This window comes from Nothoprocta perdicaria, unplaced genomic scaffold (genome assembly GCF_003342845.1).
Source record: "Nothoprocta perdicaria isolate Ctin4 unplaced genomic scaffold, notPer1 scaffold_6, whole genome shotgun sequence".
Taxonomy (NCBI): domain Eukaryota; kingdom Metazoa; phylum Chordata; class Aves; order Tinamiformes; family Tinamidae; genus Nothoprocta; species Nothoprocta perdicaria.
The window spans coordinates 8,895,738-8,967,826 of NW_020455865.1; the positions used below are offsets into that span (position 1 = coordinate 8,895,738).

General features: G+C 43.7%; 1 long non-coding RNA gene across 2 annotated transcripts; it reads left to right on the forward strand.

Annotated features, from left to right (window-relative positions):
* Positions 1-38,769: 38,769 nt before the first annotated feature.
* LOC112955788 lies at positions 38,770-45,457 on the forward strand. Of its 2 annotated transcripts, XR_003250946.1 has the most exons (5): positions 38,770-38,835; positions 39,912-40,079; positions 42,672-43,482; positions 44,017-44,111; positions 44,891-45,457. It is a non-coding gene; the product is annotated as an uncharacterized LOC112955788 (long non-coding RNA). The 2 variants fall into 2 exon arrangements; XR_003250945.1 differs by lacking the exon at positions 44,891-45,457 and having other exon boundaries at positions 44,017-44,224.
* The last annotated feature ends 26,632 nt before the right edge of the window (positions 45,458-72,089 follow it).

Here is a 72,089-nt window from a genome sequence, read left to right on the forward strand (position 1 = left end):
TCTGAGCGGAGTTGAATGTAGCCCAGGAACGATGCAGAGACAGTCCAGATAGTGGCTTTAGGGTGTCCTTTGCTTTCTTTTTTTTTTTTTTCAGTTGCTTCAAAAAATCAGTCAGAAGACATTTATAGAAAATTGTTAATTTAGAAATACTCTCAAAGCAAATCTGTGCTTTCATTTTAACAACTAAAAAAGTGTGAATATTATTCTGAAATATTCCCTTAAAGTCAGGAAAAAAAAAAAAAAAAAAAAAAATAGGGATTTTTCCATGCAAAATGACAGATATTACAAACCAGTCAAATACGGCACCTGCACATGGGCATGTGAGCACTTGCGAGCAATAGTGAGCACCATTCCTGACTGTGCTATTATGACACCAACTTACATATCCAACTAGTCCATGCTGAAGTATCATTATTTCCTGGAATATTTCTTCCAGTTTGCAAATTCCTCCTTTCCTTTTGGATCATTCCACTCCTCTGATTTGAGTTTTAATGTATTTGAGGCAGAGAAATGTAACCTGCTTTTGAAACCTGGACTCTGCTACGGTCATGGGTAAATCAACGCCAGCAAGACCTCAGTTGGGTAGAATACATAGGATCTGTCCTACACTCAAGATTGAATCAGCATATTGATTGTCCCAACCACTGATACCAACCCAAAATAAACTGACAGGCAGTGAAAATCTTGGCAAAAAAAAAAAGCCACCTGCAGTACTGCTGTCATATTATGTTAAAACAAGGAAGCAGGAATGGGACTGCATAGGAAACAGCATCTGCATAGGAAAGGAAGCAGAGTTTCTTTGCAATAAAGTTACTACTCCCTTTAATTACATAGTAATCCTTGTTCCCTGATGTAACTTGGTCCTAGGGAACATATGTACAAGATCTTCTGAATATTGTGGTAAATCTCTTCCAGGGATATATTAATTCATTAGTTTTAATCTGGAAATTACTTTAAAAAAAAAAAAAAAAAAAAAAAAAAAAGAGGGAAGAAAACCCAATCAAATTAAAGGATACTTCCTTGAATGAAAACTGTCTTCTGCCTATTAGTGCATTTTCTTCTGTGGCTTTTGCTTCGCTGGCAAGTGGTAAATTAGCCGAATACCCTGGCCCTGCGGCTGCTGCCCTGGGACTGTGTGCAGATATTCCACCAAAACTTGACAGTTTTAGCCACTTCAGCCAAAGAAGTGAGACATAATGGAGTCCCTCAATCTCCCTCTCTACAAGCTCTGAAATGAATTTTCATTATTTCCTTTAAATAAGGGGCTCACAAATCAGCCCACTCTACCCTAGACAAACCTGGTGGTGAACTGGAGAAATCTTGTGTTCTCCTGGAGGCTTTCTCTGGCTTTTAGTACTGAGATGCTGTGCAATATTTGCCACCACAGAGACTCAGCTCTGTTAAACTGGGAGCTGAGAACCCACTCCAAGTAAAACGCCCCATGGCAGCTATAAGAACCACCTTACAAGAACAAAGAATCAACGGTGCCAACCAAGGATAACTCATCTGCATCCACTCCCCAGCACCTCCATGCCTGAAGTGGGGGCCAATAACTGTCCCAGAAACAGGAACAGACATGTCCTTGCGGACCTCCTCTGTACAATTTATTTTCCCACACGCATCCTTGGATGAGGAGATATGGAGAACAGGAATAATGCAGGGAAAGATTGTTTTGTGAAACACCTGCTGATGGTACAAAGAGAAATACCCACCAGTGATATACAGAAAGGAGCTAGGAACATGGAAGTTTAGGTGTTTTATTATCTAGATTTTGTGCCTACAGTCACGGATGCAGTTGAAATGTGCCATGTCCTACTACTGCAGCTTGGCAGGTTTAGCAGAAGGTAAAATCTGACTTGAATCTGTATTATGCTACGTTCTTTCTTCTTTTTTTTTTTTTTTAAGTAAGAATAAAACAGGCTAATGTCTGACATCAGTCCTCTTTTTCAAATGAGGCTTCCTTTAGCTACAGCTTTATAAACCACTTTTAATAACTCAGAGAAACATCAGACTGTGACCTATCACATGACATTGCATCAGTCAAACTGTGTTACATCCAATAATAAACTCCTGCAACTGATGTTACCCAACATGACAAGCCAAATATAAAGTGAGAGCTGGAGAATTCAAAGAAAAATACAGCTTTAATAAGCCAGGATTTTAAAAATATGTGAGCTATTTTTGATAGGGAGTCTTAGATTTTTTCTGAAGTCTAAACCTCTTGGAGAAATTACATTAGCTGATAGTAAGCATATTCTTCTAGATTTTGAGGCTGTGTGTCCTATAACTACCTTTAAAGTAAACTTTAAATATCATATCTACTGCTAAGCAGCAGTTCCCTGTATGAACTGGGTAGCAGAGGGACAGCATGCAAAGAGGGACCTAGCACTCCTTGAAATTTAGGCTAGAATAGGGTGACAATTGTATTTGGATTTTATTAATGCAAAAATCCAGTTTCAGGATGGTCTAGGCCTGTGGCAAATTCCTGTCAAAAAGAAGAATGGGTAGAAATGCATGGAAAAATCTGAGCAATTCTGACTCCTGGTTGTCATGCAGTTAAATTAGAGATTTAGCTGTATAGACTTTTTTTTTTTACAAATGAAAGAAAAATCTTAGAAATCAAGCCAAAACAACTTGGTTTTGGGGTGAAATGTTTCAGTGATTTTGCACTTTGAGAAGTAATGAGAGAAATCCTCCATAATCTGAAATATCTCAATCTATTTACCGAATATTTTAATATTAAAAAAAAAAACAAAAAAAAAAACTTTGTCAAGTTGCATCTACTCAATACTTCTGTGTTCATGGAGAAAAATAATACCATTTCTATGTTTCTTACTCATTTCCATTATTTTACACACAAAAAGAAAAGAGATTGATAGAGCTGAAATTTGAAGCCAATCTCAGGGGATTAGTTTCACATTCACTTAGTTTCCTGAAAAGATTCTGAATTTATAGTTATATTTAAAGGAAAACTAAACTGAAGGTTGAAAGCCATTAGCAATAACTCACTCGGACTTTAACTCACTCTGATATTTACTTATTTTGATTTTAATCTATTCTGATATTCTTCTGCCATTTGTTGGCATATTTCCATGTATGCAAGAAACTGAATTGTTCTTATCTGAAATACGGCAAGAAGGCACGCAGAACTCTACATCCGCAAAATAACCAAATTTCTTAAAATTTAATCTAATTAATTTATATTGATAAAGATTTAGTTTAAAACATTCAGGAATTTGATCTGTATCCAGTTGGATAAAATATATTCAAACTCATTGAAGAGTTTCTCAAGGGCTGTAAAATTCCAGAGCGGTAATGACCAGAAGTATTTTTACTTTGGGCATAACCATGAAGTAGACCAGCACACAGCAACCTGCCCAGTCCTGATAGCCCACACTGATGTTGCTTCTGTTTGGCTGGAGACCCTCTGATGCTCCTGGGCCCAGCCAGCGCTGTTTGGAGGTTGAAGGTGGAGAGCTAAGTGACACTGTGGGACGCAGTCTTCACTGTGGGGTGGTGCCCATTGAGTTCACAGCACAGTAATAGAAGAGTCTGTGAAATAATAGTACAGATCAAGTCACTCTGTGGATTCTTACTAGACTTCCCCACAGCACAGGGTGAGAGGGTTATGTTTTTAGTGCAGCGATGATTGGCCATGTGTCGCACTGCTAACAAAATCTCTGAGGAGCATTAGTAAGCACTGGGTCTCCATAAGCTGTGAACAGTGGCGCTCTCTTCACTCCCATACACAAAATGTGCAAGAAAGCTCACAGAGGGTCCTCAGCTGCAAAAAATGTCTCAGTCAAGTGACAGATGAAACAACCTCAGCTTTGCTCTACTGGGGCTCATGGGAGGTTCTTTCCTGACAGTGAAATTGCTGATAAAGTTACAGTTGAGGAAAAAAATAAAAACCCTGAAGACACATTCCCATGGATGCCTCTTTTGGGTTGCCTGAGTAAGAGCTGTACCTGTGGTTTGGACACTGTGATCACACAAGGGGTTTTGTATTTTAAGGAGGGGTTGCGGTGTTCTCCACCGCCTTACCAAGCTGCCAGCGTGGCTGTCCTCCACACCAGGGGCAGAAGGGTCTGCCCTCACTCAGTGCCAAGACAGCAGACATAGATGTGCCAAGACATAGAATGGTCAAATATATTGCCAGCAGTCCTCTCCACAATAACCCGTGTACGAGTGCATACCTACTCAGTGTGTTTCCATGCACTCATGGAGAAGTGTCTTAGCTGTGCTGTTCATAGGGAGAAGTCCAAGTTATACCGACAGGGATAAATTCAAATCAAAAAAAAAAATCCATATTTCTATGGTCCATTCCTTGTGTTCCACAGGAAATGATCACCATGAGTTTAACCAAACAGAAAGGTGTAACAAAAAAAAAAAAAAAAAAAAAAAAAAAACCACAAGTGCACTCCTGTCTGGAAAAACCTAATTCAACTGATGCCCTATGATATGGGAAACACTACCCACATATCTTTCTGAGTACAATTCAGGTTTGACTCGCATCAACATTTCTTTAGCAATGTGCACGATGGCATTCAAAGTACAGTTGTGAAATCCATTTTCGCTGGAAGGCACGAAGCTGAGAACATTTCTGAGCATCCTATGAGATAGCATTAGTGTTCACAGTTATCTTGATATATTGGAGGAGGAGTGTCAGCAGTGTGAAACCAAGTAGAGACATCCCAGCTGAGGAAGTGAAAATCAAATGGTTCTGTACAACATGTGCAGTAACTGCCTAGTCAATCACAAATGTAATCCAAACCTGCAATGGGTTGCTGTTGCAAAGAAGCTCATCTCTTTTTCAGGAGGATATAACAACAGACTCACATGGGAATAAGATATAGGAGGAATTTTATTTTGCTCTACTTGGCATTCAAGAAGCCTCAGCTGGAGTTTGGTAGTTCCGTCTCCAGCGCCGAATAAAAAATACTGGAGAGAATCCAAAGAGCAGCAAAAATGATAAAAGATTGGAAAACCTGACCTCCAAAGATGTGCATGCCATTCCCAGGTTACTGAGACCAGTACATGTCTGTCATCTCCTGTGATCTTCCAGTGTTAGTAAGTCTTTTAATTGCACTACTGATACACCTGAGCACAGTACTTTTTTCCCGTGTCATGCACCACTGCAGGAACGCCTACAATCTGCCTCTAAGCAGTGACTATAAATGAGTAAAAGCAAGAAAACTCACCTGATATAAGAGCAATGTAACCAAAACAAAAGTTAAGTTGAAAAATCAGCTTGAAAGTTTGAGAAAATACTCATAATGCATCTGAAATGTATCAGAGTGTTTCTGCTTACTTCAGATTAGCTTCGGTTTGACTGTTGGCTCCATCACTCCCTTGGGTTGTAGACTCTGGCACACTACAGTCCATCTTTTACATCAGCTACAATCGTAAGTGTAATGTGAGAAGAGAAGGAAATCAGATTTGTTTAAAATGGCCTATTTTTCCATAAAAATATTGCATTGATTGACATTCACAATATTGCTAGCCCTGCTTTCTCTAGCAGTTGGAACTGATTCTGCTCTTCCATCATTTTGCTGGGACTGATGTGGGCTCAGGAATCCTGCCTGCCACCTTGGTGTACAACCACTACTCCTGCTTTCTAGATTTTTCCTTGAGCACCCAGATGCATCAGAAACAAACTTTGGTACAGCAGAGACCTCAGTCCTCAGCTCTCTTAGGACTTTTGGTACAGGTTAACAGTACAAGTTACACAGGAGTGCTCATCTTAAAATGCTCTTGTACTTGTGATGAAGGTGATTTTTTTATGCTTACTACTAATGATTTTGTTTGTACCTCATTGACTTTATGTATGGAAAATACATCCATCTCCTTCTACCCAAGTATATAAATATTCACCAAAGTAATAGACACGTTCAAAGTACCACTTCTGAGCACTTTGGTGGAAAATAAGCATGTAGGTTGTTTTATTGCTACCATCTCCAGGCAAGGAAGTTGCAATTAGCCTCTCTTGATTTAATGATGTCCAGACTATCGAAGCTTTCCTTCTAGAAAAGAAGGTGAATATAAAGATCTCTGCACATTTGTGCGGACACTTGCTCTCTCAATTTTGTATGAGCAACAGATGCTTAAATTATTATGAGCAAGGCTGAAAGCCACCTGAGAGCTCATATAAGTTGCACCAGTTTCACAAATTCAGTAATGGTGCTTTTCATTAGCATGATCAACTCAGCATGTAGCATTCCCACTGATGACAGAGGTTGATTCATATTGGGAAAAGGATAAATTACGTTACCCTAGAAAGGTTGTTTAAGAGTTTCACCCATCTTTCATATGGGTACATATCTTTCATATATAATATATGGTGACAGGTTTATAGCAAGTGTTCTCCAATATCACCATACTATTGAGATAGAGGTGAGGACAAGGCCTGTTTGGCTTTGTCTTGGAGTTATCCTGAATTACTATCTCTCTCTTTCTCTCTCTCTCTCTCTCTCTCTCTCACACACACATACACGCACACAAAATACCCATTCACAGAAGAAATCCGAACATCTAGTTTTGTTCCAGCTCAGAATATAAGTGAAATGTTGAAACACTGGGCATAGTGGAGAATTCGTTCAAGGCATCCTGTAATCAGCATCAGCAGAAATGATATCAAGAATAAGGCAAAATTAGTGAGCGACATTTCATGTTTTGTGGATTGTCTCATTGCTGCAGGCAAGAATCTGAGGATTTCTGCCATAAAATACCACAACTGCAATGATAGAGTCTTTCTCCAAAGATTTAACAAGTTGGAAAACAATGGAAATTTGTGCCTTGAGTCATGAACAGTTCAGTACTTGACCTTTTAATTGAAGCCAATTTTATATTCCAATTCCTATCCTATCGTGAGAAGTGAAAGTGCCACTTTCAACCTTACCAGATCCAAGCGGCTTCATCCCACCTATCCTTCCTCATATCCCCAGAAAGGCTTTGGAGTCAGCTGTCCTGTGATTCAATGCATAAGGAAGAATCAGCAAGAAAATTATTGCTTTGGGGAGTATATTCACCTAGCTTTCTTTAAAAATACACAGAAAATGTACAATGATAAGTGCCAGTAAGTGATCAGTAATTGTAATTTGATGTGCTGTTGTATTCAAAGTACTAATTTGGATGTACCTTGATCTAATCCAGTTGTGTTACCGCTTACCAAACCAAACTCACAATGCCATAGCTATCTGACATACTGTTTCTCCACATCCTGTGCAGTCATTGTGAGGTGTTTTTCCCATTGAGCTGTCCAGACTGCTGTCCTGTTGGTCTGCTTGTGATCTCAGCCCATGGTTTATAGGATTTCTCTTGGGGTTGCTGCTGTGGGGAACATTTTCTTCTACCATTGCCCAAAAGGTCACTTATCTAGATGATCATCTTAAACACACTTTCAAAAGTGCCTAATGCCTTGTGAAGCAAGCAAAATTAGTAGGGGTTACAGAGCTTAGTAACTGCTGTATCTCACCTCTATGAGCTCTGTGGAGCAGGATAGAGCTAGAGGGGGGTTGAAACGGGGCCGAGGCACCACTATGGCCTTTCGGAGCATCTGGCCAAATAAGCCTTTTATGTGCCTGAAGCCTAATGGAACTCAGGAACCTGCTCCAATTGACTCGCTTTGGTTTTAGGTGATCTCCAGAGGCCTCTTCCAACCTCGACCACTCTGATTCTATGAACTGTATGGTTTTACATACTATTTTGTCTCCTCTCTCTCCTTCCCTCTTCTCTTTTCATCCTATGCATTTCTTTTCTTCTGCCTCCTGGAACAAATGAGCTAATATGCTGAGATCAAGCCATCAAACTGCTAAAAGATCCATTGCTCACTGGTAAAATGATCATAACAACAGTCTTTTATGCTGCAGGAGCTTGGGAAGGTTAGTTCATTACAAAAGTGTCCAAGAGATGGTAAATCACCTGTATCTACATCAAAAAAATAAAGTGCAATAATAGTTCACGCAAAGCACTGAGCTGGCACAAAGCACTTTGCTAGTTCAAATTTCTTTGATATTTTTGCAAGGGAACTTTGCCTTGACAGGCTTTCTGCCAGATCTGGTATTGCCTGTCTTACAGCCAACAGAAAGCCAGTATTAATGCAAGGTCACATGGGCTGGTTAATCCAGCAGGAATGTAATCAGTGTTCATGCTTGATCCGGACCGAACTTGTGTTAAATGGTGAGCTGACGCTGCACAGATGCACTGCTAGACACAGCCTGGGAGATGCTGCTCACCTTGAGATTCAATTAGATTAAATCTGCTGCTGCTTCAGAAGAGTAATATTAGGGAAAAACAAATACGCAAACAAGCAAAAAAAAAAAACCAAATATTACCTTAATCCTCAGTTGCCATTACAGAATAAATGAATTTTTTTGCCATCACATCCAATTACTTTCACAATTAATGGCAAAACTCCATCAATTTAGGACAGGGTCCTATGCAAACAGTGTGGGCAGGAAGCTTCATTACTCACTGTGGCACTCTTAGTGCATCCCAGCTACCTGTAATGAAAGCCTTTTCACTATTTATTCATGTGGGGACAGATCCAACGCCCTGATCATCCTGATCGTTGCAAACAAGCGGGACTTTACCTCTTGAAGTGACCCTCTGGCACAGAGGCTGCTGAAGAGAACAGATCCGTACAACAACAAAACCAAGTTGCAAACCACTGTAATTGTGGCTGAAAGGATGGGTTAATGTTTTACTTCCCCTGTGAAGAGCTGTCAGTTAAAAACAAGATTGGAATCTCAAATAAAATGAATGAGTTTTTCCTGTCTGGAAACATCCCAGAACTTGTGAGTAGTCCGGTGTCAAATGGCCAGTAGAATTGGGCAAATGATTTATTCTGCAGTTTTGGTCTCTTTTTTTTTTTTCCATCTCGCAACATCTGTGAGTTGTTCAGAATGTCTTCAAAGATATTGCTTAATCAGATTTTTATGGTTTCTTCAGAAACAAGGGCAGAGCTTTTTTTCCAGTTCAGAAGTAAGCATGATCATTATATGATGGAAACTCCACTTCTGCTGTATTATGAACTGCCATGTAATGCAGTATCTATTCCTGTTCAGCTCCCTGGTAGGTGGTAAGGTGGTTATAGGTGGTATGAAGGCCTTTAGAATTTACCTAAAATATGCTTGGACCAGTGCATACTGATATTTAGGTTGTCTAATATATGCAATCTATAGCTTTCCAAAGCTACGGGAGCAGTTGTCATTGCTGAGCCAAAGGCAGAGTCCCACTTTCCCTCATGGGGCCATTTGAGATGCACAGATGTTGTGTATTTGATCCAAAGCAGGGGTCCTATAGACGTGTTATAGAAGCTGGAGGAGAGCCATGGCTACCTTCAGTGCAAGGCTGTGGTGGAAGGAGCACTGGCACAGCTGGGAGCAGAAGGCCAGTGCCTCTCTCAGCCTGGAAAGGGTGCTGAACTGGCAGATGTCTCCAGCAACTCAGTGTTGAGGGCCTCAACACTCAAACTGGAGCCCAGGGCTGTAAATATTCCTATTCAAGCTCTTATGTCCTGTTGAAATATCTGGAGAGCTCAGAACTGAGACATGTTTGAGGGATTTGGCCTGATCATCCCTACAGCAGACCTGAGAAGATATGGCAAGGTCAAGTCACAACTCCAGAAAAAGTGGTATAAAAAATCAGAAACTCAATGAGGATGTTCAGTGGATCTGTGAGGTGTTGTGCACATGGATAGGTGAACATTAAATTTGTGGGAAAGGGCAGGGAAAAAGTTGATCCAGACATCTGGAGATGTTAGAGGTATAGTAGAAAAATGGAATACCATGCAACACAATGAGATTGCCATGAAAATAATTCCATTTACAGTGAATTATCTGTGTCTCCGACAGCAAGTTGCACCAGAATGTTTTAGAAACACATTTCATTGCAAACAAACACACACACACACACACACACACACACACACACACACACAAAACATATCATAAAGTGCTGACGAGTGTTTCCCTTTTGGCAGACAGCTAAAGACAAAATGCAGCGAGTGGCATAGTAATAAATATAATCCAGGGGAACAGGTTTAGGGTAGAAACCAACAAAAAGCACAGGCAGCAACGTCTAAGTGTGCTGACACTTCTCCCTGAGACACAGTTTCCACTTTTTGGAAGCTTTACTTCTTCTCTTAACTTGGGCTGTGGACCAACAGGGTCTACTTCAGATTGGGTCTGAAAAACTGCTACTGTTCATCAGGCCTATGGTTAAAAAAAATGCATATCCATCCTAAAGCAGACATTGTGAGAATTCAAGCTTTGTGGTACTGGGATTTAGGAAGGACTAACAAAAGCACGGACACAAAAAATAGGATGTGCTAAGCATAACCTCTGTTCTGGATCTCTTGTCTCCTTCCACTATCATCGGATAGCTGATCCATTGATACAAAACCATCTGCTAGTTAGTTTGACGGCCCCAGTGGTAGGGGACTTTGTGAACTTATTAGCCTTGACTTTGACAGCTGCCCATGCAAGAGGTTAAAATGACTCCAAGCTCGTTTTCTCCAAAATACATTTTTTAATTGGGAAATTCATCTAAATATTATATTAAATGGCAAGTGAACTTCTAAAGAGAAGTATCAAAGAAATTGGAAATGTCAGGTTGTAGGTAGGCTTGATCCATTGGCCATATGGCCAAATATCCCCAGCTCACATGGCAGGCCAAATGGTTGTGTAATATCATTGCAAGATGTTCAGAGACTACAATGCCATGTAATACCAGATTTTCCATTTTAGCATGGGAAAGAGAAGGGCTGTAAAAATATGACTTTTGCATTACAGTTTCATTTGAAATATTTATTGCTGTTTATGCATAGCTTTAGCAGTAGAGAAAAGCTCTCATTTCAGGTTTGTTATGACTATTTCAGTGAGGGTCATTGGTTACATCCACAAATGGTTTTCAGTACCTAAATAGCTCCTCAGCTGTTTAAATCCAGCCCACAGGCTCCTCTGACATTCACTAATGCTCTGCTTAGCAGTTACCTTCTCTTGCAGGGATTCAGATTCTGTGTGTTTCTGCAGAAAGCATGGATTAAACCCAGCCCAAGTCCTGACACTGCACCCTGCTTAGGATCCTGCCCGGACAATGGCTGGACAAAACGGAAAGGCAACTAGATAACTGCTGAAAAATGCAGTTTTATCTGGTTTGAATCTTCTCACAAACTTTGGGCTTTTTTTTTTTTTTTTTTTTTCCCAAATAGTTTGGCTAAATATCTTCTGATGGGTCTATGCTAAGTGACCCAGAGGATGAAGGGATCCAGTGGCTGATGCACAAACTCAAACTGGGAGAAATAAATCCTCATTCCCCTCCTCAACATAAAAACATATGATTCTGATGCTTCACAGTCACTTCAGACTCTTCCTGAAAATCTACACCCCTTTAGGGAGTGAAAGGATAAGTGAGATCCCTTATTTTACAAAGACTAGATGAATTCTTACAAGATTTGAATTTTGTTTTCTATATTTCAGACAAACATATGCCAGTGTTAGATGATAGGATTATGGGATAACATGAGCTAAATTCGATTTTAGGTTAGTCTTTGGAATCGGACTTCTTGGGCTGATACTTAGAAACCTGATTAATCATATGCTGACCTGGCTGAGACTTTCAGCTTCTTGATTCTGTTACGTACAGTCCCACTGTGCAGATATGGACAAAAGGCATGTGACACATCACACTGCTGTGGATTGGGGTGTTGTTTGGATCAACAGTGGTATGATGCAGCCCTTTATATGCCAAGCTGCCTATCAGCAATCTCATCTGCAGACGCATTCCAGTCTTGCTGCTTATGTGAATATTACCTCTACGTAGCACACTATCCTTAGCTTGAGTCTCATTATAGATCCCACTTTTTATAAGTTTAACTTTATCAAAACTGTTTTTGGAAGGCTGGTGACTTGTAAAGCCATAGCTGAGGTGCATCCCAAGCAGGTCATGTCCCTTAAAAGAGCACAAACTGGCATTCTGAGTCTGAAGTGTGCTCTAAAAGAAAACCCCCATAATCAACAAGAGTGATGACAAGAGCCTTTAGAAGGGGCTAAATCCTAGGGATGGCTTTTCTTATCATCAGAACAAATCTCAGAACTACTTCTACAAATTTCAAAGGACGCGTATGGATTTCAGCACATGGCCTTCAAAGGAAAATTCACCAACCTCACTCCAGCAGTGTAATTACCTGCCTACAAGTATGATTTCTCACATGAACACTCATGTGCAGCCTATTTTTTTGTTTCATCTTGCATTGCATTCAAAGCAATGCAAAGAGAGTAATCTGGAAAAAGCATTCTGGAAAAAGAAAGAACGTGAGTGGGAGTTGTGCTGGTAAAATCGCAGTGGTATGATTATCCTGATCAATTTTCCATATACAACAGACTTCAGAAGAACTCATTTGTTAAATACTGTGCAAACCTCGGCTTCTACTCTAGTGGCAACTCTGTTCACCAATCAACATAATGAACATGGGCAATTAAGGTGCACCAGAAACCTGGCTACATTTCCTGAAGGCATTTCCCAATGTCTAAATGCTTGATTTGCAAAATTAATGAGCTGCTGAGGTCTCTTGTAATAACTCAGCACATCTTTACTGACTTCAACTGAGATCCCCTTATACACATAGACTGAAGGTTAGGTCCTTTCTAAACCATGGATTGCTCTGGGAAGTAGAATTATGCTTATTCTCAATATTTTTAATATGATCCTAGAAGTTAACGTGGCCAATGTAACCAGCGATTGAATTAAATAGCAGCCTCGGCACAACTGCAAGCACTTACGCTAAGAAAAAAATGGTAGTTCCCGTGGTGTGAGTTCTGCATAGTGAGGTGCCATTGAATGCCCTGCCATAATGGCCCACCTTACAGGCCTCACTTTTCATCGAAGCAAATTTCTTCCCAGAAAACTGCATAAGAACTGCAGGATTCAGCCCCCCAGAAATCAAGAACCAGCATTGCCTCCTCATTAGCAGTAGGATATAATAGTCGCTGTGGTACAATTGCCATTTGCTACGTGAATACCATTTAAATGCATAAAAGATTCTGGTACTTGATTGTTCGGCAGCAGAAAGTGAATGGATGTCAAGTCCTTTGCTCACAACTGTGTTGGCTAATGCTGCCCTCAGGGGGCGAGACTCTTTCTAAAACCCGAAGTGTTTATGGCTGATTTGAGTGAAAGTGATTTGCTCAAAACTCTGCCTGTATTTAGAGGGTTTAGCTTTAAAAGACCAGCTCCGCTCCTACAAAGGATCTGATTTCCATTCTGTTAGGAGCACTTCGGTGCAGAAGAGAAAAGAGAGAAGAAGGAGGGCAAGAAGAGTGTCAAAGCCGTAGTGAGCCCTGTCTTAGTAACAGGATGATCCCATGGCTTCCTTGTCCAGCCTGTGCAATCACTGCCTGCCAGGACCCCTTTTCACACCCACACTCATGCACAGGAGCAGCACTAATTTGCAGGCTAAGCTGCCACCCAGGAAAAGTGAGGATCTTTAAAGGTAGCTTCTCTTCTGTGTTCACCTGGTGTTTAGCTCCTTATGACCTCCACCAGCATTTCTGCATTTCTTCTGTTGCCAAAGCTGTGATGTCTGTTCACTATGAGGTGGACTATAAAGAAGGAATTGGATGGTACAGGGATCAGCGACCAGGGCTGTTGATGCCTGTGAAACTGTGTGTGGGTCCGAGACACTGAGCCACTGCTTGCAGAAGCACACAGGCTTTTAGAAGAATCCTGGTTTGCAGAAAGAACTGCTTTTCCTGCAGCATACAGAACGGCCCATCCCAAGAGGGATGGAGTTTTTTTCATAGGAAAAGGACACTGAAGTATTTCAGATGTAAAATTTAATCCATCTTTAATTACCTATTTATCACTCACTTTCATTATTTAGTTCAGATTGCTTCAGACACCCGTGTTTTCTCTTTGTATTTCAAGTGAAGTATTGATGCAGGGATGGAAGTTTTTCATCTAGTAGTACATTGAATTGACCTCTGTCTTTCCCCATAACATGAATGCTGAAATACATGGAGAGAAATCTAGAGCTATTTTCTCCCTCAGTCTTTCCTGAAAGGCACAGAGATTAAAGCCCTTCCTATCATTGATAAACTAGCGTAATACTAGTTGTGTCTTTATCTCACTGGGCATCTATACTGGGCTTATCCCTTTTTGTCGTGAGTGCTTTATAGCTCTTCAGAGCAAACAAGATAAGATAAATCCAACCTGCACTTCCCCTGGGGCAAAATCAGACCTCTGCTAACATACTTCACTATTCTTGATATAGCAAGACCAGCTCTAAATAACAATATGTTGCTCGACCACAATAGTAACACAAATATCAAGAGGAGATTGCACCATACCATGCAGACAGGCAACCTAGTTCTAGAGAACCTAAATCAGGATCTGGCAGAGGAACATAATGGAAGTAGAATACACCATACTTTGACTAACAGCTCAGTTCATCTGTCCAGTAGATTGGGTATCTTGTTTTTTCTACCTGAGTTTGTTATTTCAGACAAGGCTGAATATGTCTGAACAGCTTAGCATCATCAAAGAGAACATCTGGTGAAGCCAGAGACTTTGAGATGGTTAATATGCAGTGACAGATAATATTATATCTGCCTTTTCAGGAGGGATGGGGCTTGGTTGGAAATGTTGCTCTGTCATGGTTACTGAAACCATCACATATGCTTAAAGAGAATTCCCCCATGTATTTGAAAATACGACCCTCCAAATTTGCGTAGCAAAAGCTCTACGGGCAAGTCTAATTCCCTAGAGGCAGCTGCAGATTTCAGGGGGCTATGCAGAAGTAAATCGTGCAGCACTGAGAGGAAGGATGCTGAGGTTTCCATGTAGAGCCAGTTGTTTCAGCTCATGCTTCTTAATTTACAGATTTTAATGTGTTCTTTCTAATTTCTTCCTCTGGCAAAGCCACTAAAGGTTGCACATCAGAAATGTGCTTAGCAGAATGTCAGTCTTGCACAGATTCTGTGGATGGAGATAGTCTTTCCTGACCTGAGTCTGGGTGGGAATGACAGGTACAAGTCTCATCCTGTATCTAGTAGGCACTTTAAAAAAAGAAAAGTCTTTTACCTTTATAATAAGTCTGAGCTGCAGCCTAGGCTGAATTCTGGAAAAAAAAAAATGACTGATGGGGACCTAGCAACCTTTGGTATTTTAGTTCTCATTTTACAGGAACCATAGGCAATTAACATTCTGCAACCTCCTTTAGAAGCACTTGTGCTCCTTTAGAAATACTCATGTTCTTCTGGGGAAAGCTGACAGGTTCTGCCAAGCTGCTGCGTCACTTCAATTGAAAATGTTCCGAATTGCCATTATTCGGTCATGCAAAAACAAAAAATCTTTACGTTTCTGAGTCTTAAGACTTGACACAATCCAGCTCTATGGGTACTTTTATGGTTGTATTCCTCAAAATCACAATGAAAACAAGGGGGTATTTCCTGTAGAGCAGGTTCCATACAACAGCGCTTTGGCCATTCACAGGAGACTTGCAAAGGGAAATAAGTCCGTGTTCATGGATTTTGTTTTAATTTCATATTAGAAAAAAATCAAGTCCTACTTTGTCCAAAAAAAAACCCTCTTTGGCTTTCGGAAATAGCTAAGCACTTGTAACAGCCTTGAGAGTGGAAACTGAGTGGCCATGAAGAGAAAGCAACGTTGAAAATGTTTTTCTATGGAGCAACTATTGAACTATGCTCTAAGTCTTGAGATCAAAGAACAGTAAATATTACATTTAATTCCCTCTCACTTTGACAAAGAAAAGTAAAAAAGGATTAAACTTATCTATTCCTTATCAAACATCGTTTCTCGTTTGTGTGTATCAAGTTATCAATAGATTTTTTGGCTTTGAAAATATATGCAATTTCAGAGGAAACAGTTCTCAAGTAAGTGATAAGAATGTATTTCATTCTCTGGAACAGTTCATTTTCCTCTGTGTTCTGCTCATTCTGAAGGATGCTTAACTGTGAGGCAGCACTAGGCTGGCCCAAAGACCAAATGAAATGTGGACTGAACAAACTTCTTGTGTTTCTCCCACCTTGGAGGAGAATGCCTGTTTGGGAGCAGGTACGAGCTATCTGACCAACTTTGGTGTCTACAATGCTAATTTTCACATCTCTGAACCTTTGTAATCTATGGAGGTTATAAGATCAAATGATTACAGGCAAGTGAGCCTGGAGGAGATGCACCTCATCCTCAGGCAAACACCGAATTTGACCAAAATCATCACACAATAAAAGTCCCTTGTTGCCGAAGGGGGTCGGCAAGCCTCGTTCGCTAGCTGGCCTGACCTGGGGTTGTCCTCACCCCAGGGCCATCGGGCACAGACACCAATATGAGGATGCAGCAAGTGGTGTTTATTGCTTTGTTCAGTTTGCATATATACTCCAGTGGAAAGCAGAAGCTCACCTACTGCCCAATCAGGAGATTAATTTCTACTTCTTGCCTTGTATGGCATGGGGTTATCAGTAAGCTGCGTGTATTAATTATGCTCCTAACTTCCCGTGACATCGCGAGATCCTCTGAGCGCCATGCCCTATGCTCTATGCCCTGTGCTATACTGCTTACGCTAAGCTCTCTACTTTATTAAGCCCTAAAAAGCATGACAAATTCCCACAGTCCCTGTTCCTCTCAGCTAGAAGACGCCTACAGTGGCTAACTCACAGGTTGATATTTCAAGTCACCTGGGATGTATCCCAGCAGATTTCGTCTGCAGAAATCTCAGGACAGGCTGAATGCCATGTCAGTTTGTCCAGTCTGTAAGTCTGCCTATCTGCTGCTGCTGAGTTTTATATTTAAGTGTAACTGAAAAGAAGCAGATGTAAGCTGAGGGTCTAATACAGCAGACCTCCTCTCCTCTATCAGCTCGAGTAGAGATAGTTTCCTCTTACCTACACTCTTCCCTCAAGAAAAAATGTCTTCTGGAAGTATCTGTCTTCTGGGGGCTGCAGGACTAGCACACCACACTCCACTTTTTCAGCTAAGAAACCTAAAGTGTATCTATCTCCAAATGTTGGTCCTCATTATGGTCTTTGTCCACAGAGCACCTTAGCTCCACACACATCAGATTCCTCCCATGACTCTCAGGAAATGGGTTTTTTAACCTTTAAGTAAACATATTTATATATATCTGAGGAAAAAAAAAAAAAGAACTGGGGAGGGAAATTACTTTTGAAGCAGAATTGAAGGGCACGGGGTGGAAACAAGCTGTGGGAGAACAGGATTGTTTAAAACAGATTTTGCTACCAGGCTGTCCATAAAATGAACCTTTGCCCTGAGGCTGTCACACAACCCGTGGCAAATCCTCCCATGTAATAACTACCTGGACCCTGTAGCGAGGCTTGAGGAACATGACGAGATGAGGAAGTCAAGCAAGAACACACTAGAAGAGTGAAGCACGTGGTTCAGCAAGTGAAATGTCACAGATCCTACTGATCCAAACTTTGTCTTAAACTTCTGCATTAAAAACAGCATCTCCAGCAGGTCGAGGGAGGGAATCGTGCCCCTATACACAGCCCTGGTGAGGCCACATCTGGAGACTGTGTCCAGTTCTGGGCTCCCCAGGACAAGAGGGATGTGGAGCTGCTGGAGAGAGTTCAGCACAGGGCTACGAGGATGATCAGAAGCCTGGAACATCTGCCCTGTGAGCAAAGGCTGAGAGAGCTGGGGCTGAAGAAGTGAAGGCTGAGCAGGTATCTCACAAGTGTATACAAATACCCCAAGGGAGGCAGTGAGGAGGATGGGCTGGCCTCTTTTCTGTGATGGCCACTCATAGGACTAGAGGAAATGGCCACAAATTGAAGCATCCAAAGTTCCGCAGGAACTTTTGGGAAAATGTCTTGACAGTGAGGGTGACAGAGCACTGGAACAGGCTGCCCAGAGAGGTTACGGAATCTCCTTCTCTGTAGACTTTCCAAACCCACTCGGATTCAGCCAGTGCCACGCGTGCTCTAGGTGACCCTGCATGTGCAGTGGGTTGGACTGGATGATCTCTAGAGGTCCCTTCCAAGCTCAACCATTCTGTGATTCTGTCTTCCTTGTTGGAAATAGTAGGGCACGAAACCCTGAGAGATTTTGAAACCCAAAGTCTGGGTTTCAGAGTCCTCCTCTGCTCCACCAGGATCTCTTGCTTCAATATAAAAGCTACAAAAAGGCATTTTGGTAGCTAGGGCAAACAGTGTAAGCAGGATTCAGGAACACAGGTAGATCTGATGGGTTGGAACCATTTAACGGTGAATTAGAAACAGTTTTAGTTAAGACGTACATGTGTTTTATGTGGCTACCAAAGGGAAATTCAAGAAATGAGAAGCTGGGAATGTAAAGCATGCATGGAGTAAGGTAGGATGCAATTTAATACTGTGGACATTTCATGAGGAAGCTTGAGATGAGCGGGTGCAACACAGTGTTTATTCTGAAAAGAGAGAAGGGTGGGAGGCAAAGCCGGCGAGCTCCCTGGGAGAGCTGCCCAGGCAGCGGGTTGTCCCCGGGGCAGCAGACACGGTGCTCCAAGGAACGAGGGGGTGACACGCACGATCCCATCTCCCTGGCTGCATTAACCATGTCCCTTTAGCTAACTCCACCATACCAGTGAGAGCTTTGCCTTCCTTTTCAGTGGTCAGCTTTGATGCTGATGTTGGGTTAGGCATGAGGTTGGCAGGGTCTTGCTGCATCTACATTTTAAGGAACCGGGCCGCATAAATTCATGAAATGATAACCCATCTTGAATTTGGCCACTGGTTATTCCTGTGGCTTTTCCAGCACATGCCGCACTCTGCAAATGGCCTCTGTTCTTCCCCCTTCTCCTCCTGCAGGGTAGCTCATGCTGCAGGTGAAGCTCGCCCCGGACTGCTGTGCTCCCATGGGATTGCTTTTTAATGGGAGCAAAAACACGCGCTCCTCAGGCAGCTTGGGAAAATGACTTGTTCCAGGCTGGGAGCGCACAAGCCCATGACTCACCCTGCAATACTGTACGTGTGAACTGAAACGCAAAAGGGCAGCAGCCGAGGCAGAGCGAGGCCTCTGTGTTTAAAGGTGATGCTCAAAGCAGGCAGCCAGCCCGGAGCACCCATCGCCAGGCCTCCCTGAACATCTCTGGAGCGGGGAGCACAGATTGCCCTCGGAAGCGCAGGTGGGATCCGGCTGCAGCTCAGCCCTTGCCACGTAAGCAAGAAGTGCAGCCCCTTTCTCATGATCTTCCTTCAGCGATTGCTTGTCCATAGGCAACACATGCTTTGAAAAACCTAGTTAGTCAGGGTTTTATTTATTATACATTTATATATATATATAAGTATATAATACATATATTTATGTATTTTTAATATTTTTCTATATGTATATTTATATACACATGTTATTATATAAGATTTATTTATTAGAGAGATTGGGTAAAGACTTTCTGTCTACTAAGGTGTTTCTCCAGATGGGTGCTCTCAATGGAGACTGACGAATTCACTCTGCTGGTGACATGACTGAAGTTGTCTGAAATAGCAGGACAGAGCTTGAGACTATCACTACTTGTTGAAGTGTGATAATCAGATATGTTTCCCCTTTTCTACAAACCTGCTAACTCTATTCCTGGCTTTTTGCCCGCTTCATTTTGAAATTGGGAGCAATTGTGGTTTCTAGTTCTTACAGCTTGTTGCAGTTCTTCTGGAAAATAAATTAATATACCAAATAACATCATAAACAGCAGGGATGTGATAGACAAATTGTTGATATGGCTGATGGCTGTGTGTGCTCACAAATCAGGAATTAGCATGTAAGGTCCAGGATTAAATGAATAATGAGCTTAAATATAGCTTGTTTCTGTGTGTGTGCAAACTTGTGTTTGTGTATAAACACTTGTGGGTGTTTTTTTCCTTAAATCAGCATAGCATGCAAGTACGTATTTCTGCTGAAACTATCTTCACACAGTCAAAGTAGGAACAGATGTATTGAAAATATAAATACAGGGCTTAATAAATATTTTATCATGAAATGTCTCAAAAATGTCATCTTTAAAAACATGAAAATTCAGCCTCGGGAGGACCAAAATATTTAATCACTCTCAAAAAATTCTTAAAAGGGAATCTTTTCCTATCAGAATCCTTCTAACAGAAGAATGAATTTCCAGGTGCCGTGAGCTATATTTATTTTAATCAAAATCAGCCACTCCGTTAAAGGAGATAGAATAATCAGTGAGGTCATTATTAAGTGAGATAACATCTTCTGAATGAATGCTCTCATTAATCTAATTATAGAATGGAATAGTATCTTACTAATCAGGCTGTTAATTGAATCACAGAAAATGTAAGGCTGTAATCACAGTTATTCGAAGCGCGCCAGATTCGGTGACACTGATGCTGTGGGAAATTAGCAGGAACCGCCTTCACTGCAGCAGCGCCGGGACGGCTCCTCAGACCGCGGGCTCCATTTGCACAGGTGCGTCTTGTCAGTGCAGGTAACTGCAGGTAGGATATTACCCACAGCTCATGTTCAGGAGCTGAAGCCCTTCTAAAAATTGTCTGATGAATCATTACGGAGACTCTATAATTAATGAAATGAGCAGGCGGCAGCGGTCAGTGCCTGGGGGCGCAGGGTGCGCCCCAGGGATGTGCGCTGCGTCGAGCTGACAGTCCCTTTGGAACATTTGCCTTGTTGCTGGCCACTGCCTCATGCCTTGAACACATCGTAAGACACCATGAGAGTCTTGAAGAAGAGAGGGTCTCCAGGACCTCTAGCAAGGACCATATTTACTCAGTAGATGGTTTAGGAGTGGAGGGTTTGCTGGCCGTGGGAAAGTGCAGCTGGAGCCTTGCGTTACGCACGCTGGGAAGCGAGAACTTTTATTTGTGTGCAAAAGTGGTAGACCTGAGATGTTCTGGTCCAGTGAGGAACACTCAGTGTGCTGAGTTTCTAATAGTCTCTTCAAATGCTGTGAACTGCCCAGCACTGAGTGGAGGAATAAATGGAGTGACATAAATAAACCGGTGAAGATAAAGAAGATGCAAGACATGGGCGAGAAGGACTGTTCACAATTATCTAGCCTGCTTTAAAACACAACACAGGCAGTGTTTGTCCCAACCAGAGCCCCTGCCAAGCAAATTGCAACTTCTGGTTAATGTGGAGCATGTCTACATAGAAAGAAGTAATTTGTCTTGATGTTGAAACTTCCAAGGACCTAGTGATCTTTGTGCAGCAAGCATGCTGATTTCAGATCCTAGAGTGCTCAGCTTCAGCTGCTTCACTAACGTTTTGTTTTCATTTTATGGCAACTTCTAATTTTCTGTGTGGGAGTACATTTGCGTAGCTGATTCACAAGAGGTTTCATAGTTCAGCCACCATCATGGCAGGAAAGCCTTCCCCTTGGCCACTGTCCTCCTCCCTGGGAGTAATGGCTGATAGGCCAGAGGTCTGTACTGCCATTCCAAGGGACATGGACAGGCTGGAGAACTTGGCAGAGGGAAACCTCATGCAGTTCACCAAAGTCAGCTGCAGGGTTCTGCCCTAGGGATGAATAATCCCAAGCACCAGCACAGGCTGCGGGCTGAGCTGCTACAGAGCAGCTCTGCAGAGAAAGGCCTGGGACTCCTGGTGGACAACAAGGTCCCCATGAGGCAGCACTGAGCTTGTAGTCAAGAAGGCCAATGGTCTCCTGGGGTGCATTAGGAAGCCTGCCTGTTGGCAGCAGGCTGAGGGACTTGACCTGCCCCTGTGCTCAGTACTGGTGAGGCCACACCTGGAGCACTGTGCCCAATCCTGCGCTCCCCAGCATGAGAGAGACGTGGAGCTACTGGAGAGAGTCCTGCATGGGGCAATGACATGTCTTTCTTGTGAAGGTGCAAGCCGACAACAGTAGCAATTGCTCTACCCTTCCTCTGTTCTTGGAGTCACTGTTATAACAAATCTCCAGAGCCTGGAATTACAGTATTGCTATTAAAAAAAATGCTTTCCTTTGGCCCAACTGCTTTATGACTACATCGAATATATACTTGAAAGTGTATTGCTCCACATGACCTATGTGAAATGAAGTTATGGAAAAAGTTTTCAGGGAGTAGGTTGTGCAGCTTGATAAGTTTTGTGCTACAGATTCTAACCCCCATCTTCTCAGCTCCTCCTTGTCCTTGAAAGCCAAGGAATAGTTCTGAGTAGGAAATGCTGCCAGTACATCTCACTCTGCTCTAGGTCACTCAGTAAAGCAGCAGCAACATCTATCTATTGGTCCATTCTTGGGTTGGAGAGCTAAAAATTCTGCAACTCTAATTGATACCAGCTGAATAAGGAAAGCTTAGTTGCTTTAAAATACATACCAATAAATATATGCATTAAGGTTGATGAAAAGCTAAAATGACATCTTCTTGAATGAGCTTTCCAGATAGTAGGGAAGATTTTAAAATATTTGAGAAGAATATTGGTGATACATAAAATGTACCACAACATGAGCAAAGAATGCATTTCAACCAGAATAAAATGCATTTAGTTTTTAGATGTTTTCATAAATCCCACCCGGTACCTTTCTTCATCTTTAGGTTCTGAATTTCCTTGCAAAGTCTGACATAATAATTTATAACTTGGGAGAAAAAAAAAGAGAAAAGATTTTTCCTCTTCTTTATAATGCCTGCTAAGAAATTTCAGAGCTATTAGAAAAAAACTCTGGATTTTATTTCACTTCGGCAGATACAGGAGCCAAGTGATGTCCCAGCAGATATGTTTTGAAATTTCCAGGAAAAATGCTTTACCACAAAAAATACTATACATGTAATTCATTACAGGAGTCAGACTATATTTTCCTATGACTGTTAAAAATGGTATATTAAGCTTTCAAAATGTGAGAGGAATTTAAATACCTCTGTTATGGAAGAAAGGTCATTTGGAAGCCATCACAGAACTAGTCTTCCTTCCTAAAAGGTTTTAGGTCATCTCACCTAGATCAAGGCAATAAGGTCTTAAAATAAGTGGAATATGCAAGGAAAGAAGTGCTCAGGTAAGACCGAGTAATTAGGCTGGAAGTTGCGCAGAGGCAGCGCTCTGGATTGTTTTACACGGCTGAGCATCGATGCAATAACAGACATCATCATTAGTGTATGTAGTTCCCAGAAACAAAGTAAGCTAAGGCAGGTGGCATTAGGGTTCTTGGTTTTGACACTGGCCAGAATCAGACAGATGGGTGGAAGGTATAGGGTATTCTTGCAAGAGGATACAGGTTAGCACATGGAGGGTGTTGCTTGATGAGGTAGCAGAACTAGTCCCAAATGTAGAGCTCCTTCTATCTCTCAGCACAGGGCTTTCTATTGCTTCCAAAAGTTTTGTTGTTATTAGAAGTGGAGTGCAAAAAACTTCAGTTCCGACCTTGGGTTGACGGTTATCAGTGAGAACACCTGCTACTTCCTTACACATTTCTGCCCCTGTTTGCATGCAGTCTCTGAAATCAGACAGGTCATTACATTCACATCAGCCAGGCGGAAGTTTCCTATGATTTCAAGGAAAAGATCTTCCTTTTAGAAGGAGTCAGCACAAAAGTCTCTTCAGTAAGGACAAAGAATTGGAGTTCAAAGAGTCCATATCATCAGTGAAGGATGACTAAGCAAGAATGTTGGAGAACTCCATCAAGGGCTTTCTGAAGGTTAAGGAGCTTATAAACGCTTATTGATATCATTCCACTGGAATCCAACTATCATATTGGGAAAAACCAAGTCCATGATGTAGCTTTTGCTTTGTGGATAAAGACAGAGTAGGGTATCTCACTGAGTCAGGGCTTGTTGGTCACAGACTTAGTTGTCTACACCATCTGTGCTTGTGCAGAAAAGGAAGTGGCCATGTGTGGTATTCTGCCATACAAATGATATGAAGAAGGTACCTGCAGTAGCCCTACTTTACGCCTGGTGTTAATCAACTATTTCTTGCTGTTTCTGGAAGAACTTAAAAAATTAGGTCTTGTCCAGACATATCAACGATATTGCAGATGCACAGCTACAACTCTCAGGATACTATTCAAGTCATGAATAACAAATAATGAACTTTCCATCGTAAGTGGAAACTTTCAATCCTTTGTAGTAGCTCCCTTTTCCATGCATTATGCCATACATGGACAATATGTTGATCATCAGATCAATGGAGGATGAATTTGCTGAGTTACTTAAAGGGTTTTCAAGCGCATTTGGGAAGAGCAAGTTAAGAAAGCAAACAGTGTGTCCCTCTCTTGGGATATTGCATTGATGCACTTCACTCCCTAATATTGGAATAATTGTCAACCATGCATTACCGAAGGAGATCAAAGACACAGTTCAAGTACACTCCTTACTGTCTAAGAACATTGAAATTCAAGATATGAAACTATGAAATGGGAGCATTAGCCAAGAGGTCAGCCTGATTGCCCCAAATCAGTACTAATATATAAAGAGAATTATAAGTGTAGGTTTCTCTTGCCAAGCAATGTCCCAGACCTTTAATGATTCCATGGAAAGTATCCAAAGGCAAGAGCCCAATATCCAAACCGATTTCAGTTAGTCTGTTGAGGAAAACAACTCAGACTGTGGTGGTTTCTTTCTTACTGGAGATGGAGATGATATTAGTCTTATCACAGACATCTACCACAGGCATTTCTGCTCTTTGTGAACTGCCAGTCATTTATGGCTTGATGGATACAGCATGTGAGAGTGGAAATGTCATCACCTTTAATGAGCTGAAAGATTTCCCTCGAAGGAACCCCATTTGATCTCTAGGTGCCATCCAAATGAACTCCCAAGTAATGATGAGCCTGAGTAGATCATACAGAAGCTAAAGAGGTTTTGGAAAGAATTACTGAAAATTTGTGGACTGTACATCACTCAAAGCATCTATCTTTGTCTGATGGAGCCAACCAAGTTTATCTGCTTATAGACTGATCTATCTAATCATCTACTCTACCAGCATGGATTTTTGATGTATTTAATCTTTGTTCCTCTGCATTGCAGCAGTCATGTTCAAAAGAAACTTTGGCGGTGGACCTCAGGGAATTCCTTCACCAGATAGTAGAATCTCCAGAACTGTTTCATCTACAATATAAACTGAGGAGGTCCAAGAAAAAGGTTCCACCCTGCACACGCCTAATTGCAGAGCCCAACCCTACACCTCAGTTTATCCCATTTTATCTGTGTCTCTCTCTTCCCGCTGACCACTGCTGCCTTGGAATCTCAGCCACCTTTGTGTCCACTGCTCCTGACCATCTCCACTCACCTCGTGCTTCTGTGCAGCTCCCTTGGCCCAGACTCCCATGGAGATCTCCTTTGCTGTCCTGCCCACCCGTATTGCCCTTGCAGCAGCACCTATCCTGCACCTTGGGATTTACCGTGTACTCATTCTGCTCCACTTCTCCTTCCCTGACTCCTGCCATAGCAGCAAGCTCTGGCTCATGCTCTACAGAGAGGAAAACCCAGGAGCAAGCGAGGGAAACCACGAAGGGGCTGGGAGCCCTGAGCAGGCAGGCAGAGCTGCTCTGTGTGCAATGGGCAGGCATCAGCTCACTGCCTCCATGGAGTAACTTCTGCTGAGGGCACTAAAATGGTATTCAGGACCAAATCCTGTTGTGTTTACTCCTATCTGTTTACCTGACTGGCTGAAATTAGTGTTCTTCTGCTATAGAAAGGATGAAGCTTTTAAGATAAAGAAAATACACCATTATTAAGCCTTCCCTTCCACCATTTACTAAACCACATAATACTTATATTCTCACTGTTTCGCCTCAGGAAAGGCATGGTGAGTTAAAATTAACAGCAATGCTATATTCATTGCAAGCTCCTAATTAACCAGGCTGGATCATACTGCTCCAGCCAGATAATTCCCCAATATTTAGCCATTAATTCTTTTCAATTTGGCCTGCTGCTGCTTCTGGAAAGTTTAGTCTCATAAACAATTATGCTGAATGCCAGATGTCCCAATAGACTGTTCTACTTTAACTAGCGGCTGTCTCATCAGGCCAGTTTTGCTGGAGCTGGGGAGACAGTTTGACATTCGACATCCACACGTGTATAAAGCTAAGGGTCAGCCAGAATTCCAGTGAGGTTTTCTAATTACAGCAGCCTTAGAGACTGAACATACACTTCCTTATCACAGTTTTTTTCTGACAAGCCAGTGCCCATGTTTCTTGCTCCAAGGAGACCCACTGCACACCCATCACCCAATCATCCTCTTCTTTCACCCACATTTGATTTGCAATCCATACCTCTTTGGAGACTATGACCTGGATAGCAGGACTAGCCGGAATACCGGAAAATAATCCTTGTATTTTGCTTTCTGAGGAGGGATGAGCAAAGCAGAAACATAATGGAGACATAGATCGTCTTTTCAGCTCTTCTGCTTTGTATTTAATGGGCACACAGCGGTGTTCCCAGGGGACAGTGCTAGGGCTGGTCCTCTTTAATATCTTTATCAATGATCAGGATGAGGGGATTGAGGGCACCTTCAGCAAATTTACAGACTACACCAAGCTGGGAGGAAGAGTAGATCTGATTGAGAGTAGGAAGGCTCTAGAGAAGGATCTGAACAAGCAGGATTGATGGGCTGAGACCAACTGTATGAGGTTCAACAAGGCCAAGGGCTGGGTCCTGCACTTCAGCCACAACAACTCCACGCAGTGCTGCAGGCTTAGGGCAGAGAGCCTGGAGAGCTGCGGGCAGGCTGCCCAGGGAAGTGGTGGAGTCATCGTCCCTGCCAGTGTTCAAGAACTGCGTAGACGAGGCACTAAGGGACATGGTTTAGCAGGCCTGGTGTTGAAGGGTTTACGATCGGACTCAATGATCTTAAAGATCTTTTCCAACCACAATGATTCTATGATGAGAATGGAGAGGCAGCCTTGTCCAGTGGGGCCATGTAGAGCACAGGACTGATACTATTGCAATGGCAGTGTTTAGTCTTGTTGGTGTCCACACTACCACAATAGTCCCAAGACCCAAGTTAAGTGTCACTCAAGTTAAGCGTTAAGTCTTACACAAGCCAGCATGGAACTTGTCACTGAATGACTATTTTTGCATGGTGCTGGTCCTCCAGTATAACTCTGGTGGAGCAGCAAGGACGAAGATCCCGTGTTCAGACATCATCTAGTGTGCTCAGACAGGCTCACACCTGGATTTCCACCCTGGGATCTGTGCATTGCATGCAGCCACATTTGCTCGACATGGGCCAGAGTGTATTACTGCAGGTTTTACTGTCAGAGCAGGGGAGCTGGGATAAGAATAGGCTTTATTTAGTTTAGTTTATTCTTAGCTTATTCTAAGGTAAACTTCACTAAAGGGTTGTGTATTATATGAGGAAACTTTTGTAGTTGAAAAGGTTTTATTCACATTAATGCAGAAAAAAAAAAGTAATTGCCAGCTGAAATTCCCTGAAAGAGAGTCTCATGAGATTCAGAAAAGAAGCAAGGAAATATGCATTTTCATATAATATTCTTTTAGATTCTCACATAACACTGCATGTTTTATGCTCTGTGTGGCAGCCTCCTTTTATTTTAAAATAAACAAGTGCAGGTTTAATGGAAGGGCACCTGTTGACAGACACATTAATTTCTCACTGGAGAAACACCAAAAACGTATAGGCAAATTCCTGAGACAAATGTATTTTAAAATAAAAAGCTAAAGCGTTTCATACTGCTGGAGCTGCTGGTGTAAGTAGTGGAGATGAATTGATCCAGATGGAATAGTTTAAACTGGCTCTAGGGCAAACAGTGCTGTGATACCAATGAGTACTGGCTGTGGAGACACCGTGGTGGCATATAGGAAAAACAAATGTTTACGAGATAGGATTTGGCTGTGAGCCTTTGCTGTGATTTTTGACTCCATTGAAAAGTACAGAAGGTATTCAACTCTATTATCACTGTCAGGGTATTCCACTGGACTCCATCCCTGCCCAAGGTCACACACCTGCAGGCAGCTGAAGCAATTGATATTTCTTTCTGATGAAGAGCATCCCCTAATTTAGGTCCTATTCCCACTCTTTGCTGCTTGCAAGAAAACGGTGAGCACCTTGAAAGAAGCTCTTGTGCAAACAGCTGCACCTCTGTGGTCCTCAGAGCCTGTCTCACCTCTCTGCCGCTTAAATCAAAGATGCAGGTTCTGCTTGGAAAGCCCCAAAGGGAAATGACATTTCCTGGCCCTCAGACTGCAGATGTTTCAGTAATAGCAGAGTTGTTGGACACAAGGATGACTCTTCCATCTGTTTCAGGATCATAACCCAACAAGTGGGATGCAGTTCACAATACATTTTAGCTTCTTCGTACTGGCCTGAACCAGATATTCCTGCCTGTGACAACACCCTGCACCAAAACTTTTGATGCAGCAGGAAATGACACTGCAATAGATTCGGTTCTGACTTGAAGAGCCAGTCACTAAAAAACTCTGTTTTGATTTTTTTTTTGTAGTTCAGACAAATGGAAGGCTCAGTAAATTATAGTAAAAGGTTTTTAATTTCAAAAGACAGGTGATAGTAAGTCAAAAGAATTAGGGTAGTTGTTCTGAATAACCCAGAGACTGAAGTGTGGAAGTAGCTGGCATGTATTGAAATTAAATACACAAAAGTACCTGGAAGTGACGCCCTAGACAAGTGGAAAAATCTTGAAGGATGCAGCTACAGGTTTAATAGAATGAGTAACCTCATCCAACAGTTTGTTAGGACTAAGCAGAGAGGCTAGGAGGACAGGAAGAAAGTACTGAGCAGAAAGTAGACCTTCATCTTGAATCTCAGTAGGCGTAGAAAAAGTGAGAATTGATAAAATTCAAGCTGACTTAAAGATGAATTGAAACCAATTGTAAAGGACTCATGTTACAAATAAAAAGAGAAGAAAAAGTGAGTTTGCTGATCAGTGATACTGGGGATTAAAGATTTTCCAGATATGGCACCAAAACTACATGAATATTTTGTGTCATTTTTCATTAATGAAGAAAATGTTGAATGCAGAAGCAACAGCAGGAGGCTGCTCTGAATGAGTCTATGAAAATGGGGCTGATCACATCTGCGGAGCAGCCACTCAACGCTCTGGAGACAGGGGTTCAGATAATCTCAATCTCAGCATTCTAAAAATAATCGGAATACAAAACCCCGGGTCCAGTAATGCCTATTTATTTGAATACCAAGTTGAGAATGGCACTGGGGGGAACAAGAGCAGGCAGCGGGTTCCCAGGGCAAAGAAAGGCAGTGAATCAGCATCTCTCAGCCCAGAAGTTTGATTCCTGCAGTACCTAACGAGTTAGAGACAATTTGGTGAGAACAATATTAAAGATGTGGGATCAATGAAAAGAGGTTAAAACTAAACAGAGATTTTTAAACCTAGATGGTGCGAGACTAACCTGATAACTGATCATTTTTGCTGTATGTTTTCCATATGAATAATTGCCTTGCGGCACTAAAAAGTCACTGGGATGGAAAAAAAAATTTCAGTGCTCTTTCCAGTGCTGCGCTTTCAGCCTCTGGATAATACTGTCGCAAATATTTTGTTTCCTAAATCCTGGAATATCTTCCTACATAGCTTGGCTACCTGTAACACAGCTATAGAGCCTCCTCCTTTACTATAAATGCATATATGCATATATTTTTTTTTCTAGCTGGGCAGAATCTACCTGATATGCACTGATCATCCATCTTTTAACTGCTCTGTTCTTATATTTGCCTCTCCAGATCACAAAAAAAAAATGCTGCTGCTGGACTATTGACTTTTGCAGAAGGAACATGGGGAGTTATTCAAATCCCTGTATGCCCTGTACTAAATTCAGTGCAGATTTCACAGTTCTCTTTGGTAGTTCATGTCACAGCACCTGAATGAGGCCATCACCCAAGGCACTATTTTTGCTCTGACTATTTATTCATAGGCTTAGAAGGAGCCTTTGCAACCAGCTTGTCTGATTCCAAGTACAATTTTTTAGCCTGTCTAATCACTTGGTCCTGAACTTAGAAAAGATTTAAAATTAGCTCACTGGACATTAACAGAGCACCTCACGCCTGCTGAGAGTTTGCGTGTGCTCCAGCAACCTGTTGCATGCCAGGCACTCTACCAGTGGAACATCTCCCCTTGGGGATCATTTGCATCACTTTAATGTTTTCAAAGGAAGTCCTGCATTCTTGAATGCTTTTGAGACACCATCCAGAAAGTCATCACTCTTCTTTTTCTTCCACTAGATTTATTTTTTCCAAAACTTTCCTTCTTGCCAGCCTTCTCAAACTCTTTATCCCGTACTCTGGCACCTTTACTTCCTTGGTGAACTTATCCCTCATGTAGCAGGAGGACTGGGGAGAAGCAGTGTGGAGAAGAGCCTGTGTTTTCCAGGGCACACGACCACAGAGATGGGCAGCTGAATTGCAGCCCTGCTGTACAGCGGTGACAAGGGCTCAGGACCTATCTCTGCACCTGTTTTGTCTCTGTGAATATTATCTTTTTTATTAAAAAGGGGAGAAATAATTAATTAACTAATTAATTAGACCTTCTTTGCTTTTTATTTCAGCTCAACTTGCAATTGAAAAAAGGCACAGTTGCTAAGATAACAGTAATTAGGAAGGCAGTCAGGTATATACTATAATTTTGATATGAAATAAAATGAAAACAGAGTCCCTCGTCTACTCTATCAGAATCGTTTCACTCTTTTTCATGGAGTTGAAACCATATTTAGATACCTGCATCCCTACAGGAGGTTAAATAGAGAGGGGACCATATCTACCTTTCTACAGAGAGACTCAGCAAAACACTTAGGAGCTGGAAATGCAGTGAAACAGATGACAGGCCACAAATGTGTTATTCAGCAAAAGGCCGGGTATCGAGGCTGAAATGAATCCCAGTAAGAGATCTGTGAATCTCTTGCACCTCTTTTGTCAAAATTAAATGGCCTGCTTGTCACAGTTAGGCTACGTGAGGGTGAATTTTGCTCTTAAATTTTTTCCTTGACATTTTATAATCAATTGCATAAATAAAATTTCAAGTGCTGTCATTAAAATACGCATTTTAAACATTTTTGCTGCCTTCACACTTGAAAAATGAAGTTCCATCTCAGGTGAAAGCTCCTGCTACGTCTGATGATAGTGATCCTGTATCTGTCACAGCTCTGACAACGTTCAGAGCCTACTCAATGATTAACATCCTAGTAATAATTTCTGTGCTGCTTGCATGCTTGAAAACTTTGCAGAACTATGCCATCATCAATAACCAATAATTATTTTCCCTTTACATTCATGCAACTTATTACAGTGGATTTAAAATTTAAATGATGATGGAGTTTGGGACAGGACGGACTGTGTAATATATTCACTCATCTGCGTGTTAGATTTCAGAAAGCAGCAAATGGTCATTTGGAAGCTGGCAGAACTGCTTTGTGCTTTACACTTCCATTGCCTCACAATTCCCATTATAAAACACTATTCTCCATTGCTTAAAATCTTACCAAAGCTTCAACATTTTGCCTCAAACTTTCCAAGCCAAGTTCCTGGCTCAAACTTATGGGTTTATAGATTTTGGGGGAGACTCATTCTCAAAGAGGTGACATTCCTGTGCTAACATGGGCAGCTCCTTCCTGAACTGTTTCCAGGGCAGGAGAACCAGGAAAGTCACAAAAATAATGCCATGTGATCACTTAATTGAAGACCCCTGAAGACAGAGCGGGAAAAAAAAATGAACTCCACAGCCCCAAAGGCCCCTTTGCTTGGGATTTTTCAAGAAGGGTGTGGAGTGGAGGAGCAAGGTGCTGGACTTCATTTTCAGGTCTCTTATGGAGAAGCTCAGTCCCACCTCTCCCATAATTACAGAATCACAGAATGGTTGAGGTCAGAAAGGACCTCTAGAGATCACCTAGTCCAATCCCCCTGCTCCAGCAGGGACATCTAAGGCGGCACAGGGTCAGATCCAGGTGGGTTTGGAAGATCTCCAGAGAAGGAGACTCCACAACCGCCATGGGCAGCCTGTCCCAGGGCTCTGCTCTCACAGTGAAGAAGTTCTTCCTCACATCGAGATGGAACTGCCTGGGTTTCAACTTGTAGCCATTTCCCCTTGTCCTATCACTGGCCACCACCCAGAAGAGCTTGGTTCCATCCTCTTTATGTCCTCCCCACGCACACATGGTCAGAGTTGTGTTTGTCTCCTTTAGATAGCCCAGGTCTTCATTTGGAAAGAATGGGGACAAGAAGAGGATTTTTGCTGGAAGCTGCCGATTTTGCTATGGAAGCTCCACTCTGTTTCTTTCCAGAAGACAACACATGCAGTTGGTCCTGGTGCTTGGCTGGGACCAGCAATTGGGCTGGGTGGCCAGAGCGGCGCCCAGCACTGACAGTCACAAGGTAAGAGTGAGATCAGGATGGATGACTTCTCTCTGACCTCCCACTGCCATGCTGCAGAGCAGCTTTGCTCTCACTAGAGCACGGAATTGCCGTAGATGCTCCACTGAAGGCAGAGTCTTTGCACCTCTCATCTCTCTTAAAGAGGAGAAAACTTCATTGCAACGCAGAGCTGATAGGAGAGCTGCACGTGACATCAGGAGCTTGACTCAAGCACCTCTTTGCCTGCCTACATGGCTCTCTTTGGAGCAGGATACCACGGCACAGCGTGGGAGCGAGCGGAATCACCTGGATCACCGCCAAGAGGAGTCTCCTCCTCCCAGAGGTCCTCCAAGGGAGTGGGAAGCCGCTGGCAGGAGAAGTGTTGGGGCCAGTGGATGAAGCTCATGTGACTTGGCTCAGAGCTGGACTGCAGCTCCTGGGTGTTCCCTGCATCTGTGTACCTTTTTATCTAAAAATGACAAAAATCACTAATTAGAATTTTCTTTCCGCATTCTGCTTTGGAAAAAAAAATTAAAAATGTATAAGGCCCTCTGTACTGCATATGTATATTTTATTGCTGTATAATTGGGATCTTCGTTAGTTCCCTGGGTGGCAAAGTGACAGCCTTTTCATGTGATACAGACACTCATGCATTGAGATACAGTTCGCTCTTTTTTTTCCAAGATGCTTCTTCTTAAGCGCGTGCAACTCTCCCCAGTAAGGATTTATACACAAAGTCCATTTGAGGGACTGGTATCCACTGTAGCATCACTGAAATACAAGGCTCTGATTGCAACAGACGCAGGGGGAACTTTTGGAGATCGAGAAAATATTAATCATGTTAATCCTAAACCCCAGGGTATAATTGCTGCAGCTCTCAAACAAAATGTTACTTTTATCTAAATTACTAAAGTGGGAAAAGTGCAATCTAGTCTAATTTAGCCCTGGTGAAGACATGCAGAGCCAGGGTGGAGAAGGAACAGAGTGGCATGGGCTTCTGGTGCTGGTACTGTTGGCTTCTCTTTGAGGACCAGAACTATTCCTGGGCTTGGCATAGGAATCGGGGAGCTCTGTCTGAGACGGGGAGGTGAGAACAGGATGCTGTGTCCTTCCACCATCCCCATGAAGAGGAAGAGGTTCCCAGAGCCTCCTTTCCCCCCTCTCTCTGTGAGAGCTGAAGATCCTTGTCAGGAAACCAAAAGCAAGTTTTCCCCCAGAAGATGCGGTAGGCTGGGTGGAAAATTCATGAAGAGGCAGCTTATCACTAGGCTAATAATGTTTCCTCATCTTCCTGACTGCTTTTAGATGCAGATCGCTAATTGGTGATCTCCCTGATCTGGGACAAAAGAAAGAGAGAGGAGAGGGAAAAAAAGAAAAAGAAAGAATAGAGAGAAAGATTGTATGTGGCCCAGAAATGTAGTATTTTAAGACAGAGCTTTCTGAAAAATTCACAGCTTCTGCAGAGGGAATTCCAAATGCAATTTCCCTTGTTAATTTTTATTTGAAATCAGATTCAAGATTGCTTTGCTTTGTTTCAAAATGATAATTACAAACGAAATGTTGCATTCTGTTTCTGAAGGCGGCTTTGGGTGACAGATGAGCTAAAGGGAGTTGCTGAAAGCCAGCTTGGTAAGGCAGCCCATCCAGGACTTTCAGCATGAAACTTTCGGACTGAAGATGCATCTCCTTTCTGATGAATCTTCCCTTTAAGACGCATCAAGATGCATCTTCCCTTCCATCTCCTCCTCCTTTCCTGATGCAGCTTGGAGAGTGAGGACAGCTTGATGCTCCTCTTGCCTGATGCCTCTTCCCCCGTTTCTCCTTCATCCTGGCTCATCCAGCTGTTACCTCTGCCAGCCTCTGGCTGAGACCCTACCACTACTGAGCTCAGATCTCTGCAACACTCATTTTGCATCTCTTAAATATTAGGACTATTGAGGGATGTTTGACCGAGAGAGTTTGGGCTTGAATTACAAGGTGGTTCGTCATGGTTAGAGGTGGTGAAGGGTGAGGTAACTCCTAGCATGTGCAAACTGGGTTACCTACACAACTGAGGACCTTAATGCATCTGAATCTACCCGAGAGGTTGCTGGCAGCATCAGAGATAATTCACCAAGCGAGAGTCAAATCCTCCTGCAGTCACAAACAGCTAACTCAATGTACAGAAATCCCACCCTGTGTTTATGTGTGGGCTTGAGTTTTCTGGAGGTTCTGGTGAGTCAGTATTTTTCAACTCATTAAAAGAATTTATTATACTAAAAGACATAATATGCTTAGGCAAGGCAAGCTGTTTCACTGACCAGGATTACCTATACGCTCACCAGGATCCAACTGCTCAGCAGAAGGGGCTTTCAAAGCAACAGTGCTAAGAGCAAAGGGGAAAGTCAAATGACTGCGCAGAAACTGTCAAGGCCAGGTCCTTTCTCAAGCCATGTGTCAATGATGTTTGCTCAGTGATACATGATAAGCTCATTAGAAAGTGGAGTTAAATGGTAAAAAGATTCTTCCACACAAAGATATAACAGCTCATGTCACCGTTGAATAAGAAGTGACAACAGCATATATTTTAAAAAGAGCATTTTTTTAATTCTAACTAAGTGTTGACAAATACATGCCCCAGTTTTTGGGAAGACTGATCATATTTTTAGTCCTCTAAACAGAATAAAGATTATCTCTTTCCTCTGTCATCAGAAATTCTAATTCACTGTTGGCCACTACTGTCAATGACGCTTCTATTCAAAGCACCCTTCAAAGCACCCAACTGGGAATCACTATAGTGTGGAAGTACAGAGGTGATAAACCTTACATAAGGACAAAAGAGCAAATACATTAGGTCAGATCCATCCACCCAAGCATCCTCTCTCTGCTAACTGTCACTATAGGATGCACAGGGAGGGAGCAGAGACCCAGGACCATGTTGGGTAGTTATTTCCTCAGTGAGTCCCCTGCCTCCAGCACCAGGCGGCTCAAGGACTTTTGGTTGAATGCTGTTCTGCATCGCCGTGGCTCGGAGAACATTCTTGTCTGCCATGAATGTGTTTCACTGCTTTCTAAACATCTTCATACCTTTGGATTCCACAACACGCTCAGACATCAGGTTCTAAAATTTAATTACACGTGTTGGGATAATCTTTCCTTTCTTGATTTTAAACCTCCTGCCTAACAGTTTGATTTGTTGATTGCAGATTTCTTTGTTTTAGAAAATAAGGAACAGCTGTTCCCTACTCGCTGTTTCTGTGTCATTTATGATTTTACAGGGCTTTTGCAGTCTTTCTCCTGTCAACTGTCTTTTTTTAAAGTTGAAGAGAAGCAGTTGAAAACTACTGATGCAGTTTATTTAGCTTTTCTGCTGTGCCCCCTCTTCCTTTTATCCTTCTTGTGAGTCTTGATTTTCCGTGGCCTCTGCAAGCCCTATGGCATGTGTTCACCTTCTAATGCTTAAAAAAAAAAAAAATATTGCTAGCTTTATGTCTTTACTAAGCTGTTCTTCAAATAAAAAAAACTTTGGCTCATTTTATTATGGTTTTACATTAACTTGCCAAAGTTTATTTTCCTCATTTGAAAGATATCTTTTTAGGTTAGTGGCTTTTTTTATGCTGCTCTATAAAATAGCAAGAATTATTTCTGACCATTTAAGGTTTTCTAATAATTTTCCAGAGTTTCTAATTCAATGTCTTTCAAAAGTATCTGAGGCACTTTTAATTCTATCTCCCTCATAGACATTCCTTTTAATTTCTTTTTAACTAGCGTGCTTCCCCCCTCCCCCCCCCCATTTCTGTTTAAACTTTATCAGAGTTTTTAGGTTTTTTGCTCCTTTGTTTTTAGTTGTTTTTTTTTTCCCCCTAAGAGGAGGGGATATTTTTGTTTGTTCTTCCCACCTCCTCTATTAATGTCACTTTCATAGTCTATTATTGTCACTTTTGTGAAGCAGCTACTTGATCGTTGGACCAGATCTCCTGAACTGTTCCATACAAAAGTTGCTTCCCCTTTTTTATATTCTCTGAAGAAATGACCACTTGCACTATCTGCAAATATCCCTTTGTAACATGTACTAGTCGGCATGGGAGTAAATAAAGCCTACTTTTATTTGTTTTGTGTCCTGACAGAGTAATATCACTTAGTGCTTGAAAGCCTCTCTTTCTGTCTAAAGGTGTCTCAGATCAGAACCCTAATCACTTCCCCCTGGGGGAAAAAAAATCCTTTTTTCTTGCATTGCTATTTTTTAATATTAGGAAATGAAAATCTGAAATCCTGTGAAGCTAGAAAAGTAGGAATAGTAGTGCACAATGCCTTTAAAAGAGAAAGCACTAGGATTTAAATAGGGTTTTTTTTTTTTTTTGGCAAATGAAGATATATGCATAAAATGCATATCCTGAGCATGCTGACAGGAACAGAAGTGGTCAAGCTTTTGAGCACATGGAAGGCTGTTTTTCAATATGTCTGCTTTATTCAGAGTCTCCTTAAAATATGCATGCTGACCTGACCTTTCTGCTAACGCCAGAAGTCCACTACAAGAGCTCAGTCTAGTAGTTAAATAGTGTGATACATTATTAGTTTTCTGCAGAAATGGGCAAGACCTTCAGTAATTCACCAAAGCAGCTCGAATGATACATGATTAACCATTTATTTCATTAACACTGTATTTCTTCCTTCTCACAAATGAACTACAGATTGTTTTGTACCGTGTTGCTACACATGTGGTTATCATGGGAACATATTTCTATCCACTGATAGCTTATGAACTACTCACAGGGGTAGTTTTCCTTTCACTACTCATTATTTATGGTGAATGAGCTAAATCACCTGGTGCTGCTTTGACTCCACAATTGAGTGACTGAAATATTTATAGACAAGTGGAGGGACAGCAGAGTATTAAGCTGGCCAAGAAGCCACAAGTATAATAAATGCTAGCGCACATGCATTGCAAAGGGAGTCATGAAGGCATTGCTGCTTGTTGCAATGAGAATCAGAATCTGCTGAAAGGGAGCCCTAAGATTTTAAATAAATAAAATACTACATGATCTATCTTCTTTTTCTGCATACAAGTTGGGCAATACAAACTTTTTTTTAATAGCAGATGATTTCACAAAGAAACAGTGAGACATTTAAAGAGGTCTCCAAAGATTAAGAGAAATCTAATGGTATTGCAGCTGGATGCCCATCTTACATGAATAAATATAATTCTGCCCATGGCATCAGTGCTGGACTGATGCTGGTTTACACAGGACTGGGACTTAGCCTGGAGCAGGGAAGTATTTGTCTTCCTGCAGTGTTGATGGAAAGATCAGATTGCAGAAGAGCCAGTTCACAAACGCTGCTGCGTGGAAATGATGGACCTCTGCATGGACCCTGATACAACATCTGTCAATGCACAGAGAGTGTCTAAGCTGGAGGAAGCACAGAAAAGGAGGCACTAACAGCACTGGAGATCTGTATAGCAAGTAAGTGACCTCAGATGCTGAGCTGCATCCCTCTCTTCAGCTGAGACCTGGGGCAGGCAGGTCTTCACCTGCTCTGGAACCTGCTGCCCCATGGGAGACACAGCTGTCACCCTTGTGGACCCAAACATGCATACTAGAATGTTTTCATTAGCAGAGGCCCCAAAGACAGAGGACTGCAGACCCTTAGTGCATCTAGGCCGGAAAGCCATTTTCCACAGTGATTTTCCACAGCAGTTTCCAACCAAGAGGTGCTGACACTTCAGGACTGATCCCCCTGTGTCAGCCAGGGCTTTATCCCAGTAAGAAGGCAGAGTCCCGAGGCTTAGGTGGGAGCACGGCTTCCAAAATGGAAACCTAGGCCTCAACTGAAGCTCTCCAGAGAGAGGACACTGACCTTCCCATAGGACTTTCCCCTTATTTAATCGCCTCCATTGCTAAAAACCTTACAGGTTATTTAGGCTGAATTTCGCCAGCTTCAGCTCCCAATCATTAGTTCTTATTATGCCTGTCTCCATTAAATTAAAGAGCCCTTTAGTATCTCGTATTTTCTCCCCATAAAGGTACTTACACACTAATCAAGTCATCTCTCACTCTTCCTTTCTACAATCTAAACAGAAAGAGCCTCCTCAGCCCTTCACCAGAGAACATTTTTCTCCACTCCTCAGATCATTTTTACAGCTCTTCGCTTTAGCTTCCCCAGCTCCTGCACCCCTTTACAAACACAAACATCAGACAGGTACCTCACAATCCAGCCTTGATTGCGGCACTTGCACATGAAGAGAAGAAACCTTTCCCCGCTCTTGCTCACCCCAAAGCGAGCATTAACAACACACACACCAGACCACGTTAACTCACCGTGTGCCAGCCACTCATGCTCAGTCCCTTGCCCACGGTGTGCCTCAATCCACTCTGGGAGGCCCTACTTTCCAGAAGCTTCTCTGTAGCTGTTAAATGCGTAAGTCCGCCCTGGGCCTTCCATTGGCAGATGTAAGTGGGCCCAGGTGATGCCAATTCACTCCAATAACTGCTCTGTCAAATACATTGCAAACAGCTGCTTTGCTGAGGCACTATATCTTAGACCAAGCGCTGGCCTCAGTAAAGAGGGATATTAGACCTCTTTGATAAGATGTAACTGCTATAGGATGAGGTGAGTTAATTTTTTTTTATTTTATAGGTGTCTTTTCTTCAATCTGCAGTGGTTCTTCTATTTTGCTTAGGATTTATGCCCAGTTCACTTGCTCAGAAGTATCTGTGTTATTTTGTTACCCTGTTTGAATATGAGCCCATCAATATTCTGATACATATTAAAAGATCCACATCAGAGCTTAGAGACATCTTCCACCTGACATTTTAGGCCACTGAAGTGAGAGGTATTCTGACATTAAAATGCTCAGATCTAATTGATGTTGCTTCATGTTATTCTAAAATACTAAGGGACAGAAAAAAATACTTTTGCTTTCCTCAGTGTGTATTTGCACTGAGAGATTCAGTGTCCCTTCAACGTGAATGTTGTTCTGGGGTTCAGAGGCATATCCAGTTTGGGCACCTGGGAGGGAAGGCAGCTAAGCTGAGGTGTCCTAAATGTGATTCTTGATTTCTTTCTCTATAAAGCAAGGCTGATCTAGCTGAGTGTGTGATAAAAACCTATGTCAGAACAGGTTCACATGAGGGTGGTGGTGCTGGGGCTGAAACTATGAAATGCCTTGCTGATTCTCAGGCAAGCTCTCAGGAAGGGCAGGGCTTTCAGGCAGGTCTACTGGCTCAGTCTTTTCCAAATTCTTTCTCTCTCTCTTTCCCCTCAAAGAAAAGTGTATGTTTGAAAAGCATTTGTAATCATCATACAGCGCAGCACATTAGCACACATACAGCTACAGTCCTGTCTTTGTAGTGATAAAAGTATACTGTTGCTCTTATGTTTTCCCTATAACGACAGCGGCAAAAGAATATTAATGCCTGGCAGCCTAGATGTAAGGATACAGCATTTTTTTACTACAAATATGGGGTAAATACAGTGACTTTATGGAGCCTGTGGCTTATACTGCTGGATTAGAGGACAACACGGTCTTCATCCTTATGTCAAGAACAAGCCTGTGGGAAGAAATGGTGAATATTGTAGGTATTATAGACTCCAATTAGCATAGAACAATGTGATACAGCAAGGTCTGCACTGACCACACACACAAATTAGAAAATTAATATGTATGATGCTGTGCTTTATGCAAGGCTGGCATCAAACAACCCTGGAAACAGACGAGCAGGAGAAGGGAATATCACGACAGAGGAAAAGAATGAACTCTCAGACCTCAGGATCTGAATGCTGGGCCAGAAAATTCGCCGGCTCTGGGAGATGCTCTCTGGTTGTCTCGGGATATTGGAACACCCCAGACCTCAGTAGGTACCAGATCTGAGGGTAATAACTTTGTTTTGTGTTCAATGACAAGGCCGCCTAGAAATCTGTAAAACCAGAAATATCTGACTTGATACTCAGGTACAAGCCATGTACTCTGCAGGCCCAGACCCTTGGCCTATGTATTTGAAGGGGATGGGAGCACAGCAGGAATAAGGGAAAACTCAGTAAGGGATATGGAAAAATGCATCCCCCTACCCCAGTTGTGGTTGTCTGTTCTAGGATTTCTTTCAACATTCTGCAGCAAATGGAAAATGGTGGCAAGAGTTATTTGGATGGGTAAATATGGGTATTTTTTAGGGCCTGCAGCAAGATACATCTACATCCAACTTGTGAGCACTAAGGTGATATCCCTGTATTAGGGGCCAGCAGGTGTGAGGGGAGTGGGGTTTATTGATGTTCTCGCTTCCTCTTCCCACTGGGATGATTTGGGATGTATGGCCCCTCTCTGGGGCTGGCTGGCTGAGCCCAGGCCTTGGGGGCTCTTAGAAACTGCAATTCTTCACAAGGAGCTGAGGGCTGTTCTAATTGTTGATGTGTTCAAGGGGTCCTATCAACTGATACCAAAAGCAAGTAGAAAACTGAAGAGAAATACTAGCCTATTCATAAACACTCTGCAGATGCCAGGCTTTCCCATCCACGGTGCTTTGCTTTACTGTCTCCTGAAACCTGTTCTATATGTTCTATGTCCTTGAATATCCTTCTGTGATTTCCTTAGGGTCAGAAAGTGGAGAGGATACCACTGCTAACCTCCCAAAAAGGAGTCTTAACAATCTTCTACAGGCAGTTTAGGGTCATAGGATCTCATCACAGTGATTGAAATCTTACTTTCAAACACACTGTGGGATCTTTGGAGGATGATAGCAGCAGCATCTGTGCAGAATATCTGCTATAATTCCCACTTCTACTAAAATGGCCTTTATTGCAGCTCCACATGAACACTGTATAAACCTGCAATAACGTAACTATAACTAGATACCTACTGAGGCCTGCAGACAACAGGAGGGCGCACAGACAGTGATTTCACCTGCGAAGAGCACTGGTATTTATCTTATTGTCTTAGCACCAGACAACTTGATACCACACACAGTCAGAAGGAGAAAATGAGGGACTTCACCCTTTGCAAAACTGGAAGGTGTCTGCTGGCAAGAAATAGACATTAATCATCAAACAGTGCTGTGGTTTGTAACCTTTTTGCTCACCTCTGATCCCAGGCTGACCAAATGGCCAGAGGAGCCTTTTTGACCTGATGGAGCAGTTTCAGAGGTAAATTCTACAGAGGAGCAGCCTGCAAAGCACCTAGGTGATTCCCTGCCAGTCCTGGGGAAACACCTCACGCCCATACAGACTGCGCAAGAGCTGCTGTGCCACCTGCTCTACCTCACATGCTGTCTAATAACTGGGAAACATGAACCATAAGCTTTTGTATATGCACAACAGGCATTTTGTAGAGACTTACTGGAATTTCGAATATAGCTAACCCACATTCTCTATGACATATACCAAGACCCTTAATCTCTAGTCTAGCATTTAACTTTCAGCCTCTTTTGGACCATATGAGCCCCATCATCTGCAGGAAAAGTCATCAGGACATGTTTGATGGATGCTCAATGCCAGCTGCATTTCATTTGTAGTAATCTCACAAGAAGGGCACATGAGAGCAGAGACAGAGCCCAGAAATATAAATCCAAAAGGTTTTTAGCTGTGTTCAACTACAAGAGTTGGAAACAGGTGGTTGAAAATGGTTTCTCAGTAGCCTAATCACCCTCACAGATTGTCCTTCTTTCTCCTTACTTTATGGCCTCTTTTGATGATTAAGGGTCACCCAAAGCTCCTATATATACATATATTTTTTATATATATAATACATGCGAAGAAGTACAAACTGCTCTAACAAGGTTTGTACTCAGCCTTTGATGCCTTCTTAAAAAAAAAAGAAAAAAGCCCCTTGTGAAAGCATCGCTGATGGCTCTCAGGCTCTTGCTCTGACTGTGTGTTTCCATTCAGCCTTATATGACACTCCCACTTTTGATAATTCCATAGCCATTGATTACAGCAAAAGAAGGGCTCATGGTAATTTTTTTTAATTATTTGGCTCTTTGAGAGATGAGCTCTGCCTTCCTGCCTGCCCTTAGCCAGGTACATCTCTGTACCTCATCTGCAAGGCACACTGCATTCTCCAAATTGTTTCTTTATGTGAGATTTCCTCCTTTGAGAAACATGTCCCTGTTTGAGTAGCGGGGTTGGTCTAGATGATCTCTAGAGGTCCCTTCCAACCTTAACTGCACAGAATCATAGAATGGTTGTCTTGAAGTCTGTGTAAAGCAAGGTTGTTTGGCATCATTGCCAAGCTGTTGTGAAGGCTGTATTTCTCGGTGGAGATTCAGGAAGATCAATTTGTCAAATTCTTCTGGCATTTTTCAGCTGCTTTGTCGCATGTGGTCATTTCTCTGACAATCCAATGCTAAGCCTTCATCCTGAAATGCTGCTTACAGGAAATTCATTATTTAACAAGGAAGTTTTAAAGAAAGGTCTGGGCTTTCATGTGCCACAATCAACAGTATTTTTTTTTCCAGACAACATATTTCTCTCCTGCATGTCCTAAGCTCATCTGAAGAGAGCTTCAAAGGGAAGACACTCCAGGGAGTTTTCCTGACGTGGCTTGTCTGAACTGCCAGCACCTGCTCTGCACTTCCAGATCCCAGAGCTCAGAAGCAGAGCTTCTCCATGCCCATGTCACAGTGTTCATCCTTCATCATGACATGTAGGGTTCCTTGACCACTTCTCCCAGATGGAGCCATGTGGCACCTGGATGTGTTAAACTGTTAAGTATGTTAAAGGCTCCTACTCAGGAGTCTAAAGTGCTCAACATTAATGAAGGAGGAGTTCGGGGCCAAAGTAGTGAGGAGTCTGCTCGTACCTGGTTGAGTCTTTTTGTTGCTCTCTTTTGCTCTTGGGTTTGAGGATAACATTGCAAATTGTCTAGAAATGGCATGTCTTCATGACTGAGAAGTGAGAACTAGACAAAGTCATCAAGGCCCCTGGTCCTTTCAAAGAACAGTAATTTCCAGAATCATAAAATACTGGTTTAAGAAAAAAATCTGAAATAAGAAAAGGAAAAGCAATGGTAGCTCCAGTTACAGAAACTCAGCTTTGCTTGTCTGATTTCTCACGATAAATCATAAATGCTTTTAAAAGCAAACAAGAGCTTAGCGTTTGACATGCCCTAGGAATGAATGTCACAGCCCTGCTGGCTCTGCTTTCACAGGACTGCTATGCAAAGCAACCTCCCCGTGCAAAAGAGATGGCAAAGCAGAGCAATAAATGTGATCCAGGTCAGGACTGCTGCCTCACACATACACCACGGTTAAAGAAACTGCTACTAAGGTATTAAAGTAGATGATGATTATTGTATCTTAGCCACCCTCCCCAATCCTGCCTTGCATAAGTGAGGGCTCAGGGTGCAGATATTGCTCCTGGGGGCTGAGAAAGCAGCACCATTGCTATTGCCATTGCAGAGGGACAACTAGGGTGCACTTGGGCTGTTACATGAGTGTCATGTGCTCAGCCCTTGCCCGCTGAATGTCACGCCTATGTATTTGCTGTTGCATACTCAGGGCTCTATTGCAGAGTGAGGCCACTAAATCTTTAGGCCAGGTTAGGGTGGAAATCAGCTGTGTCTGTGTATCCAGCACACAGTGCAGGTGAAGTCAAACCTTTCCAAGGGCATGCCATGTAAGCCTCTTTTAAGACAGCATTTTCTAAGCTCTTCCCACTTGTATGCCACCAAAGAAGTCCTAGTAGCTTACTGTCTTTGGATGGTATAAGGGAGGTGGTGGGACAGGTGGTGATGGGCAGGAAAGACCTTTCTTTCCTCCTCCCGAGCTACCACTCAGTGAGCAACTTCTCTGTTATCTTTAGGTCTTCACCCCGCATTGGGATTTGTCTGTGATTAGACTTGTGACCATTTAACGTAGAGCATCCTTTCAACGTGATTCTCTTCAACCTGGAAGAAGGTGCAGTGAGCATTCTCATCTCTGTATCAGACCTCTTTTGGGTTACCTGAAAATATTATGAAGAAATTTAAGCTAAGTTGGCACTAACCATGCCAAAAAAAAAAAAAAAAAAAGCATTAGTCAAATTGATTTAAACAACTCATTTAACTCTATGCTAGCAGAAATCTAAATCCAACTAAATGAGAATTTTAAAGAATATTTCACAGCAGAGAAAAATAAGAGCAACATATCTTGGTGACCTTCAAATGGATGTATATCTTGGAAGCATTCTACAATCTAGAAGTCTGTAAATTGAGCCTTAGTATTACGGTGTCACATGTTGTGCTCCTATAATTAAAGGTCTGTCAGCATTTCTATTGTAAAGTCAGTTTTTAGGGGCTTATAACTTTTCTTAAGAGAGTGAACAGCAATGACCTTTTTCTGCATTCTAAGCAGGTTTTAAGGTCATTATGTGAGTGTTAACGTTCCGTTACAGTATATTGTAATGAAATGAGTCTTTCAGAGTAACAGCATTTCACAATATTGGCAAAAATGGGCATATTCATCTTAATTTTCTCATCTACTTAATTTCAGGAGCTTTTATAATTAAATATTTGGTTGCACCAGCAAATAAAGGCATCTCTTGTCATCGTGAAAACAGTCTCATCCTATCTTCACATTCTCTCTGTGCTACGGAGGAATGAAAATAGCTTTTTGGGGAACATGCCCTTAACAAGTCAATGGTGATTCTTCCATACTGGAGGAGCAGATGGGTGCTATTTTCTCTATTTTTCCCTCAGAATACCCTCCAAGGCATTGGAATCGGCTCCTCAGCCACTATCCAGCAATCACCTCCCTGAGAACTGTGCGCTTTCCAAGATAATTGCATGTTTTCCTCCACTGCTGGATAGAGTTCTGCTGTGGCACCAAATGTAGCCACCAAGAAACTGCAGTTTTCAACCATTCCATTTTAGATTCCCCTTTCCTAAATTTCTTAATCCCCACTAACAGAGAGAAATCTCCAGTGGATCAGAGGATTTCCTGCTTTAGTATAATGCAAGCGCAGAACAGTTTCACAAGCAAAAGAGATAGAGCTCTGACTTCAAAAAACAAGAGAAATTCAGAGTTGGAAAATCAAAGGAATTAGAGAAGTGGTCTTGAAGCTAGCACTGTAACGCATTAACAATAAGCTCCTGCCGTACCCCACCAGGGCCAGGTCCGTGAGATACCATCAGCTGATGGGGCTGTCATCAACCTCTTCTTGCAGGACCATTGCCCCTGCAGCTGTGCTTCATCTACGCTCTGAACCGAGAGATCCCATCCTGAAGCGACCCATGTGCTTGGCCCTCACCATTTGAGTTTTCAGTATTTCCCATACATACCTATACAGGAACAGAGGAAATGTTGTAAATATTATGGCAGGACATGCATTCCAAAGTTTTAAGAGAAGCTGGTTTTACTAGTTTTACCAAGAAAAGTTTGGCATACTTTGAATTTTCTTCAAGATAGAGCATTTCCTGGAAAATCAAGAGTTCTATAGACATAGATCAGCTGGAAGTAGGCAGAGAAATATTGCTTTTCCAGTGATTAAGGAAAAACTGTTAGGCTAAGACTAAATCACTGAACAAAACTTCTTTTCATCTCCAGTCCTGCAGCCACTGTATTTGTGTGCATAGTGCCTCTGAGGTCAGAGTGCAGATTTGCCAGACAAGGGTTAGCAAGCGGCTCGTGACAATTAGAATTTTTTCCAAGGAAACCAGGAGAAAAGCTGTTCCTGAGCCCTCCCGTTCGTTGCCTCCTGCAGCCCCACACTTCCTCCCTTGAGCATCCTTTCTCTCGGTGACTAGCTAGTTGGGTGTTACTCCAGACAGAGGAAAAATGATCTCAGCTCTAGGGAGGGATCACCTTGGCCGACAGAGAGAAGGAAATAAAGAAGTTTAGAGTTGAATAAAGAAGTTTACAGTTGAATTCACTAGACCCACGAGTGTAGGAGTGCTCGCTCAGGAGGCAGTCCTGTCTGGTTTTGTAAAAGCTTGTGTTAATGTCCTAGGCCTGGCCAAGGAGCATTACAAAGCACTGGCCTTCAGATATTAGTGAGAGTTCACATGGTTAACTGAAATATTTCTGCTTCTACAGCTTTAGTTCATTTGGTGTAGTTCAAAAGCCTCTGATAATAAGACCTAATTTATAATTAGGCCTTATCTCTAATCAGTTAATTTATAGAACCCTAATTCTCAAGGAGGTATTTCAGAGGCTGTGCTTATTATATCACGGAACTGTTGCCCATAGACAACCAATTCACAATGATAGAATGGAAAAAAAAATCCTAAGTAATCCTACCAGAAAACGTCCATAATTTATTTACTTCAAATTTCATGCAGTAGCTCTAATACAGCTTATCATTTATGCAAGGAGCCAGGGACAGGGGTACTTCATGCAAATATGTCAGGAATAACCTATCAATAACACGTGGATTCAATCAGCTCCTGGGCATTTCCAGAGGTCTGCTATATGCCAGGAAGGAAACCCTACATGAGGGGAGGGAAGATGGTGTGGGACTAGATGTGGACCACAGGGCTGGATGGGGATGTGGGAGTTTGCTGCAGGATACCTGGTATTTGCCACCTGACCCTGACAGTGGCCATGTGGAGCTGTAGCACCTTAAATACTGAATTGCTTTTTCTTCCTCTTCCAGCCCCTTCTGCCTGAATGTGGCCACCTTTGTCTTTCTGCTCTACCCTTCCTGGTCCTACTGAGTGACGTAGCCTTTAGATGGATTTTCTCCTGTTGTCGAAGCCATGTCACTAACATGGCTCAGCTCAGAACAGAAGGGATACAAAGACCTAGCCCTGGTCCTCACAGGGGCCTAGTGAGTCCACGTTGTTGCCTTGCAGTCTAATGCTCTCCTCGGTTTGCTGTCATTTCTCCAGTGCGTAAGCCCTCTGAGAGCTTCTAGCCAACCAGTTTCAATTAAATTTCAATTAACATATCTGAGCAGAATGCTGTATGCTCTGAAGTCTCTAGGAGAGCTGGATTAAAGAACAAACATGAGCAGCTCATCCCTGAGGCACTTGCTTCTGGGATTCTGTGGTCATATCAAAATCCCATTTTGCTCTGTAAGAAATAGTAGTTCCAACACCAGTGGCCTAGACGAGGCTTATGAGACCAGAGCTGGTGTAATGACCATGGTATGTGTCAAAGCCAGGTGAGCAGATTTGGATGGGAATCATGAAAGGCTTTACCAGTCCACTGGAGGCATCTTGGCCTACACCACTGAAGAACAGCCCCACGCAGCAGAGTACACCCAGCACATGCCAGGCAACCCTCCCCTCTGTGCAATGGGACATGGGAGGAGGAGGAGGAAGGTAGATGTCAGGCTGAAGAGCAGAGCAGTGCATTGGATTTCCACCCTGGAGTCCCATCATTATTTATGAATTAATCTATTAAGAAAACTTGGAGTCGAGGATTCCAGCAGAGTCTCTCCAGGAGAGTTCAATACATACGCTTCCCCAGTCTCAAGGTGGGATTTCCTCTGAAGGGCTTTGCACATATTCACTAACAATGGAGAGAAGTTTGTAATGCCCCTCATGTCTTGGACACAGACCATCTCTCTTGGACACTTAGGCTTAAGCTGCATTCCCAGTATATCCCCTCAGCTGTGAATTCCCTTTAGCTCTTGTCTCCTGAGCACCTCCCTAATCAATCGTTTCCTGAAATTTCCTTTGTGAAGGTAGATTTTATAAGTCATTGAGGGCCTCAGTTACAAGCAGCTATGAGTTACCTTGCGTTTCATTTTTCTTTCACAGACCCTGCTTTTCCCATCATCCCGTCCCACCTCACTGGTCCATGGGACGTCTCTAATCTCTGCATGTGCGAGGGCAGTGCAGCTCATGCTGTTGTTTCCAACTTGTGCCTCTTCCCTTTGAACTTCACCGCTCCTTGTTTTGATCCCTCCCACACGCAAGTCCTCTTCTCAGACAGGTTTTCCTTTATCCTCAAATCTATGAGACGCCTTTTCCTGATGCCAAATCAGCCAATTCTCCTTCCTTCTAATTGCAGAGGAGCTGCAGTCTGTTGTGCTTTAATTAAAGTGTATTAGTAGTGGCACGTTATTGATTTACTATACATTTGCATTAGCTGAGTACTTTCCACTCTTATCTGATGGGCAAAGGATTGATACAGTGCACCGAAGCTCCCTTGATGAAATACAAATGAGCGATGCAGGCGGCCCACCTGGGTAGATCTGCGGGGTGCGAGCTGGAAGGCAGCAGATTCTGTTGTTGACGGCTGCAAATCTAGATCATAAAGCACTAAAAAAAAAAATATATATTTAGACTTGCAGAACTTTCCAATCAAAATCCTTCACATTTCATGCTTCTATCTTTATTTCCTTGTTCTTAGGGTATAACCATGCTTTGGTTTATGATTCCTCACACTGGGTGGAAATTGCTCAGTATAGTATAATGAACAGAAAATAGCAAACAAGTTCATCTCTTTAGAAGATATTCATGCCATGTGGAAGCTGCATTAGCAGTGTCATGCTGTATGGCCTTATGGTGATGAGGTATCCTCCAGATAAACCTATTTCTGTCCCTTTTGAGGTGATCAGGCAGCTCTTGTGTCCCAGCCGGTCACCCCATCAGCACAACAGCTTAGCCAGAGCCATCCTGGTATCACACTATGAAGAGGAGCTCAGCTTTCCTCTTTCCATCTCAGAGCCTTTGCAGAGATGGGGACATCTCAGGTAACATCTCTTCTCACCTGGTGAATGTCTAATCTCTGTCACGTGCTGTACTCAATGGCCTATTTTGGTGGCGAAAAAGGAGAAATGGCACCACACCCCATGCAGATGAGATGACTTTGGCAAAAGAAGAGGTAAAAAAGGGTCGTACTGTTGTGATGTCAATTGTCTGTTGTCCAAAAGTGGGTTAGGACATGCAGGGCACTAAGCTTCCAACGTAGCCCTGCTGTGGGCTAGAGGCAAGTCTCTGGTCCAGCTCTGGCAGGGCACTTCTGCCCCTTTCCTGGCTTGCCTGGCCAATCTTTAATCTCATTAGCTCAGCACAGATACTATCAATCCTTGTGCATCAGGTTCTGTGTCTGGCACTTCCGTGTCCTCTGCTTTAGCTTGAACCTTTCCATGCAGTCCCATGCAGATGATATCTTAGCGACAGCTTTCGCGTCGCTGGAGCAGGTATCGGGGCCAAGTAGTCCATGTGGGCAACCTGGCCTCAGCGGAGCCACTTTGCTCTCACTTGCTGCAGCAGAAGCACTTGAAGAGCCCTTATAAAGGGTTTGTTGGTCCCTTTGATTGCCTTGTTATAGAGAGCAGGTATTTTGCAACAGCAGCAATCACACCAGGCACACTGGCTTGTCTTCAGTGTCCAACAGTTTAACTCCTAGATGTCTCAAATATTTGAACTTTTCTCTATTTCTGGCTCTTCTGAGCACCTAGGTGATGGTATGAGGATTATTGCAAGTACCAAGAGTGATACCACATCTCCCTACAAATACAGAATCTGGAATTGCCCTTGAACAGGTTTGCAAAGACACTTCCCTGAGAAGTAGCCATACCCAGAGTATTGTGTTTTGCCTTTACTTTCTTACAGAACTGACTGGAATTTGTGTTCTAAAAAGCAAATGCATCAAGATCAAAACATTCCATAGCGCTGTATAATTTTCAATAAATATTCAGATTTTCACAAAATATTTGAATAAAGGCAAACCTAATTTTTATGTCCGTAATTAATAATCACAGACAACAACATTTTTCATCTTTTTGTCCAGTATTTTTTCATTTTCTTTTTAGAAGAACTTTTCATTTATAGACTTATTTTATGCTACAAGTTGTAATCCAGTGTTCATTAATAAATACACCTTATGAAACAGAGAATAGGCTAGAAATATAGTCCCTGAAATAATAGTACACAAAAAAAAATCAGAAATCTAAAAGAAGCAATGCTGAAAGTGTTTTGAGATTCCAGATTATTTTACTGAATTATTTTTTCCTGGTCGTTTTTCCACTCTTAAAATACTGAAAGGCATTTTACAGGGGAAGTTTAGTTTTCTGCCCTGCTCTACTAATTATGTTTCCCTATACACCTAAAGCATTCAAATTTAATTTTAGGTAGTACACTTCAAATTCAGGAAACCAAAGAATATTTGTATAATTCTCCAACAAGAAAACAAAAGTGCAACACTGCATTCTGTAACTGCAGGGTCCTGGCCGTAGCAAGGCTGGAATACCTGTGGCTCGAAAGGCAGGGTGCACGTGAACCAGACCAGCTGCACCCCTGCCAGGGCTGCCTGCGGCCTGCTGGGTTCTGCTCAGAGCATCCTGCTCTCAGTCCTGTAAAATACTGCGTAGTATCGATCCGGGTCCACGCTTCTGCTGCAAGAGTCATGTTCTCAGCATAAGTTCTCAGCATGGACATCAGATATTTCAGTATGACTCTAGCACTGCTAGAGGATCTTTGAGCACTCTGCCTGTCACCAGGTCATCCCCTGGACTCCACTGGGCTTCCAGAGATGCAATGTGACACTCATGGGTTTCTCTGGGTGGGCTGGCCCACTGATCAGCCGAGATACATTGAGACCCTGCAGGACCTGCAGACTTGAGTCTTCTTCCTTACTTTTTTCTCTGTTAGCTGAGCTAAGACCTACAAGATATTCCTCATAGCTGTCAGCACCCACACAAGTATTTAGCAGAGGCTGGGTCACAGCCATACAGATGTGGGCACTGCCTACATCACCCCAGCTTTATGCCAGTGTCACACTCCAGATTTCGATGTGTTTCACCAGTGTAGAGCTGCACAGAATCAAAGCTTGTGATGCCTGTTGTACTTTGAGCAAGGATTTATTTACTGCTCGTCAGATTATCAAGGAGAGCATTAGCACAAACTGCAGAGCAGCAGCAGCAGCAGAAACAGCCAGGCCACCCACAGGAAACTCCTCTGCATCAATATCTCCAGCAAGGCCCAATAAAGACTTTTTGTCTTTGCACCAGGCTGGGAGGGACAAACCTTCCTGAGAGAGCAGCAGCAAAGCGCAGCCCCCCTGGAGAGCAACAGACAGACAGACTGGCAGAGCGTTAATGCCAGTCAGCTTCAGCCATCCCCTTAGGTTAACCTGGGAGAGGAGCCACTTTGCTCAGTCTGTATCTACATTAGCCTGTGGTCCAAGTCTGGGACTAAACCCTGTGTTGACCAAATACTGTCTCATACCCTGGTTCCAGCTGACTCTGTAAGCATACAGGTCACTGATTCTCCTTTAAGCCCTTTCCTGTGTGCATGATTCTCGGCGTAGGAGATGTGACTTCCAACTACGGAAGGACTCCCAAAAGCAGTGTGGGCACTGCTTCAGATTTTCTATATTCAAGGTATTGAGAGTTTATAAGTGATTTGGAAGTAACAACAGCTCTCTCTAGTGCTTTGTACACTGCTGTGGCACTCTTGCTTTTGGGTAGGTTGATCTGAGCATGCCATTCCCTTCCAGGAAGAGTCTGAACTTTGGATAGCTTTAATTTTCCAGGGTTTCTTGTGCACCATCTGCCTTGGGGGAATAATTTAACAGCAGAAGCAAACCCCACCTCACTGGAAAATCCCAGCACACGTTGGGAAGTCCCATCTTACAGGTTATCTGCAAAGATCTTGTGTATCTTCCTGTAGGACAGCACTGCACAGTCCTCTCTGCTGCTTCGCCCAGTGGACGCTCTTCCCATCAGGCTGCCTGCTTGTGCGTTCAGCATTTGCACACTCATTCTCTGATGATGCTTGAACCCAGAAACCGAGGGGCCTTAAGCCTGAATGACCCATCTGGGCTGTTCTCCTATGGGTGTATTGCACCCCTCGCTGAGAGGAGTTTTGGGGAAGAGCAAACTTGGGCTCAGTGGGGAAGCATCACAGCATGTGTGTCAGAGAGCACCTGCTCAAGCCTTGTGAGCCTCTCAGGTGCTGAGCCAAGGAGCAGCCAGAAGTTGGATCTTGGAGAATCACTGCTCTTTCCTGGAGTGCAGCTAGCTCCAGTTTAAACCACATACTCTCCAGAAGGATCAACAGAAGGATTCAGGACTGAAAAGCATCTGAAGAGCATGCCAAGCTGCTGCCTGAGCCTCATGATGTGTCTGGAAGTCCAGGTTAGCTCCATGGACCTGGCAGGAAAGGAGACGGGAGCATGGTGCCCAGTCACTACAATCCCATGACCCATTTCTGTAGCCTCTCCTGCCACATGCACTCTAGGGCTGAATTATGAGGAGCTGCCGGGAAGTTTTCTGCCACACCATGGGCATGACATGACTTGGCATCAGCCTTCTCTGGTCCTAAGAGGTTCGGCTACATTTAGGTTGACTCTTGGGCAGCACAAGCAGGAACTCTAATATCTCCTGCTTCTCCAGCTAGGGCTTTCTCATAACTTGGGCATGTCATCCCAGGCTGTCAGAACAGACAATCCATAGAGTGGTTTCCTCTCTGTGCCCCATCTGGTTGCACTCCTAATTCCTTTTCTCATGTCGATCAGCAGAGAGTCTAACTGTAGTAGTTTGTAGGGATAGCAATGGGGATAAATACATTCAGATCTAAAGTGAAATTGCATTTTTTTTTCTGAAAATAAAATCTCGTTTAATCAGGTACTGCTAATCAGGCTCCAGATAAAACTACAGGATCTCAATGACCTTCAAAGCACAGTTTAAAAAAAAAAAAAAAGTGTAATTGGAGAAAGGGCTAAAATGGGAGCTGTGAAATGACCACTGATGTTATAGCTCAAGCACAGCTAAGCTGATATTCAGAGATTTGTTTCATAGCTGGAATCTGCTTCTGAACTTCCAGCCTTCTTTTTTCTGCTGAGGTGAAGATCAATGAAAGGAAATCACCCTATTCAATACCAACAGTGGCAAGCTGCAATGCTGTCATTAAGAAATGCTCCTCTCTTGTTTCTTTTTATGTCTCAGAATCTGTGCTGAAATTCTGTGCAAGGGAGATGCCGTTGTTAATTTTTTCTTGTTGAGTAAAAAGGTTACCAGTCAATGACTGTAATTCTCTTTGGGGTTACATGGAAGGGATCGGTCTGGTTGATGGTCCCTTAGTCTGTATGAGATGTTCCACCAGGTCAAGAAGCTATGTGCTTTATTGAAATTGAAATATCAATATCTAAATATCTGGTTCATCTCGCAGAGTAAACTTAGAGCACATAAAGTGTTATCGTCTCAGACTATAAATTAAGCCAGAAAATGTGTCCTGGCATCCTTTAGTGTTCTTCACCCACTCACCGGCCACAGGACCAGACTAGAGGTAGTCCAGAATAACCCCCCCAAATAAATATAGCATGGATGCTGAATCTTCAGCACCCACTATCTCACTCTACAAATTTGCACTACTATTTAGGGTTGACAATTCACCACTAACCCAATAGAAATATCTGCAGTTTAATTGTCCAAAACAAACTAGTTTAAGATATTGTCAAATGAGGAATGAGGCAGTTTCCTGGCGAGGAAGGGCAGGCAGACTGCAATGGAAGGGGCAGTGTGATCTGCGGTGGTGGCATTCACAGAAACCATCAATGGATAGAGGTTCAACTGCCGAGCAGTCACGAGAACATGATGAAAAGCTCTGCTACTAGTTTGGCTTCTCTTAAACAGGGAGTATTGTGGTCCATAGAAAGGGCTGGGTTACACACAAATGTGTGCAGAAGTCACGCAGGCTGCAGTTATTGTGTTCAGTTGGTTCTGCACCGGAGTTCTCAGGTTACTTTTATTGACACCAATAGAACGGAAAGGAAATACCCCTTCCCAATGTATCCACGCGCTTCCTTGCGATGAAGTAACAGGGATGTAATTTAACATCAGTGTGACTACACGTCACTCTTTACCTGTCTCTGACCTTTGTGTTTGCCCCCAGAATGTATGATTTTACCTAAAGCTTAAACCATTTTCTAATTGGCTAAAAATAAAGAACTTTAGTTTTATACTTATTGAAAGGGTGTGTAGACATCTTTTCAGCATTTAAATGCATTGCTCTTAAGTCAGGCTGAGGTCACTATGACAGGCTTTCATGAGTATAATACAATTTAAAAGGTTTTAGTACATCTATTTGAAAAAAAGATTTAATCTGCACAAAATTGAATGCTTAAATTAAAATGTAAGTAAACACATACTGCAAAATTACTGCAGCTTAATGAGTTACTACTCCTCAGCTGAGCTGGCCTTGTGTGTACTGTCTTTGAAGTGTAATATATTCACTTATGCCAGTGCTAAGAAGCTTTAGGTAAGAGTGCTTGTTTGGGCAAAGCTTCACAATGTCTGGTGCTGAGATTCCGGAGAATTAGGTGGTTGCTTTGCTAATATTTTCCTCCTGTCCTTGCCTCCAGTTGAGTCTCTACCTCATAGACTAGCTCTAAACAACATCCCTGAGCTTTTATCTGCAGGTGACAAACAGCGGCATACAAACGGGATTGGCAGGAACACAAAGGCGGCTTTCATCTCATCATTGCGCGAGGCACTTACAGTAACTTCTCAAGGAAAAAAGAGATTACGCCTCAACATTGTGAGCATAAAGACAATTTAAAAGGGATGTTAAGAAACTTCATGTCAGGAAAATATAGAACATCTGCAAACAGATGAGTATTCAGTAATAAGCTACGTCAACGCTCCTGGAGGAAAGAACCTGCTTTCTTGAAGTGACAGGCCCACAGAATATCCCGAAGGGGATTTTAACAGACCAAAGTGCTCCTTGTGGTCAGACAAATAGATTGGCTGCCTACCATAGGTACTGCTGTTTGGCTGACTTTGTTTCACCTACTTGAAGCACTTTCCTGCCCCACTTTGCCATGTCTCACTGCAGGCCTCACACTTGCTGCAAGGTGCCCTAAAGGTCTGCGCTGAGGCTGTGAAGACAACTGCCCTGGAAGGTTTCCAGACCTGACCTGCGTTTGGTTGTATGGCAGGTGATGATGGTTTGCCACCACACTTGGATTTCAGTGGTAAGTGAAGGAAGCAGGTAGGATTGTACTCCCTTTTGGATGACACCTGCCCTGAGCAGTGGCATTATGTGGGAGCACGTATAGTAATTTTTAATATAATAACCCAGAATGACAGGGAAGACTCAACCACTAAATAATAAGCTGTCTTAAGTGATTCGTAATCCACTAATTAATGGACAACTCATGGTAACACATGGCTGTTGCCAGTTGTCAGTAAGCAATATTTACATTTCTGCAGCTGATGCTTCAGGTCTGCTTACATTCCACCAGGAAAGCATTGAACTGAATTAATGCACTAACACAAATATTGCCAAACCTGACGGGGTTACATGATGCCTGTCTTTCCCCTGCTGTCTCAACTTCTTCGGGGCTCTATGCTCTTTCCTCTGCCAGCTGGATGCAGCATGTGTGCCAGCTGGTGGGATTTATAACTTCTCTGAGATGTGCCTTCATCTGAGCTTGCTGCCTTCTGCTGCACTTGCAGTCAATGGAGAGCTAGTTCAGATTCAGTGGGATCCAGGGCATCACTAGCCTGAAATGAGCTGTGCCTCAGACTCCACAAGCATTTTTCTTGCATCCTTTCTCACAACCGTGTGTGAGTGGAAAGGGTCCACCTCAGCTGGAGTTGGGCAAATGGCTGTTGCTTCGCACTACTGTCTGTTGGTGACAAACTTTGTCAGATATGTCTCTAGTGCATGATACCAGGATGCCAGCTCATGACAGGAGTCCTACACTTTCTCCAGTTGCTCGTTTAACTTAGGGCAAGATCAATGTCCCACCACATGAGAACCTGGGGAAGTCCATGGGTTTTGGGCTGTGCTAGTTGTGGCATTTCACCTCTACAGTCTGAGCCCAACTAGTGGGCACTGTAACTCTCCCTCTCATTTTAAGATGAAACCACCATGAGATTTGGGTCTCAGCACAGTGCGTGCACCTAGAAACAGAAATGGCTCAAAGGCTGCTAGCCTGTCCCACCAAAGTGCCTGTCTACAGTCTTGAGGGGGTTAGTTAAGCCAAGGAATATCATGCCCTTTGACATTGCTACTGAAGGAGGCATCTCATTCCTGAAAATTACAGCCTAAGAGGCTAATGTTCTCCATTGTGGACATCTACCATAACGACACAAAACTCACTCTGAGCACCAGTTGCTAATTTTCAAGTACCAGTTGTTACCATAAGACCTAAGATCTGTTGAGCTCTATGTGCCCATTTTTTTCTGTAGAAGAAAGTGAGCTCAACTGAAGATCCTGTCACCTCCAGCCTCTTTCATTATTTGTTCCTTCCACTGCAGCACTGACGGCCAAAAGACACGTGTGAGCTCACTTTGCCTGCACTGGACTTGGGAGTGCTCCTGATGCCCTTGCTAGATTCTGGCAGGGCTAGTCAATGGGCAGGAAGAAGCAGCTCAGGGAGATGGCCACTTCTTTGCCCCATTTGCACCCATATCGAGGTGAGCCAGTACCAAGAAGGGAGGGAGAACTACCCTAAGTGTCTGAGAACAAGCTGTTTCCTTCACACATTGGCAGTGTAGGGAGGAATATTTGGAATAAAATATCTTAAAATGCAATGAGCATGAAAGGTGTGAATTGTCTGACTCACAGCAGATGCTGGGTGCTCTTTTAAGCACCCAGATGCTTGGCAGTGATTGCCTTTCAACTGCTCCAAACAGCAGCAAGATTCCTGCTTATGTGAGGGACCACATTTAGCACACTGTAGATGTCTATGCTGTCTACCACATGGAGGCTGACAGTGCACAGTCCTATGTGAGACATATGTGAATCATTTCTTCCAGACATCTTCTATTCTCTGCTGAGTTCCAACCATCTATGACTATTTCTCAAAATGGCCATTTCTCCCCAAATCTACTTTTTTTCCCTACAAGAGATTTTCTGTGAAATCAGACTGCAAAAAACATCCCAATCCTCTTCTTAGATTAAGTAGACCTGTGTCTTTGCAAAGGCAGTCTAAAAAAACACACGTCTCACCAAGGAGGCAGGAGCAATACTTGTGGCCCTCCAAAGTTGGTAGGTAGGTTGGCACTAGCCAGCCTGTTCCTCTAGCCCTGGCTGCAGGATCAAGCTGGAGTTTGGGAGGGAGTGGTATTCAGAGCACAGGGTTGGCAAAGCTGCACCTTTTCTTTCAGCATAGTCTGATCCAGAGGGGTTGTACGGGGTGCCAAAGGTTTGTTGGGCTTGTGTGTGAGCTTTGACGGACAGGGAAAAACCTCAAAGCTCTTCTGGCACGAGTGATTTATGGCAAGTGCAATGAAGGAGTAACAGTGTGTGTTTGTGTGTGAAGAGGTTTTGACCACCTTGTAAGCATCTTCTAGATGTGAATGTCTACCGATGTCCTGATGAAGTGGACTCGTTGGTCAGAATGAAAACCTGGAGAGTCGGCAAACCTTCCATGGAGGTGGCTGGGGACTCGCTGTCTGATCTGGTGCAAATATATCTTGACCATGGGCAGACTTTTTGTTCAATAGTCACATCACCACATAAGCAATGAAACATGGATGTGTAAACTTCCTCACTTGCATTAATTATTTAGGCCTCTTCCTTTCTAGATTGAAATGACATAGATGAAGATCTTAAGTATACGGTCCTTCCTGCCATCAGCTGCCTTTCCCAAGTTTTGACTGAATTTCCACTTAATGAATCTAGCTTTGTCATTTAGGGGATGTTCTGGCAATAAGATATGACAAGGTGTGAATTATAGTACAATAATTCATGCCTGGAGCATTGTCAGGCACAAGGCTAAAAGCCGAGTGCTGTCCATGCAACCCGGCGTGAATTATTGCACATAATTCAAGCCTGGAGGAAACAATAAGGAACTAGCCAGAGACTGTCAATATGAAGAAAAAATCAGGTTAAATCAATTAATTTTATTTAGGTTGCTGAATTAAAAAGAAAAATTATGCTCCCTGTAACATTCCTTTCTGTCCATCCTCATGTTTTCCTTGCAGAGAAGTTAAAAAAAAGCAACAGTCTGGCTGAATGTGCAATGGGAAAGAGGATTGTCCAGGTTTGTCGAGGAGAGACTGATCAGCTGCAGGCAGGGCAGCTGGCAGCTATCTGCTCATTTTTCCCTCTTCTCTGTTTTAAATATTCAAAACCTGTCATTGGATACGAAAACACTTTGCAGACTTAGCACCAAGTATGAACGGAGATGGCTTCAGCTGCCAGGGGAAGCAGGCAGAGCTCAAAGGAGGGCATGGAGGGCTCCTACTGGAGTGCACTAAGTGAGGTGAGACCTGTAGCAGGAGTGGTTGGTTGCACCCATTGTAGGTGTGTTGTGAGTTGCAGCGATGAGACTCAGTGTCCCGCATGGGCTTCGGAGCAGAAGCTGTGAGGCAAAAGAGCTGTCAGATGGGCGGGAGAGAGCTAAGAGCATTTCTCATGGTTCCTAACAAAGCTGTGGTCCTGGTAAACGGCACTAGATCGATGTTGACTCCTCAGGCATCCAGAATAGATGAGTCAAATAGAATCCATTGATTGGTTTCCATGGGCTTAGTGGCCACTCATCCTTCCTCCTTGTGTGTTCCAAAATCAGCTATCCATGTCCACATTAGCACAAAAAACTTCCAAAAGACCTAATCCAGACTTCAAAAGTGCAGGTGATACCAGCTATGTTGTGCTGTGCCAGCCCTGGTCTGCTGACAACCACAACGGGCTCCTGGTGAAACTGAATATTACTATTCATGATTTATTTACCGTATCAGTACAAGGACATTCAAAGAGGCCAAACAGGAAGAGAACTTCTTTCCCAGGATCTATAAAGACATAAAATAAAATGCAATCTCAGCTCCAAAGACTTATCAGTCTAAAAACAACCAATGGGAAATAATAATGAACAGAAAGACAGTGGAAATGTTGATTTAAAAGCCAGCTGCATCCAGTAAGATTGATTTTTAAAATCACCAATTTCCATTATACTCCCCAAAATCTGGAATTATCTTAACTGATCAGAAATATTTCAAAAAATCTTTATAGTTTTCACATTATAGATGACTCTAGAGGAGTCCCTCCGTTATTCGGATAGGAATGTGATTTTCCATTTTTTTGATCATTGCCTACAGAATTTTTGTGCTTGCCTGGCACTGTGCAGGGATAGAAATGGGCCATTTGGAGGGTCATTTGAAAGTAGGAGAAGCTGGCAGGAGATGGGATCAAACAGCCAGGGATAACGGTGACACAAGAAAAAACTCAGGGGTTCATGAGCATACTGAAGCAAGATAGAAAGGGAAATAAAGAAAACGGTTGTAATATGGTATATGGCCAAAAATGAGAGGAAATGAGAAGATGGAGTGGCATGTGCTTGGTGCAATCTTAAAACTAAGATTGTGGGAAGTGGTTGGCTCTAGATAAGTACATGCCATCATTCGCCTCACGCCAAGTGGACCTGTCTCTAGGGTATCAGAAGAAAAGTTATCCTTTTCCATGGGACATTAGCTTGGGAGGTGAATACTGGAGACCTCCAGCAGGCAGTAATAAAACATCAGTGGCATCTCGAAAAATTATATATGATAATTTTCTAACACAAAAGAGATGGCACCTAACGTGGGGTAATTCTATTTTAGATCTTATTATGATGGATAAAGATGAATTGATCACTGAACTAGAAATCGGTGGTTGCCTAGAGACCAGTGATCATGACCTGATTACATTAATTATAGTATAATAAAAGACAGCCCCAGCCAGTAATATATACCTGGTGCTTCTCCCTGGATCTGTGAAGCTGAATAAAAATGTGAGTGAAACTCTCTGAGAAGAAAAATAAGTGCATGAGTAAATGACTGAAAAATTGAAAGTTCCTACCAAGAGTTCGCAACCTGGCTAAAAAGTTTTATTTCCATTAAAATTTTAAAAGAATAGTGTTTGATTTTGAGGTTTGCTCTGGGTGAAATGGAAAGCAGTAATTAGAAACAGAAACAACATATACAGGAGAGGAAAAAAAAAAGATGGAGGAGGGAACTAGTAATCAATTTAATATTTCTGAGTGGTGGAAAATTAATAAGGGAAGCCAAACACGTTAGAGAAATGTCTAACCGATGAGTTATATATAATAAGAAATTTTTACTATCAACAAGAAAGAGAAACCTCATCACAATGTGTACCCATTACTTGAAAAAGATTACAAAAATGACAAATTTGGATCATAAATTTAACAACAGCGGCACAAAGAAGATACCAAAATGTCAATGTCACTATTTTGGACAAGAAGCTTGTAGGTTCCTTTAGACACTGGAGGAAACTTAAATTCAGAGTCTACAATTTGTTTTGAGGACGCTGAGTCTTGCAAGTTCTGCAACTTGCAGATGCCATATTGCCTGAATTCTTTGAAATCTGGCCTCTTCTACCCTTTGGTCATGGTTACAAACCGCGAGATTTTGCCACGCCACTTTTGCCTCACTACTCCTCTGTCATTGCACTTACAGTCTTTAAAAACCATGTCTTTAAAAATCATGGCAAATTGCCCTCTCTTACTTAGTCTGGATCTTATCTAGGGACAGCTGCTGGCTGATGGCCTGCTGTTGCGGAACATTTTGTAAAAAGCAGACAATTATGATTATTTTTAATCTAAAGCCTAGATTATTTGTATAACCACTATTATTAAAATAGCTGAGTCCCTTGCAGTCTCTGCTATATTTATCCTTGCAAGAAACAATGAAGTCGAGAACAGGATTAGTGTAGGTCTGCACTGCAGCTCGCAGGGACAAAGTGGGGAGCACGGACCCGGGGCTCAGCACCCTGCTGAGGAGGAGCTGGGGAGAGGCTATCGCCATGCTGGCTCTGCAAGAAGAAAACCATCCCTATCCATCCCCCTGCCTTGTCCTTGATGCCAAAAGATGAGGAACCGATGCTAGGAGAGCAAAATGCACCTGTATTTCCCACCCTCGTGCCAGGGGAGCAGAAGGGGCAGGAGCTGGGGGACTCAGGTCAAAGAACACATTGCCCAAGGAGATTGGGCATGTAGAAGGGTTGGTTTGGGTCCCGTTTTGATCTGGCAGCTTCATGCTGGGAACATTTGGAATGAAACCCCCCGGTGCAGACTGGTGGAGGGAAGGTGGAGGGATCACCACGGTGGTCGTACACTTGTCCAGCTGCAAAGCAAGGGAAGCCAATGTGGCTCCCACAGGCAGTTGTAAAACTTCTTTTGATTAAAAATTTCCCGACTAGCTTCTCTACTGTTTGCATTTCTCCAGTATCTAGAGCTCCCCCTTGGGAACAGGGCTTCCTTGCCAGGTCTTGCACAAATATCAAATAAGATAGTCCATGTCTCAAAGAGCTTCCTCTCGTCTTAAAACAATAGAAAGTGAAGAAGGAAGAATGACGAGTGCTTTAGGAATCAGTTTTACTTAGCAAAACTTGAAGTTGCTGAGTCTTGCTTGGTTACTTGGATAATCCAAAGCAAATGCGAAGTATTTCAAACCAGCTTTCAGTTCCCATCACTACTGCTGAAGTTGTTGGCCATGCGAGGCATTGCCAGAAGCAATACAAGGGCCAAGAACAGCCCTTGGGGAAGCATCGCTGCGGAGGGGAAACGCAGGAGGAGGGTGTGGGGACCAAAGCTTCCCCACTACGGCAAGGGCACCGTGTCTGTACGGCTCTCGCTGCCAACCCAGCAGGGCTCTAAATACCCCCGGGACTTCTGCAGGTTTCAAAACACCCCTTGTCACTCCAGGAATGACATTCATGAAGAATGTCATCCTTCTATTCATAATTTAGCCCCTAGAGGGGGCAGGGAGCCGCTCTGTGTCTGCAGAGGTCATCCTGACACCAGCTCCCCCTCGGACCTCGAATTGGGGTGCTTGCCTCGCTCCGGGCTGGGGACCACCCTGGTGAGGAGCAGGGGAGGAGAGCGGCCAGCGAGGCCGCTGATCCCGCCGCTGGGGAGGCCTGGACTTCTCTGGAATGTCAAATACAGGTTTCCAGAATGCCAAAAAGGTAATTTAAATGTTAAAACATTTGTGATTGCATAAATTGCAATGTATTATTCCAATTGAATTGTAGTGGGATTAATCTGACCTTAATAGAATACTACTAATAATTTATATTATTATCTTTAATAATATTAATTCTACTTAATTTTTTTCCATTTACTTTGTTCATTTAAGGGCAGCTCCATAGCGCTCTGGAGCATTTAGCTCTTGGTGTGCGGCAGTCACTTATCATTTGCACAAGTGGGGATTACACTAGGCAATTTTCAGAGAAATAAAGATCATCTTTTAGTGAAAAGAAGTTAAAAAAATTATAGTATTAAATGAGTAGATATTAATGTGTCATATTTAGAATATAAAACAACCCATAATCTGTTCTGAAGTCTCTTTCACCTAAACATATACTTTTTCCCTACTAGAAGAATCTTTTATTCTGCCATTTAACTTATTAGGCACTACCATTCTTACTGTTAAAATAAAATTGTTAAGATCGTAATGTCAGGGAAATAAAAACCTTGGCAGTATGATAGCGCCTTCTGAGCAGTGCATCTCAGTTTGTTGCTGATGAATTGGAATTGCGCATTTCATTAGAATTTATATCACAAGCCAAGGAATGAAGCATTATTTCATTAAGTATCTTGAAATTTCACCAACCTAATGAAGCTGTCAAAATTCTATTAATAAAGCACTGGAAATATTTATTTGTTTGTTTCTGAGTATGTATTTGCCATTATTTAATGTTGTATTTGCAATTTGCTAATTTATGAGCACAGGCATGAAGAGGAGGAAGAATAGCGCTTGGCTACTCCTGGGGAGACGAATGGCCAGAGCTCGGGATGGTAGCGAGGAATTTCGGAACGGCAGTAAGGAATTCCTGGATGTCAGCTCTGCCAAGCAACCTGAGCTCTCATCCTCGAGGAACCGGGGCTCGCATCCCCTGGACAACCCAGGAGCTTCTCTTTTCTACAGGGAGGATGGGGCTATTTATGGCAGGGGTGAAGACTCCTTCAGAAGTGATTTACTGCTGAAAATCATGCTAGTTATCACCGAATCCCAGGATGGCTGAGGTTGGAAGGAACCTCTGGAGACCATCTAGTCCAGCCGGGACACCCAGAGCGCCGGGCACAGGTAAATACAAACACAGGTAAATAAAAAATTTAACCTCATAGAAAAACTCCGGAAGTGTGGGCTGGACGGGCAGACAGTGAGGTGGATTGAGAACTGGCTGGATGGCAGAGCTCAGAGGGTGGAGATAAACAGGGCCAACCTCTTACTACTTCAACCTCCGCCGGCCCTTATACGACTTACTAGATGTGTTGGAGCAACATAACGAGACAACTTACATTCATCTTGCAAGTACAGCTGAAGGACCATCTCCACCATATGTCCATCTGCCTAATGCTGCTCCAGAGTAAGAAGAAGTCCACAGAGTTTATTGCTGTGTTAATTCTTGCTTCATTGCAGCCCAAGCTCTGCCCAACGTGGCCTGGGCTTGGGCCTGTGACTGCGCTTTGAGTCACCGCAGGAGCTGGACGCAGTCTTGGAGGAAGGCAAATCTTTAAGGGGAATGTTGGAGAAAAACCTTGCAAACCAGCCATGCCTAATAAACCACGGGTTATGAAGCATAGCGTCATCGGAGACCAGTCATTGTAAAATATATTCTTCAAGTGAAATGTACGTATAGAATTTCAGAGTTTTAATTATATAGGAAGCTTGCAGGGTCTGCATTATTCTCTTAATAAGATCTTGAGGAATAAGAAAAAAAAAAGGTCTGACACAATGCATTAGATTTGCTACAGGACGATTTTTTTAATTAGTTTTAACTAATAAACTAATTAATGATTTTGCAAACACATACCCAGGACATGTATTCGATTTTCAAAAAGTAGATGCTAGGATTTTGCGGCGAATACCCTTTAACAAAGAGATTGTATGCCTGCCTGAAGTGCAAAATCCAACGGAGCCCTAACTATGGTTCCCTAAATAGTGATTTCCATAATTACATAATTAAAGCAGAAAGACTCAATTTAAGGCATGCAAATATTCTTAATATTAATATCTCTGTCATGACACTGTAAAGAGAAGGCAGATGAATCTGATTATGAGCTCAGAAAGCTCCCATTCTTCTATAATACTCAGAGATGGTTGCATGGTAGGGCAGAGCAGAGTTAGGATTTCCTGGGAGAACTGCAAGCTTCTTTCAAGGATAACTTTAACTTCCAATTTCTTGCTTTTATAACTGCTTAGCGTGGGGATAACTGCAAGACATTGTAATCTAATTTACTCCAAAAATGATTATACATCTTTCAATACAAGGTCCTTTTCCACTTTACATCTCTCTAGAAATCTCAATAGCACGTCCTGTTTTTCAGCTAGCACAGAAACTCACCCCTTTCTGTCTGAAGAACGCTTTGGATCCCTTTCTAAGCAAAGAGCTCCCCCAGTGCGGATCACAAACCCGCCTTCTGGGGAAATTCTGGCTAGTCTGTTATTAAAATCCCGTTTTCTTCAACATCTGAATTTTGACAGACACTTTTCTCCTGCGGGGTACAGTCACACGCTGGGCACACATCTTCAGCCATGTCCCCAACACGTCACCTCCCCTGCGTGTGACCAGTGTGGCCTCCATCACCTTCCTCCCACAGAGACAGGCGGCCAGGCGCTTTCGGCTGCTGCCCCATCCCATGGACCCCCAAGCTGGGATCTGCTGGCCGCCCCATGAAGGGAGGATGGACTTGTGTGCTCAAATGTGCATCATATTTTGGGGGCAGAAGGAAGCTCCATGGTGCAACCATCAGTCTCTCGCTGTCAGCAGAACCACCATGCACACTCATTAAAGAGGCAGTAAGAGGCACCCCATACATTATGATTTTATTGCTTTTTTCAGTTTGCTATGAAAATTGTGGTGTTTATACAGACCTAATGCTATTAAAGCCAAGGTTAATTTTTAATATACGTAATATAGGTACTTACATGCGTATGCATGCTCACATCTCCCTTCACTGGCTTCTAAAGTCCAGGCACTTCTTAGGATGTGCCCAGCTCCTTCAGAGAATCACACAGAGCGGGGTGAGCAAGGCATTGCACGCCTAAAAGCACCACGTAACCCAAAGCCTCGTGTGCATCCAAATCACACGGCCGATTCAGCAGCCAGGAAGCAGCTGCTTAAACTGGAGTCTCCCGAAGTTGGGGTTGATCATCAGCACCCTTGCAAAGATCGCTGCATCGCTGTGGAGTCCACAACCCGGGCACGGTGACATCTGTGCTGCCAGCTCTGATCTGGTGCTTTCTAGGGGGGGTCTCGTGCCAGCTGCCATCCTGTTCTCCTTGCGAGGCAAAGCAAGCTCCTACGCCAGCGGTGCAGGTACCCAGAGCTACGGCGCAGTCACTGAGAGCAGACACGTAGCCCAAAATGTGCCAGTGAAAAACACTGAGCTTTGCTTGCGGGGCTACATCCTGCGCAAAGCGCTGCATGTGCTGCATGGTTTGCACCAGTGCTTCGCATGGACACACGGTGCTGCTGCCGCTGGATGCAGCGGCCACAGCCACATACGTTGCAGTGCGTGAGCTGGGTCTCACGCAGCAAGGGAGGGCACAAGAAGAGAAGGTTGTGAGCAGTTCCGTGCTGACGACGACAAATACAATCTAATGCTTCGTGTTATGTAACTATTTGGCAAGCAGTTCTGATGAGTTTCAGTGTCTCAGAGTGAACTAAATAGTAGTCACTATTTAATACTTTTTACTAGTAGGGGTCAGCAAGAGTGAGGCCATGTTGTTTTTTTTTTCTTTTTTCTTTTTTCTTTTTTTTTTTGCTGGCCTCACAATTATCTTTGCAGATATGGGCGGTTTATAAATAGCCATTGTGCCATTTCCTGTGGTTTACCTACTCTCCCTTATTTATGGCAGCAACTAGAAATACTCAGCATCCTAGTGTGTCGCATGCGCCCGCTCAGGGCTCGGCTGCAGCATTTCAGTCGCAGAGCTCAAACTTTGCAGCAGGCACCGATAAGGAAAGAGATCCCACGCTTCCTGCCAGGACGAGCTTTGGCGCTAGTGCATGAGCACTGGGGTAGTGCTAAAGGGACCAGGAGCTCTCAAGGTATTTCTTGAACAGAAGAACTCTGCTATCATTAATTTACTGCTCCAGACTATTGTATGAGTGTCCCAGGAAGAGGATCCTGGCTAGAAACAGCACAACTGCCTAATGCAGAAGCCTGCTCGCTTAACTGTGCTGTGCCTCCAAGTTAAGCATCAGAGCCACACTTAGAATCATAGAACCATAGAATGCTTAAGGTTGGATGGGACCTCTAGAGATCATCTAGTCCAACCCCCTGCACATGCTGGGTCACCTAGGGCACGTGGCACTGGGCTGCATCCAAGTGGGTTTTAAAGATCTCCAGAGAAGGAGACTCCACAACCTCCCTGGGCAGCCTGTTCCAGGGCTCCGTCACCCTCACTGTTAAGAAATTTTTTCTTAAGTTCCTGTGGAACTTCTGCAAAACAGAGCTCCTCGTGTGCCATAACGGGCTTCAAGAGACTGAACGATCTCTCCTTCCAGCCCTCTCCGCTTTCTAACCTGGCTGACACAATAACCCAGGAAGTCTATGCTGCCATACACCAACTCCCAAGGCGCTCCATCGTCTTTTGATAGATGTTGTGAGGACTGCAACAGTCCTACAGGAGAGAAACTGCTTATGCTGCCTGTCTTAAAAAGAAAAAAAAAAAAGAAAGAAGGCTAGAATATGTGCATATACAATATGGTGAAGGAATGTCAAGCTTGCAGAACCAGCCCTCATGCATATTATGACAATTTTTAATCCTATCATCACATCTGTTTATGATACCCAGGACTCCCCTGGTACAAAGGAAGAACCAGACTCAGTAAATGAGGATTGCAGTGAGTATTGGTCTTTAACTTGGTCATTTGATTTGCAGCCCCAGGCTCCATTTACAGACCACATCCATGTTTGCAGTAAGTGCAAACAAGAAGGAGGGGTATTGTCATCACCCCATTTTATAGATAGGAATACAGAGCAAAGGCAGCAAGTTATCAGTGACAGGGCTATGCTGCTGGGATGCCGAGGTCTCAGCGCAGCTCAAGGCTTCCAGGCTGGGCATCCAAAGGTGGTGCTGAGCACCCGCTGTGCCCGCTGACTGCAGCCACAGCCGCGTGACGGCCACATCTCGGCAGCTTTGGAATCAAGGCTTTGGTCAGGCTCAGAAAAGGCAGAAAAGGCAGAAAAATACATGTACCTGCAAAGCCTACAGCCTACATCACTCCTTGGCATGGGGGGCAGCAGCTGGGACAGTGCTGAACCCTGCTGAGTAACTTCAGCATTAAAATGCTAAAGGGACATTATACTTGGCATTATAGAAATCCTTCCTTCCTTCCTCCTTCCCTCCCTCCCCCCCTTCCCTTACTCCCTCCATCCCCACCAAGTTTGTGTTGAAGCATGGTGGGGCTATTCCCTCCACTGGAATGTGCCTATCAGTTGTTGTCACCCAAATAATGCTTAAAGGCACCTCAGAAGGGACAGTACAGCTTTTTAGTTTCCAGTCACCTTTTGAGGAATATAGACAGACCTTTTGAGGAATATAGACAAACTGTCACAAATTAAGAGGTACAAACCCACCAAATCCTACCAGAATGATAGGCAGGCACTGCTTAAGTGTTTATCCATAACATGCAGGAGAAAAGGCTCCCTTATTAGGAAGGACTTCAGCCTGAGTGACGTGATGATTATTTCATGCTGCCAGTATTAAAACATTAAAACGTCCTTGGAATTCCATAGACTTAATCAATAGAAATTTCCTAACTCAAAATGTACTCCAAACTGTAGAAATTCTGTATTAGACCTCATCTTGACAGGCAATAAATGGCTGTTCTTTAGGTGGAGGTAATCACAGGCTGATTATATTCGTTTTGTACAAACAGAATACATTCCAAGTTGAGCAACACAAACACCTGCTGATTCGGAAGGGACAGTTTCACAAGGCCAAAAACAATCATGAGCCAAATCACCTGAGAGGAGGATTTTGAACAGGAAAGTCTGAGCGAGAGCTTGGGACTCTCAAAGGGCTGTTCATGCAGTGGCCCCAGTCCCCAGGTTGGCCATCATAATCTAACAGCAAGGTGGGAAAGAATAGATAAAAAGCATGAGATGACTTGGATGGTGCTTCCACCATCCTTCTGTAGCCACAATTAAAGTAATTGGGAGCAGGTTTAGGAAAGAGAGCTGAAAGAGCTGAAAAAGCTGTAATTTTCTTATAGCTGAGAAAAGAAAGCCCCAAAGAGAAGGAAAAGGGATAATCTGCCCACGTGGTTAATGAAAGTATGACAATGGGAGGCTCTTTAGCAGCCAGTGTTATAATGGGACCAAAGTAGGTTTAGGTGAGTCACAGCTTTGGTTTTTAGCAGCGAAGGTGATTAATGGTTGGCCAACTCACCAAGAGTTGTGATGGATTCTCCATTGCTGAACACATTTAAATCAACGCTGGATGTTCAAGGACACAGTTTAAAGTTACATATGAGCAGCCTTATTAAAAAGCTGGTGTGCAGTAAAACATTTTACACCATCCTACTCAAGAGAGACCACATCCTTCACCCAGCCTCTTGCAGAGCAGGAGGCTGGATGCTGCTGGGCTTTAATTTTACAAACTTTGGTCGGCCGTGACGTGGGATCTGTTACATCAATTGAAACTCCCAATGCTTTTTTCCCTCCCTCTTTGAAGACATTGCCAAAGCTCTGCTAGCCCGTTTGTGAGGACGAGCACAGCCTGAGCAGCAGGCCTGGTTTCTTTGTCAAGGTAACAGGAGCAGAGAAGTAAAGATTCATCTCCCTATAAAAGTGTGCTCAGGAGTAGGTGTTAAAAATGACTGGTTTGGCCATCCGACAAAATGTTATTTACACCCTTTGCGTGTGCCAGTACAGGCAGCGTTTGGGGATGAAGCAGAAACGTCAGCACACAACTCTCTCGTTTCTTATCTACCACGTTTAAAAGGGCTGGTGTTCCCTGTGCTCCCCAGGCAAGGACAGCCGTGGAAGATCTGTGGAGATGCAGGGACGATTTAGTCCCCTACACCAGCCAGGACTGGAATGAGGGCACTGAAGTGGCTTCCCAGAAAGCCACGGAGGCCTCCTCCGTGTGGAGAACTGCCATGGAGCAATGAAGCCTTCTGCTCCAAGGGTGCCTGCAGTTCCACATAAAGATCCCTAGCCTCCAAGCAGCGTCCAAAGAGGTATATATTGTTCTTACACCTGAGCTCAAATTCTTGTGTCCTTCTTGCTTCTTTGTGTGCTTTTTTGCCCCTAAAAACTTTTCGCTTTCTGTAGCTCCCCGGAGGAGGCAGCCTCAAAGGCAGAGGAACTGCACTTGGGCAAATCAGCATTCCTAAACATCACTGCCTTTCTCCTCTAGCCAATTCCTCGTTTCGTAGACATAATGTTTGCCTTCATATTCTGTAAACTTTGCATCAAAATTGTATTTTTCCCAAACCTTCCTCAGACTTTTTTATTACACTTAGTTATACTCCCTGTTTTGTTTTATTCCTGTCCACAGGGGAGATAGCACTGGATTCCTTTCAGTTCTCCTTCACATGCCAGATGCTGGGAGAGAGCGCCTTACAAGTGCATTTTGCATCTTGACTTTTTACAGCATTTCTAAGCTCTTTTTAAAAATGTCTTTCCTTGTCTAACTTTTCTACCGATTCCCTTGCCCCTTTGTTTGTATCTAGCTCTGTAATCGCATTATCTGATTGTACTGCACTTTGGAATTAAATCTGTATAAATTTGTATTTTACAGTATCATTCAAGCAATCTTTAGTCTACGTAACAGGAATAAAATCAGTATTAGAGCAAATTTTAGCTTTGTGCTATTCCTGAGGGTTAGCAGGGTTTCATGGTCTGGAGCAGCCAAATCTGCGAGTTCAGATTATTTTATTAATACCATTAACAATGATTTTTGGAGTTGCTTCAAAAGTGACAGAAAAAAAAAAAAAAAAAAAGACAGGTATCCACAAGATATAATTATGCTTATGGTCAATGTGTGCTTTCCAGGGAATTTTGTTGAGCAGAAGAGCAGATTTCACCAGAAGAGTGCCACGAGCGCGCATCGTCCTGACAGCTCCCGCCAGGAGCTCGGCAGCAGCGGGCGATGGGACAGCCGAGCCCCACAACGCGGCATGAAGACTTTCCCCGGCTTTGTGTTATCAGCAGAAGCCTTTGATGGGAACACCTGGGCCATGGCAGCAGCTCAGCAAGAGCACGTGAAAAACCGGTGGCTTCCACCCGAGGAAAGCAGGCGCCAGGACACTCCGAGGTGTCCTCCCAAGCCCCTGTGTGCCGCTCAGCTTTGCTGGGTCACCCTGGGAGATGGTGGAGAGGCTGCAGAGCTGCTTGCTTCTCCTCCCTGATGCCTCCGGAGCCTTGCAGAGATCCTGCCCTTGCTTAAGTTAAAACGAGACCTGTTGCTGGAGCTTGATAAGCCTTTGGTAATGGGATGGAGAGGGAGAGCTGGAGTGAGCTCGAGGCGGGAGGAAGCAGATAGAGAGGCAGTACTGCAGCTGGGCTGGCTGAGATGGAGTTTCATGGGGCAAGGAGGGAGGATGAGGCACAGCGAGAATTGTTCAGAAGAGCTGGAGAGGCTGTGGATGATGGTCCAGGAAGGGGGAACAAGGGGGAACATGAGAGGGGTTGCTTGGGACCAGGAGAGGATGGGGAAGGACAAGAAAGGACCTGGGAGGTCCTCAGAGGAGAGCGTGGGGCTGAGGCTGGAGGGAAGCAGATGCACAGAACACCCCAACGACACCCCGAGGCGGTGCCCGCGGGGGAGGCAGCGCGGGCGCCCATCCTGCCCAGCGCTGAGGGGAGGCTGCGCTGGGCAGGCGCTGAACGAAGGGCAAGAGGCACAAATCGTCGCAGGTTGTCCCCGCAGGGCAGCCTGGGGCTCCGGCACCGTGCAGCGCTTCTCTCAGGTTAGAAGAGTCTTCACAAAACGTGAGCAGACCCCTAAGAAGTTTGGGATAAAGTGACAGTGCCCGCTTTGAACAAGAGGAAAAGTATGCGGGGAAGCGCAGGAAGGGCAGAGGTGGTGCCAAGTAAAGGGGTGAGGAGAGGCCATGGGCCCCAGCCACTGTCCTGCCCTGCCGGCGCGCAGCTCCTGCCCGGGCACCTCCGGCAGGCCCAGGAAGCGCTGGCCGCGTTCCCCACCGCAGTGTCCCCTTCGAGGAGGCCACGTGGGACCCGACCTGCTCTTCTGCAGCCTGAGCTCTGAGCCCTGCCTAGACCTGCCGTGTTTCTGTCACCTCCTCCCCGCAGCAGCACTTGGACACCCAGAGGGCACGTGCAAGGCCTGGCCTAGGCGCGTGGTGGGACTCTGCCCACGAGGCCCTGATGGGTTCCCTTCTTGAACATGGGGTCCAGTGGCCGCAGTGCTCGCCTGGGGAAGCACCACGGGGGCCCGAACCGCGGCCGGGCCGGGGCTGCCGCGAGCGCCGGGCCGCGGTCCTGGCACAGGCTGCCGCCATCCTCTGCGCTGGGAGGGAACCCCAGTGCTTGGCCCTCATTCATTTCACACGCGCTGCCGAAGAGGAGCCAAAGGCGGGCGGGCGCGGGTGTCCAACAGCAGGGAGGTGCCGCGGGCCCCGGGCGCTGCGCTCCGGGGGTCTGCAGGGCACCACAGCCCGCACATGTGGGACGAGGGGACGCAGCCCTCGCCAGGCTCTGTCCGGGGGAGGGCACCAGGCTGGGCGCCCTGTGCGGCCCCACGCAGCCGAAGCCAACAAGGGCTTTTTCGCCCCAAAGCGAAGAGCAGCCCCCGCGGGCCGGGCGGCGGGGCGGTGTCCGCCCGCTGCCGGTGGCGGCGGCCGGGCCGGGCCGCGCGGGGGCGGAGAGGGCAGCGCGGCGGCCGGCGCGGCTCGCGGGCTCGGCCAGACTCAGCCCCTTTCTGCTGCCGCCGCCCGATGCGAATGTGCTGCGGCTGGAGCTGCCCCCAGCGCGGCGAGCGGCTCGTGATGGCGGCGGCGGCGCGGGCTCGGCAGCGGGAGGCGCCCGCCCAGCCCTGCGCGCCGCGCCGCTAGCAGCAGCAGCGCC